Genomic DNA, 72,089 nt, shown 5'->3' on the forward strand with positions numbered 1-72,089 from the left:
TGTATGGGATGTGTATTGAAATATGAAATCTTGTGGTCTATTATTATGATTTGATATATATAGGTTAAACCTATAACTCACCAACATTTTTGTTGACGTTTTAAGCATGTTTATTCTCAGGTGACTATTAAGAGCTTCCGCTGTCGCATACTTAAATAAGGACGAGATTTGGAGTCCATGCTTGTATGATATTGTGTAAAAACTGCATTCAAGAAACTTATTTTGTTGTAACATATTTGTATTGTAAACCATTATGTAATGGTCGTGTGTAAACAGGATATTTTAGATTATCATTATTTGATAATCTACGTAAAGTTTTTTTTAAAACCTTTATCTATGAAATAAAGGTTATGGTTTGTTTTAAAAATGAATGCAGTCTTTGAAAAACGTCTCATATAGAGGTCAAAACCTCGCAACGAAATCAATTAATATGGAACGTTTTAATCAATAAGAATGGGACATTTCAGTTGGTATCCGAGTGTTGGTCTTAGAGAACCGGAATTTTGCATTAGTGTGTCTTATCGAGTTTGTTAGGATGCATTAGTGAGTCTGGACTTCGACCGTGTTTACTTGAAAAATGATTGCTTAACAAATTTTGTTGAAAACTATATATTTTTAACATGTGAATATTATGTGATATATTAATCTCTTAACGCGTTTGATATTATTTGATAGATGTCTACCTCTAGAATAAGTCCCATTGACTCACCTAATAATAATGAAGAGTCAAATGTAAATTAGAATGATTCGTGGACTGATTCACAAGTTCCCGAAGAGGAACCGGAAGAAGAGTCGGAACCGGAAGAAGAATCGGAACCGGAAGAAGAATCGGAACCGGATGAAGAAATAGAACCGGTGGGGGAAATAATAAAACGGTTAAGTAAAAGAAAATCCTCAACCAACCGACCAAGGTTAATTATGGTCAATGGTGTTTCCGCCAAGGAAGCAAAATATTGGGAGGATTACCAATTCTCCGATGAATCGGATTCCGACGAGAATTCCAATGATGTTATAGAAATTACCCTAACTGAATTTAAAAAGGCAAAAGAAAATAATAAGGGAAAGGGCATAAAAATAGAGAAATCTAATTCCAACCCCGATGAACTTTATATGTATCGTCAACCCCCGAAGTCCTTAAGTTGTAACAATGACCCGGGAACCTCTAAACCACCAGGTTTTTCTAAACCAATGTGGAAAACGACGGCTCGTATTAGGGGAACATCATATATCCCTAGAAACTTGGCAAAACGAACCAAAACCGAAGAAGAAGAAACAAGCGAGTCGGAATAAGATAGTTGTATTCGTGTGGTGTAATATATGTAATATAGTGTGCTTATGCTTTATGATATATGTAAAAATTGCTTGTATTAATAAGTATTTTTTTTATGAATCTAACTCTTGTCTATTTTACAGTATAAAAACACAAAATGGATAGACAACCCAATATTTTAAGAGACCTACCCGGAGACATGATTGATGAAATCTTGTCTAGAGTCGGTCAGAATTCTTCGGCACAACTATTTAAGGCAAGATCAGTTTGTAAGACATTCGAAGAACGTTCCAAGAATGCCTTGGTTTATAAAAGGCTTTCGTTCGAAAGATGGGGGATATCACATTGGGAAATTCATAAGTTACGATGTGTTTACTTTGACGCATATATTGCGGGGAACCCAAATGCTATTTTACGCAATGGGTTAAGAAATTATTTTGACTCAATATATCCGAATATTGGACTTCGTGATTTAGAAAAAGCGGCTAACATGCAACATAAAGAAGCATGTTATGCTTACGGTTTAGTAATGTTCGCTTCTCACCAAAGTGAGAACAAGAACATCGGGCTACAACTATTAAACAAAACGTTTCCACAAGTGACGGAGTCGGTAATTGGGGTAAGAAATGAGGTTTTTAGATTGTTACGGGACTGTTGGACATTACGTAACCCTCGTCCCTTTGACGATGTTACAACACGCTGTCTTATCAACGGCCATAACGGTTATGTTCCACAAGACCAAGGATGGGAAGTAATCCTAGTAAAACCAGAATGCATGACTTGTTTCTAGACGTATGAATACGTGTCTTTATTGCCTTTGCTGAACGACTTGTGTACTAGCTAGAATTATCTTCACAACCATCTTGTATCAAATTTATTGTGTGCTATATTTCATGCTATATGTAAAATAAGCGGTATTGTAAGTTTGTAAAATATTGTGTAAAAGTTTGAACGCGAAATATTATTATAATCAGTTTTTCATATAGAATTGTAGTAGTTGAATTGTATATTAGCTACTAAGTATGAACTTAACGGGTAGGTACTACCCGAATTTAAACTTATAAAACGCTAATATGAAGAAAAAGCTTTTATAAATGAGTTCATATTATGCTACGAAATACTATTAACTACTCTTAATATTCTGTATGATTAACTTGTTCCATTTGACTATTTTGAAGGAAATGGCACCGACTACTCGACACACCGTGAATATGAATGAAGAGGAATTCCGTACTTTTCTAGCTTCAAACATAGCTGCAGTACAGGCTGCGCTACATACCAACAATAACCTTGGATCTAGCAGTACAGGAAATCGTGTAGGATGCACCTACAAAGAATTCACTGCCTGCAAACCTTTGGAATTTGATGGAACCGAAGGACCGATCGGATTGAAACGGTGGACCGAGAAGGTCGAATCGGTGTTTGCCATAAGTAAGTGTACTGAAGAGGACAAAGTGAAGTACGCTACGCATACCTTCACGGGTTCTGCGTTAACATGGTGGAATACCTATCTAGAGCAAGTGGGACAAGACGATGCGTACGCACTACCGTGGTCAGCATTCAAGCACTTGATGAACGAGAAGTACCGTCCCAGAACCGAGGTCAATAAGCTCAAGACAGAACTTAGAGGGTTACGAACCCAAGGATTTGATATTACCACGTACGAAAGACGATTCACAGAATTGTGCCTATTGTGTCCGGGAGCATTCGAAGATGAGGAAGAGAAGATCGACGCGTTTGTGAAAGGATTACCGGAAAGAATCCAAGAAGATATAAGTTCACATGAGCCCGCCTCCATACAACAGGCATGTAGAATGGCTCACAAACTAGTGAACCAGATTGAAGAAAGAATTAAAGAACAGACTGCTAAAGAGGCCAATGTGAAGCAAGTCAAAAGAAAGTGGGAGGAAAACGGTGATAAGAATCACCAATACAACAACAACAGCAATTACAACAATAATCGCAACAATTATCCCACCAATCGCAACATCAATCGCAACTACAACAAACGGCCCAACAACAACAACAACAACAACAGCAACTACAACAATCATCCCAACAACAATAATAACCGCAACAACAACAACAACAATCAGAAGCAGCTATGCCAAAGGTGTGAAAAGTATCACTCGGGGTTCTGCACCAAATTTTGCAACAAGTGTAAAAGAAATGGTCATAGCGCGGCGAAGTGTGAGGTCTACGGACCAGGGGTTAATAGAACGAAAGGAACAAATGGTGTCGGAACGAGTAATGGCGGAGCAAGTAGTGTCGGAGCAAGTTATGCCAATGTAGTTTGTTATAAATGTGGAAAACCGGGCCACATTATTAGAAATTGCCCGAACCAGGAGAACACGAATGGACAAGGCCGCGGAAGAGTTTTTAATATTAATGCGGCAGAGGCACAGGAAGACCCGGAGCTTGTTACGGGTACATTTCTTATTGACAATAAATCTGCTTACGTTTTATTTGATTCGGGTGCGGATAGAAGCTATATGAGTAGAGATTTTTGTGCTAAATTAAGTTGTCCATTGACGTCTTTGGATAGTAAATTTTTACTCGAATTAGCAAATGGTAAATTAATTTCAGCAGATAATATATGTCGGAATCGAGAAATTAAACTGGTTAGCGAAACATTTAAGATTGATTTGATACCAGTAGAGTTAGAGAGTTTTGATGTGATAATCGGTATGGACTGGTTGAAAGAAGTGAAAGCAGAGATCGTTTGTTACAAAAATGCAATTCGCATTATACGAGAAAAAGGAAAACCCTTAATGGTGTACGGAGAAAAGGGCAACACGAAGCTACATCTTATTAGTAATTTGAAGGCACAAAAACTAATAAGAAAAGGTTGCTATGCTGTTCTAGCACACGTCAAGAAAGTACAAACTGAAGAAAAGAGCATCAATGATGTTCCCATTGCAAAAGAATTTCCCGATGTATTTCCGAAAGAATTACCGGGATTACCCCCACATCGATCCGTTGAATTTCAAATAGATCTTGTACCAGGAGCTGCACCAATAGCTCGTGCTCCTTACAGACTCGCACCCAGCGAGATGAAAGAACTGCAAAGCCAATTACAAGAACTTTTAGAGCGTGGTTTCATTCGACCAAGCACATCACCGTGGGGAGCTCCTGTTTTGTTTGTCAAGAAGAAAGATGGTACATTCAGGTTGTGTATCGACTACCGAGAGTTGAACAAACTTACCATCAAGAACCGCTACCCACTACCGAGAATCGACGACTTATTTGATCAACTACAAGGCTCGTCTGTTTATTCAAAGATTGGCTTACGTTCTGGGTATCATCAAATGCGGGTGAAAGAAGATGATATTCCAAAGACTGCTTTCAGAACACGTTACGGTCATTACGAGTTTATGGTCATGCCGTTTGGTTTAACTAATGCACCAGCTGTGTTCATGGACCTTATGAACCGAGTGTGTGGACCATACCTTGACAAGTTTGTCATTGTTTTCATTGATGACATACTTATTTACTCAAAGAATGACCAAGAACACGGTGAACATTTGAGAAAGGTGTTAGAAGTATTGAGGAAGGAAGAATTGTACGCTAAGTTTTCAAAGTGTGCATTTTGGTTGGAAGAAGTTCAATTCCTCGGTCACATAGTGAACAAAGAAGGTATTAAGGTGGATCCGGCAAAGATAGAAACTGTTGAAAAGTGGGAAACCCCGAAAACTCCGAAACACATACGCCAGTTTTTAGAACTAGCTGGTTACTACAGAAGGTTCATCCAAGACTTTTCCAGAATAGCAAAACCTTTGACTGCATTAACGCATAAAGAGAAGAAATTTGAATGGAATGATGAACAAGAGAAAGCGTTTCAGTTATTGAAGAAAAAGCTAACTACGGCACCTATATTGTCATTGCCTGAAGGGAATGATGATTTTGTGATTTATTGTGACGCATCAAAGCAAGGTCTCGGTTGTGTATTAATGCAACGAACGAAGGTGATTGCTTATGCGTCTAGACAATTGAAGATTCACGAACAAAATTATACGACGCATGATTTGGAATTAGGCGCGGTTGTTTTTGCATTAAAGACTTGGAGGCACTACTTATATGGGGTCAAAAGTATTATATATACCGACCACAAAAGTCTTCAACACATATTTAATCAGAAACAACTGAATATGAGGCAGCGTAGGTGGATTGAATTATTGAATGATTACGACTTTGAGATTCGTTACCACCCGGGGAAGGCAAATGTGGTAGCCAATGCCTTGAGCAGGAAGGACAGAGAACCCATTCGAGTAAAATCTATGAATATAATGATTCATAATAACCTTACTACTCAAATAAAGGAGGCGCAATAAGGAGTTTTAAAAAAGGGACATTTAAAGGATGAAATACCCAAAGGATCGGAGAAGCATCTTAATATTCGGGAAGACGGAACCCGGTATAGGGCTGAAAGGATTTGGGTACCAAAATTTGGAGATATGAGAGAAATGGTACTTAGAGAAGCTCATAAAACCAGATACTCAATACATCCTGGAACGGGGAAGATGTACAAGGATCTCAAGAAACATTTTTGGTGGCCGGGTATGAAAGCCGATGTTGCTAAATACGTAGGAGAATGTTTGACGTGTTCTAAGGTCAAAGCTGAGCATCAGAAACCATCAGGTCTACTTCAACAACCCGAAATCCCGGAATGGAAATGGGAAAACATTACCATGGATTTCATCACTAAATTGCCAAGGACTGCAAGTGGTTTTGATACTATTTGGGTAATAGTTGATCGTCTCACCAAATTAGCACACTTCCTGCCAATAAGAGAAGATGACAAGATGGAGAAGTTAGCACGACTGTATTTGAAGGAAGTCGTCTCCAGACATGGAATACCAATCTCTATTATCTCTGATAGGGATGGCAGATTTATTTCAAGATTCTGGCAGACATTACAGCAAGCATTAGGAACTCGTCTAGACATGAGTACTACCTATCATCCACAAACTGATGGGCAGAGCGAAAGGACGATACAAACGCTTGAAGACATGCTACGAGCATGTGTTATTGATTTCGGAAACAGTTGGGATCGACATCTACCGTTAGCAGAATTTTCCTACAACAACAGCTACCATTCAAGCATTGAGATGGCGCCGTTTGAAGCACTTTATGGTAGAAAGTGCAGGTCTCCGATTTGTTGGAGTGAAGTGGGGGATAGACAGATTACGGGTCCGGAGATTATACAAGAAACTACCGAGAAGATCATCCAAATTCAACAACGGTTGAAAACCGCCCAAAGTCGACAAAAGAGCAACGCTGACATTAAAAGAAAAGATATAGAATTTGAAATTGGAAAGATGATCATGCTTAAAGTTGCACCTTGGAAAGGCGTTGTTCGATTTGGTAAACGAGGGAAATTAAATCCAAGGTATATTGGACCATTCAAGATTATTGATCGTGTCGGACCAGTAGCTTACCGACTTGAGTTACCTCAACAACTCGCGGCTGTACATAACACTTTCCACGTCTCGAATTTGAAGAAATGTTTTGCTAAAGAAGATCTCACTATTCCGTTAGATGAAATCCAAATCAACGAAAAACTTCAATTCATCGAAGAACCCGTCGAAATAATGGATCGTGAGGTTAAAAGACTTAAGCAAAACAAGATACCAATTGTTAAGGTTCGATGGAATGCTCGTAGAGGACCCGAGTTCACCTGGGAGCATGAAGATCAGATGAAGAAGAAATACCCGCATCTATTTCCAGAAGATTCGTCAACACCTTCAACAGCTTAAAATTTCGGGACGAAATTTATTTAACGGGTAGGTACTGTAGTGACCCGAACTTTTCCATGTTTATATATATTAATTGAGATTGATATTTACATGATTAAATGTTTCCAACATGTTAAGCAATCAAACTTGTTAAGACTTGATTAATTGAAATATGTTTCATATAGACAATTGACCACCCAAGTTGACCGGTTATTCACGAACGTTAAAACTTGTAAAAACTATATGATGACATATATATGGATATATATATAGTTAACATGATACTATGATAAGTAAACATATCATTAAGTATATTAACAATGAACTACATATGTAAAAACAAGACTACTAACTTAATGATTTTTAAACGAGACATATATGTAACGATTATCGTTGTAAAGACATTTAATGTATATATATATATATATCATATTAAGAGATATTCATACATGATAATATCATGATAATATAATAATTTAAAATCTCATTTGATATTATAAACATTGGGTTAACAACATTTAACAAGATCGTTAACCTAAAGGTTTCAAAACAACACTTACATGTAACGACTAACGATGACTTAACGACTCAGTTAAAATGTATATACATGTAGTGTTTTAATATGTATTTATACACTTTTGAAAGACTTCAATACACTTATCAAAATACTTCTACTTAACAAAAATGCTTACAATTACATCCTCGTTCAGTTTCATCAACAATTCTACTCGTATGCACCCGTATTCGTACTCGTACAATACACAGCTTTTAGATGTATGTACTATTGGTATATACACTCCAATGATCAGCTCTTAGCAGCCCATGTGAGTCACCTAACACATGTGGGAACCATCATTTGGCAACTAGCATGAAATATCTCATAAAATTACAAAAATATGAGTAATCATTCATGACTTATTTACATGAAAACAAAATTACATATCCTTTATATCTAATCCATACACCAACGACCAAAAACACCTACAAACACTTTCATTCTTCAATTTTCTTCATCTAATTGATCTCTCTCAAGTTCTATCTTCAAGTTCTAAGTGTTCTTCATATATTCTACAAGTTCTAGTTACATAAAATCAAGAATACTTTCAAGTTTGCTAGCTCACTTCCAATCTTGTAAGGTGATCATCCAACCTCAAGAAATCTTTGTTTCTTACAGTAGGTTATCATTCTAATACAAGGTAATAATCATATTCAAACTTTGGTTCAATTTCTATAACTATAACAATCTTATTTCAAGTGATGATCTTACTTGAACTTGTTTTCGTGTCATGATTCTGCTTCAAGAACTTCGAGCCATCCAAGGATCCGTTGAAGCTAGATCCATTTTTATATTTTCCAGTAGGTTTATCCAAGGAACTTAAGGTAGTAATGATGTTCATAACATCATTCGATTCATACATATAAAGCTATCTTATTCGAAGGTTTAAACTTGTAATCACTAGAACATAGTTTAGTTAATTCTAAACTTGTTCGCAAACAAAAGTTAATCCTTCTAACTTGACTTTTAAAATCAACTAAACACATGTTCTATATCTATATGATATGCTAACTTAATGATTTAAAACCTGGAAACACGAAAAACACCGTAAAACCGGATTTACGCCGTCGTAGTAACACCGCGGGCTGTTTTGGGTTAGTTAATTAAAAACTATGATAAACTTTGATTTAAAAGTTGTTATTCTGAGAAAATGATTTTTATTATGAACATGAAACTATATCCAAAAATTATGGTTAAACTCAAAGTGGAAGTATGTAGTCTAAAATGGTCATCTAGACGTCGTTCTTTCGACTGAAATGACTACCTTTACAAAAACGACTTGTAACTTATTTTTCCGACTATAAACCTATACTTTTTCTATTTAGATTCATAAAATAGAGTTCAATATGAAACCATAGCAATTTGATTCACTCAAAACGGATTTAAAATGAAGAAGTTATGGGTAAAACAAGATTGGATAATTTTTCTCATTTTAGCTACGTGAAAATTGGTAACAAATCTATTCCAACCATAACTTAATCAACTTGTATTGTATATTATGTAATCTTGAGATACCATAGACACGTATACAATGTTTCGACCTATCATGTCGACACATCTATATATATTTCGGAACAACCATAGACACTCTATATGTGAATGTTAGAGTTAGCTATACAGGGTTGAGGTTGATTCCAAAATATATATAGTTTGAGTTGTGATCAATACTGAGATACGTATACACTGGGTCGTGGATTGATTCAAGATAATATTTATCGATTTATTTCTGTACATCTAACTGTGGACAACTAGTTGAAGGTTACTAACGAGGACAGCTGACTTAATAAACTTAAAACATCAAAATATATTAAAAGTGTTGTAAATATATTTTGAACATACTTTGATATATATGTATATATTGTTATAGGTTCGTGAATCAACCAGTGGCCAAGTCTTACTTCCCGACGAAGTAAAAATCTGTGAAAGTGAGTTATAGTCCCACTTTTAAAATCTAATATTTTTGGGATGAGAATACATGCAGGTTTTATAAATGATTTACAAAATAGACACAAGTACGTGAAACTACATTCTATGGTTGAATTATCGAAATCGAATATGCCCCTTTTTATTAAGTCTGGTAATCTAAGAATTAGGGAACAGACACCCTAATTGACGCGAATCCTAAAGATAGATCTATTGGGCCTAACAAACCCCATCCAAAGTACCGGATGCTTTAGTACTTCGAAATTTATATCATATCCGAAGGGTGTCCCGGAATGATGGGGATATTCTTATATATGCATCTTGTTAATGTCGGTTACCAGGTGTTCACCATATGAATGATTTTTATCTCTATGTATGGGATGTGTATTGAAATATGAAATCTTGTGGTCTATTATTATGATTTGATATATATAGGTTAAACCTATAACTCACCAACATTTTTGTTGACGTTTTAAGCATGTTTATTCTCAGGTGATTATTAAGAGCTTCCGCTGTCGCATACTTAAATAAGGACGAGATTTGGAGTCCATGCTTGTATGATATTGTGTAAAAACTGCATTCAAGAAACTTATTTTGTTGTAACATATTTGTATTGTAAACCATTATGTAATGGTCGTGTGTAAACAGGATATTTTAGATTATCATTATTTGATAATCTACGTAAAGTTTTTTTAAAAACCTTTATCTATGAAATAAAGGTTATGGTTTGTTTTAAAAATGAATGCAGTCTTTGAAAAACGTCTCATATAGAGGTCAAAACCTCGCAACGAAATCAATTAATATGGAACGTTTTTAATCAATAAGAACGGGACATTTCACATAGTACTCAAGATCTCAAGGCTAGCCCAACGAATGGTATCGTCAACATCGAACTTAAATCTCATTCGCCTATATTAATGTGGTTTCGTCAACACCGAACTTTAAACCCACATATGAGGTATCGTCAACAACGAACTTTAAACCCTCATCAACGTCCCTACACTAATCGTATGGCATCGTCAATATCGAACTTTAATTCCATACGTATAAGGTATCGTCAACAACGAACTTTAAACCCTCATCAACAACACAATATACTCTAGGGTATGGTATCGTCAACATCGAACTTTAACCCATACCCCACAAGCAAATAAATCATATGCATGCATATATAATTATTCCACTCACCTTAACACTTCGGTGGTGATTTAAATGCTTCCGTATACTTCGAGCAAAGTACCTAATACATAGGTACACATTCAATATACAACTAATGGCAATTACCACATTACTCACACTTTGAGCATTTAATGACCCAATTAGCATTAAATGACTCAACCACACCCAAAACCGCCCTTAAATGGCCAAGACCCGACTTTAATCACTAAAGCTAGTGAATTAAAGTTTGCCAACTTCAACTAACATGAACTTAGGGTAATTCATACCCATTTCACCCAAACTAGGTCAACATTACCCATTTGACCCATTATAACACCCACACTTACCAACTTAGTCAAACATGACCCAATAACATCTCTTTAACTTTAAACAAGTGTGTTAGTGACTAAAAACGCCATTTAACACTTACAACCTCAAATCACAAGGCTAAAACCCTAGATTGTGGCTATTAGGGTTTTATTACAACAACATAACCCAAATTCACCCATTTTACCCCCAAATGGGTCTTACAAATCTCTAGCAACCAAAACCCTAGCCATTACCCAATTAAAACTTAAAACATAAAGTTATAACTTACCAAGACTATCCTCTTGTAGCTAACAACAAGAAGAACAACTTTAATTCTTGCTCCTAGGTTTGATTCACAAATCTTCACCTTCAAATCCCAAGATTAATCTAAGTGGGTTTTGTGTTTTGGGAGAGAAATTGGAAAGAAAAGAGAAAATGAAATGAAATAAATGGAATAAGTGGCTGTGATTTAATGCTCCAATCTGATCTACAAGCAAAAAGACCAAATTACCCCTAAAACCCTTTTAAATTGAGTAGAAATCGGAGTCAGAACAGCAGAGATGCCGCGGCGCGGCCAATTAGTCGCGGCGCGACTTATCGAAAGAAAAACGACCCCTTTTAACCCAGCTTCTGATCCAGATTTGCTTGATATGCCGCGGCGCGGACCCAATTGTTGCGGCGCGGCCTAAGGCTGTATCTGAACAACTCGACCAACTTAAACAATTTTCGATTTTATTTAATTTGTACATTCCAAACCCGCTTCCTATATTCACCTAACCTTCAACAATAGTCTCACAAGACTTAATGCTAACAAAACCCATGTATAACTTGTATAACCACACATTATCAAGTATATATCTATATATAACTACACATATATCTTTACATTTACGCAAAAGCTAACGAGTTACAAACGTACCAATGATTAAGTGTGTACCTTTAGACGTGTACGGGAAAACGGGATGTTACAACTCTCCCCCACTTAAATCGGAGCGCGTCCTCGCGATCCAAGCCGCATGACAAGAAGGAAGATAAACCAACACAAACTCTTCGGGCTCCCAAGTAAACTCGGAACCCTTACTACGACGCCATTGAACTTTAAAAGTCCTAACATCTTTATGTCTCAACCTTTTGACCTTCTCATCAAGTATAGCAACCGGCTCCTCAATATACTCTAACTTATTATTTAGCTCGATCTCGTCTAATGGCACCCAAGATGAATCATCCGCAAGACACTTACGGAGATGGGAAACATGAAATGTATTATGGATCCCCGCAAGCTCTTCGGGTAATTCCAAATGATACACGACTTCACCAACACGAGCTAAAACTTTAAATGGTCCAATAAACCGAGGAGCTAACTTTCCCCATTTCCGGAATCGAATAATACCTTTCCATGGCGAAACCTTAAGCATCACCATGTCACCTTCTTGAAATTCGATCGTTCGTCTACGTTTGTCGGCATACGACTTTTGCCTATCTTGAGCCTTCTTCAAATGCTCTCGAATCATATCAATCTTACTATTCGTCTCTAAAACCAAATCGGTACTCCCGATTTCCTTTTGTCCCACTTCACCCCAACAAATCGGGGTTCGAAATCTACGCCCATAAAGCATCTCATAAGGTGGCATCCCAATACTAGTATGATAACTATTATTGTACGAGAATTCCACCAAAGGTAAGTGCTCGTCCCAACTACCACCAAAATCGATAATACATGCCCGTAACATATCCTCCGATGTTTGATTCGCACGTTCGGTTTGACCGTCCGTTTGAGGATGATACGCCGTGCTCAATTTCAATTGTGTACCCATATCCTCATGCAACTTTTCCCAAAATCGAGATGTAAAACGAGTATCTCGATCTGAAACAATAGATATAGGAACACCGTGTTGAGAGATGACTTCCTTGATAAACAACTTAGCCAAGGTCTCCGACGATATCGCTTCCTTAATGGGAAGAAACAAAGCACTCTTCGTCAGTCGATCAACTATAACCCAAATCGAATCAAACTGGGTTCTCGCCGTTTTAGGTAACTTTGTGATGAAATCCATGGTAATGTGCTCCCATTTCCATTTCGAGATTTCTAACGGTTGTAACTTACCATACGGCTTTTGGTGCTCGGCCTTAACTTGCAAACATGTGACACATTGCTCAACATACTTCACAACATCACGTTTCATGCCCGGCCACCAATAATCTTTCCTTAAATCAAGATACATTTTCGTCGCGCCCGGATGAATGGAATACTTTGACTTATGTGCTTCATCGAGTAGCACTTGTCGGTAATCACCCATCTTAGGCACCCACACTCTTCCTTGAAAAGACAACAAACCACGCGAGCCCATAGTAATGAACTCCGATTGTCCCACAATTCGCTCCGCATGCTTGTTGTGAACGTAAGCCTCTATTTGAATCACACCGAGTTTTTCAAGAAAATCGTTAGTAATAATCATACGTAACAATCCCAATCGTAACGTCGGGTGATGACTCTTTCGACTAAACGCATCCGCGACCACATTCGCCTTGCCCGGATGATAAAGTATTTCACAATCATAATCTTTCACCACATCCATCCACCTACGTTGACGATAATTCAAATCTCGTTGATTAAAGAGATGTTTCAAACTCTTATGATCCGAACAAATCGTACTCTTGACACCATACAAGTAGTGGCGCCAAATTTTCAACGCATGTACTACCGCCGCCAACTCAAGATCATGAGTCGGATATCTCGTTTCGTGTTCCTTTAATTGTCGAGAGGCATAAGCGATGACTTTATGTCACGACCCGGAGATTTCTGACCAAATTTAAACTTGATCTTAATATGGTTTCGACACGATAAGCAAAGTTTGTTAAACTGAATTTCAAAAACTTTGAATTGTGTTCATGTATACACTTGACCTTTGACTAATCCCGACGATTCACGAACAGTAGTTTACGATTAGATAAGCATACATACATATAACAATTTGCAAAAACAACTACAAAGTATTAATTGATATACTATGAGATAATTGTATCAATACATTCTTAATATATTTAATTACTCGATATTTAAAACATAATTATAAATCTATAATAGTTTATATATATATATATATATATATATATATATATATATATATATATATATATATATATATATATATATATATATATATATATATATAGTGATATACAAATACAGTTGTATATATATACAAAAATACATAAACAGTTATATATTCATATAAACACAGTATATACACATATAAATATAGATAAATACATATTATCATTCATAGGATTCTAAATCAAACTTTAAATCCTTGTCAACTGTAACAATTTTTGTTTATATCTAATTCTGTTATGGGTCGATCTCAGGAATCAAATCATACAACCACTACTCGTACGAATTGCCTTCTGTTCTTATTTCTTTATTTATTTTTTTCTTGTTCCTTTCTTCCTGAGTGATAGAATATGTCTGACTACTTCCAAATTATTTAACGAATCGAGTAGCTGGTGAGCAGGAGATATTCATTCCACTCGAAACTCGCTCCATCTATAATCTTCTTAAATCACCATTAAAAACCACCACAACTCCATTCGACAACCATCATCCTTGATATTACTATATACGGCTACTCCTATACCATTGTTTCTACTACTGCGTGTTTCAATATTCGAACCAAACATCAAGATACTACATCACTGTAATCTTTCTGTTTAACATAACTGTATGATCCACCACCCTTTTAAATCACCTTTAACCAACAAACCTTTCATCTAGTTATTGATGGTTCGTGTCTCTCGTTCGGTTTACAATTCACACGACCCTATCGATCACCATCTCCATCGAAGGAACCACCACCACTTCACCCCAATTAACCATCTCTACATCCAACCGAGACCATCATGGAACTACCATCACCTTGTCTCTCCATCTTTTTGTTCTCCTCTTCGTGGACCAAACCAACATCAAAAACCATCAACTTAAATTCACCACCAATCATTTTTTTTTCGTGTAATCATCCACCATAACGACCATCGTTCACCACTCGAAGCTCACAAGCCTTCTGCTTACTGTTTACTACTTGTTTCTGTTTCTTTTCTTTCGAACAAGACTCATACAAACCGACTGCTACGTAAATCTTTTCTATTGTGATTTTTTTTCAAAACTGAGACAAGAAATCATTCGGTACATTGATGATTGCTTTGCTCGACACTCTTATAGGAAAGTAAAGATATATATACTCCCTATACGTTTAGAGTTAGAGAGGCCCCATCAACTCAAAGGAGAATGTTTATAATTGGGATCATGAGTGGGAGCAATAATGATAGATAAAAAGGACTTTCGGTACCCACTTTCACTTTAAATAATCCACCCCTTATTAAGCCATAAACCTGAGTATTATAAATTGCAGCTGTCCCCACCATATTATACGCTGGAGATGCAGTAAAGATTACAGCAAATGATCAATTATGCAAGTGGGGCAAGGTTGAAGACTTTGGCCGACATATTAGGTGAATTAATTGAGATGACACGCTGTATATACTTTAAATATATCTATTTCCCGTTTTAGAATCCCCATTCAAAAACGCGTAAAACATTACGGGGTATCTGCTGTTACCTTGGGCCATCGAAAATCTGTTTTCACAACGGGCCATCAATTTTTTTACATCTTGGGCCGTGACCCAACAATCGATTTTCTTTTAATCCGAAACAAGGACAGTAGTTGATGCTACACGATGCATTTCTTTTTATGTGAAGAGGATGATTATAATGATGGGGAAGATTATGATTATGATTAAGATTGATCATGATAAGTTAGATGATGTTATGATCAAGTCGAAATGGTTGAGAAGGATGATCAAGATTAGTTGATCATGATGTTAGTAATGCATGATGATCGATGCTATATTAACCGAATCATAACAGAAATCAAACACCTTTCTTACTTATTGATGATGTTCGGTTAACACTCCAAAGACAACCATTCGATTATTGTTTCCAAACACACACCTCACTCGATCATTTTTCGTTCAATCCGAAGGTATAAGATACAAGCTAAATTCCTTGAATTTAATGCCACTGTATTATTGTTACTAAAATTATAACATTATGAATATAAGTAAGATATAAGAATTATTAAGTTAATGTTTATGACTAATAAATTTAAAAAAAAAATATGAAAAATTTAACATAAGAAAATAGTTATAATTATGACAATAACGTAATACAAATATGACGAAATTTGTGAATATAAGATTAATGAAATAAGTACTATTGATATTACTAATTTATTTATCATTAATATTATTACTAAAAGTATCATTATTATTAAAATTAGTATTATTATTAAAAATAACATTTTATTTAAACTATCATTTTATTATTAAAAGCATCACATTTATTATTATTAGAATTATCATAATTTTTATCATAATTAATATTATTTTTATCATTATTTTTATTAGTATTATTATCAATATATCAAATAAAGATTTTCTATATAAAAAAAATATATTATGACATTAAACCTAACCATATTAATACTTTAGTAATAAATGATAATTATCTATATAAAAATAAATGTATCTAATTAAGTTATTAATAAAACACATGAAATAAAATAATAATTAAAATCACTAATAATATATATATTTGTTCGATTAACATATTATGTGTTAATATATATATAAATGATATAGGTTGTGAATCTGAGGTCAACCTCACACTTGTTCAATGTCGTCATATGTATTTTTACTACAAAATACAGTATGGTGAGTTTCATTTGCTCCCTTTTTAATTGCTTTTGCAATATATATTTTGGGCTGAGAATACATGCGCTATTTTATAAATGTTTTACGAAATAGGCACAAGTACTAAAACTAATTCTATGTGGGTTTAAACCAGAAATATACCCTTAGCTTGGTAACATTAAACTACTTGTCTATGTACGGTAGGCGCGAATCCTAAAGATAGATCTATTGGGTCTGACAAACCCCATCCTGACTATGGGATGCTTTAGTACTTCGAGGTTATTTTAAATACACCTGATCTGGTGTACTTCAGAGGGTAAAACATGAACGTTAAGGCTTGTTACCGGGTGCCTACAACTTATAGAATACTTTTATACACTTGCGAGTGTACATATATTTATAAACGGAAATCTTGTAGTCTATTAATATATTGAAATGATTGTTATGAAAAACCTATGAACTCACCAACCTTTTGGTTGACACTTTTAAGCATGTTTATTCTCAGGTATTAAAGAAATCTTCTGCTGTGCATTAGCTCATTTTAAGGATATTACTTGGAGTCGATCATCGCAATGGGACCAAATGTTGATGACTTCGTCCAGGTGGATAAGGACGGGTCGTTACAGGTGGTATCAGAGCGGTGGTCTTAGCGAACCCGGTCTTGCATTAGTGTGTCTAACTGATAGTTGTTTAGATGCATTAGTGGGTCTGGACTTCGACCGTGTCTGCATGTCAAAAGTTTTGCTTATCATTCTTAGTCTAGACACATTTTACTGCATTGACTGCATGAATAGTGTATAGACAAAATTCATATCTTAGCGTATCTGTTATTGTTACCTTTGCCTGACAGCTTCCGTAGATTCCTCCGTAACTTATGGGATTTTAGTATTATATATGCATATGTAAATGATGTATTACAGGGTACTAATCTACATCCTATAATCTATTTCCTATCGAAAATCCTTCATCTGATCGTACGAGATGAATCCCTCAACCAGTTCGAGTCCCTCAGATTTCGATAGCTATTCCGACATGGATATTCACCTAAGCTCCGAAAGCGGTGTCACAAGAATGAATCAATCAATCAGCCATCCCCAATTCATCTGATGGGTTCGTAGTCGACTTAATCAATGGAGACGCGAAGAAGGCGATCCTTTTCACCAACTGAACTTACCTCTTGGCGATGAACCTGAAGCACTTACCGACGAACCAGTCCGAAACACCATTTTCACCCTCATTTCCCGAATATCTCACCACGATTATATTCTATCTAAAATTCTAAACCTTATTCATCCGCTAGTTTCGACCGACGATCATCCCGGAATAATGGAAGAAGTCAACGAGCTTCGCACTCGAGTAATCAATTTAGAAAACATGGTGCGAAACTTACCAGCTTCAGCAACATCACCAGCACCAACAGTACCACTAACAACCAAAGTTTCAACATCACATGCCTCAATATCTCATTCTGTACCTCGAGTATAATCATCGTTCTACATGACGTTCTACATCATTTATCTTCGTTTGACATGATGATTATGTAATCTCTAATGTTTTAGAGATTACGTACTCTAGTTCTAACCAAAAAGCAAATGAGATTAATATCATATTGACTCATTAAATCCATGATTACATCTGAAGAAAATATATAGGTATATATGTTTTTATAAAGATTGTAATTAAAAATTCTTTTGTACTGTTAATGGCGAAAATATTTTAACGGGTAGGTAATACCCGAGGAATATTTAGATTTCACCTTAATAAGTAACACTGTACATTCGTCGAAGCTGATTCAACAGTCATTCACTATCCTACTTACAACCACCGATATACGTATCCGTTCACCGCAGAATAACCATTTTCATCCAATTTCATATTTGGATTTTGATTTACCAGAATCCAACAAGTGGCATAATGAAGAAAACATTGAACAAAATAAAATTTGTTAGAAACAAACAAATTAACTATGAGAAATTCTATTAAGAATCCACGCTAACAAAATCCTAGCTAACTATTCCTAGCTAACTGTTAATTCCAATTACATTTATTTATCGCAATTTTAATTCTCGCAATTTTATTTATCGTCATTTAATTTCTGTTATTTATTTTACGCACTTTAAATATCGGGACACGTATACAAGGTTTTGACATATCATATCGACGCATCTATATATATTATTTGGAATAACCATAGACACTCTATATGCAGTAATGCTGGAGTTAGCTATACAGGGTTGAGGTTGATTCTACAATAATATATATAGTTTGAGTTGTGATCGAGTCTGAGACGTATACGGGTCACGACACGTATTAATTAATTCGAATATAATATATTAAACTATATTTGAATTACTGGACTGTTAAATGTGGACTATCGACTGTGGACTAATGACATTGGACAATTAAAATGAATTAAAATATTGATTATAACATATGAAACTAAACAATTCTTCAAGTTTGCCACTTGATTTCATCTTAAACCTCAATTGTACCTTAACGATTACAATCTGCGTTCAAACCTTTCATGATTCTTGAAAACACCTCGATTGAGAGGATGAACCAACCGCATTCCATCTACGGAAGAAAAGATTTATGCATATAGTTATGCACCTGAAAAACTCTCGGAAACTGAGTAAACGTTTAACACGTATCTGTGCCAGCTCCTTGGGCGTTGTTATTACCGAAAATAACTTTGCAATCCCTTTCTAAAGTAGCAAATTCTGTCATAGCTCCAGCAAGACAACTTCGACCTTTCGTTCGAAACAACCTTATTATAACCTTGATATATGTGCTTGCTCTTTATTTTTACCGGAGAACCTTTCATATTCCACCATATTACCATCAGCTTTTAATCATCTAAAAACACAATTCTCCTGAAACCACCTCGGATTAATAACCGATGATTCATATATCGTAGCATTAAATGCAGAGGAAATAGAAAAATGGTAGATGGTCTAAACGGCCAAAAGTTTGATGATAAAGAAAGGAGTGTTAGGAACGCTCGATTTAAAATTTGGTACTGAAAAACGGATTGAGCTAACCATGAAGGAGACCAAGGACAAATACAGGGAAGAAACCCTATATTCAAAGAATCCAGGTAATACTGGATCCGATGAAATCTTTAGAGAATATCTTGCTCCGAACTCATGTTAAGATCTTGCGGAAAAAAAAAAAAAAAAATTCTTCATCAACCTTCGAACTTAGAAACTCTAAAATATCATCATAAATATCTTCGATATTTCTGAGGATATTTTCATAAATATTCTTGTCCGAAATTATCTACCTCTTCGTGTTTTTCTGTATTCCATTATATTGGAAACTTCGTAAAATCTAAGTATAATTTATGAATGAATTGTGGAGAAGTGTTGAGAATTGAAGCATGGGTTAGTATAATATAATGACGCCCGGCCAACGTGATTATATTACAGTAAGTCATGCTGAGTTTCTAATGGAACGTGATAAAGGATCACATATCATACCTTTATCATGAACCATGTTACATAACTCTTTCATTCTACTTAACTTCTGAACATATCAAGAAAATGTATTCTTGATGGTTCTATTTTTTTGTGATGTTGATAAATTTAAAAATCAAATCGTGCTATCACGTTTCTTTCTGCTTAGAACATTATAATCATTCGAAACTCTATATCTATGAATTTTGGACCATTATTCGCTTGACTTAAAGTCGAGAAGAGAAAACAAAAGTATGAAACTCCAAAATATAAGGGGGAATATAAAGTTCGATAACAACACCTAAATTACAAACCGTGTATATCAATGTTTATCGCAACATAAAGACACGGGAGAATTAAAAACATTATAACCCCAAGGGCGAAGTAGAAGAAAACAGATTCCTCCGGTGGTAATTGAAAAAGGAGAATGATTGTTGCGAGAGCAAGGATAAAAACAAGAATCAGAACTGGATTAAGCATTTTCACAATCTTTTGAATTTAGGAATTGAGTATAGAAGTGGTGAAAACTAATGGAACGGAAAAGGTAAATTTATAATGGAAATATCAGACATAGTAGTCGGGACAGATCATCGCGTTTAATTAAAGAGGTCCTAATTTCCTTAAATCTCGAAGAATCAGATCTTATAGATTTCCAAAATTTTCTTTTGAATCCCTTGAATTCCGGAATTCAGTAGTGACTAAGTCAAAAGTAAGACGAATATTTATCCTCCACATTTCACTCTTTTGTTATAGTTTCACTCGTACTCTTCAAGTAATCGAATTGTCTTATTCATATTACTCTATGGTAATAAAACTCTACCTATCAACTCATATTCGTCATGAAAACATTCTTATTGTTAGCCATGACGACCTCGATCAAATTTCGGGACGAAATTTCTTTAACGGGTAGGTACTGTCACGACCCGGAGATTTCCGACCAAATTTAAACTTGATCTTAATATGGTTTCGACACGATAAGCAAAGTTTGTTAAACTGAATTTCAAAAACTTTGAATTGTGTTCATGTATACACTTGACCTTTGACTAATCCCGACGATTCACGAACAGTAGTTTACGATTAGATAAGCATACATACATATAACAATTTGCAAAAACAACTACAAAGTATTAATTGATATACTATGAGATAATTGTATCAATACATTCTTAATATATTTAATTACTCGATATTTAAAACATAATTATAAATCTATAATAGTTTATATATATATATATATATATATATATATATATATATAGTGATATACAAATACAGTTGTATATATATACAAAAATACATAAACAGTTATATATTCATATAAACACAGTATATACACATATAAATATAGATAAATACGTATTATCATTCATAGGATTCTAAATCAAACTTTAAATCCTTGTCAACTGTAACAATTTTTGTTTATATCTAATTCTGTTATGGGTCGATCTCAGGAATCAAATCATACAACCACTACTCGTACGAATTGCCTTCTGTTCTTATTTCTTTATTTATTTTTTTCTTGTTCCTTTCTTCCTGAGTGATAGAATATGTCTGACTACTTCCAAATTATTTAACGAATCGAGTAGCTGGTGAGCAGGAGATATTCATTCCACTCGAAACTCGCTCCATCTATAATCTTCTTAAATCACCATTAAAAACCACCACAACTCCATTCGACAACCATCATCCTTGATATTACTATATACGGCTACTCCTATACTATTGTTTCTACTACTGCGTGTTTCAATATTCGAACCAAACATCAAGATACTACATCACTGTAATCTTTCTGTTTAACATAACTGTATGATCCACCACCCTTTTAAATCACCTTTAACCAACAAACCTTTCATCTAGTTATTGATGGTTCGTGTCTTTCGTTCGGTTTACAATTCACACGACCCTATCGATCACCATCTCCATCGAAGGAACCACCACCACTTCACCCCAATTAACCATCTCTACATCCAACCGAGACCATCATGGAACTACCATCACCTTGTCTCTCCATCTTTTTGTTCTCCTCTTCGTGGACCAAACCAACATCAAAAACCATCAACTTAAATTCACCACCAATCATTTTGTTTTCGTGTAATCATCCACCATAACGACCATCGTTCACCACTCGAAGCTCACAAGCCTTCTGCTTACTGTTTACTACTTGTTTCTGTTTCTTTTCTTTCGAACAAGACTCATACAAACCGACTGCTACGTAAATCTTTTCTATTGTGATTTTTTTTCAAAACTGAGACAAGAAATCATTCGGTACATTGATGATTGCTTTGCTCGACACTCTTATAGGAAAGTAAAGATATATATACTCCCTATACGTTTAGAGTTAGAGAGGCCCCATCAACTCAAAGGAGAATGTTTATAATTGGGATCATGAGTGGGAGCAATAATGATAGATAAAAAGGACTTTCGGTACCCACTTTCACTTTAAATAATCCACCCCTTATTAAGCCATAAACCTGAGTATTATAAATTGCAGCTGTCCCCACCATATTATACGCTGGAGATGCAGTAAAGATTACAGCAAATGATCAATTATGCAAGTGGGGCAAGGTTGAAGACTTTGGCCGACATATTAGGTGAATTAATTGAGATGACACGCTGTATATACTTTAAATATATCTATTTCCCGTTTTAGAATCCCCATTCAAAAACGCGTAAAACATTACGGGGTATCTGCTGTTACCTTGGGCCATCGAAAATCTGTTTTCACAACGGGCCATCATTTTTTTTTACATCTTGGGCCGTGACCCAACAATCGATTTTCTTTTAATCCGAAACAAGGACAGTAGTTGATGCTACATGATGCATTTCTTTTTATGTGAAGAGGATGATTATAATGATGGGGAAGATTATGATTATGATTAAGATTGATCATGATAAGTTAGATGATGTTATGACCAAGTCGAAATGGTTGAGAAGGATGATCAAGATTAGTTGATAATGATGTTAGTAATGCATGATGATCGATGCTATATTAACCGAATCATAACAGAAATCAAACACCTTTCTTACTTATTGATGATGTTCGGTTAACACTCCAAAGACAACCATTCGATTATTGTTTCCAAACACACACCTCACTCGATCATTTTTCGTTCAATCCGAAGGTATAAGATACAAGCTAAATTCCTTGAATTTAATGCCACTGTATTATTGTTACTAAAATTATAACATTATGAATATAAGTAAGATATAAGAATTATTAAGTTAATGTTTATGACTAATAAATTTAAAAAAAAAATATGAAAAATTTAACATAAGAAAATAGTTATAATTATGACAATAACGTAATACAAATATGACGAAATTTGTGAATATAAGATTAATGAAATAAATACTATTGATATTACTAATTTATTTATCATTAATATTATTACTAAAAGTATCATTATTTTTTTTTAAAATTTATCATTTTTATTAAAATTAGTATTATTATTAAAAATAACATTTTATTTAAACTATCATTTTATTATTAAAAGCATCACATCTATTATTATTAGAATTATCATAATTTTTATCATAATTAGTATTATTTTTATCATTATTTTTATTAGTATTATTATCAATATATCAAATAAAGATTTTCTATATAAAAAAAATATATTATGACATTAAACCTAACCATATTAATACTTTAGTAATAAATGATAATTATCTATATAAAAATAAATGTATCTAATTAAGTTATTAATAAAACACATGAAATAAAATAATAATTAAAATCACTAATAATATATATATTTGTTCGATTAACATATTATGTGTTAATATATATATAAATGATATAGGTTGTGAATCTGAGGTCAACCTCACACTTGTTCAATGTCGTCATATGTATTTTTACTACAAAATACAGTATGGTGAGTTTCATTTGCTCCCTTTTTAATTGCTTTTGCAATATATATTTTGGGCTGAGAATACATGCGCTATTTTATAAATGTTTTACGAAATAGGCACAAGTACTAAAACTAATTCTATGTGGGTTTAAACCAGAAATATACCCTTAGCTTGGTAACATTAAACTACTTGTCTATGTACGGTAGGCGCGAATCCTAAAGATAGATCTATTGGGCCTGACAAACCCCATCCTGACTATGAGATGCTTTAGTACTTCGAGGTTATTTTAAATACACCTGATCTGGTGTACTTCAGAGGGTAAAACATGAACGTTAAGGCTTGTTACCGGGTGCCTACAACTTATAGAATACTTTTATACACTTGCGAGTGTACATATATTTATAAACGGAAATCTTGTAGTATATTAATATATTGAAATGATTGTTATGAAAAACCTATGAACTCACCAACCTTTTGGTTGACACTTTTAAGCATGTTTATTCTCAGGTATTAAAGAAATCTTCCGCTGTGCATTAGCTCATTTTAAGGATATTACTTGGAGTCGATCATCGCAATGGGACCAAATGTTGATGACTTCGTCCAGGTGGATAAGGACGGGTCGTTACACTTTACCTCTTTGCATTAGAACACACCCGAGCCCATTTAACGAAGCATCACAATAGACCGTCATGTCTTCCACTCCTTCCGGCAACACTAACACCGGAGCTTGACACAACTTCTCTTTTAACAGTTTAAAAGCAATTTCTTGCTCGTTCTCCCAATTAAACCTCGCGTTCTTCCTCGTTAATTTCGTCAACGAAGAAGCGATCTTAGAAAAGTCTTGGATAAACCGACGATAATAACCGGCCAATCCAAGAAAACTTCGGATTTCCGTAGGCGTAGTCGGTTGTCTCCAACTCTTCACCGTCTCTATCTTCCCCGGATCTACTTGAATACCGTCTTTGTTCACAATATGGCCAAGGAATTGAACCTCCCTTAGCCAAAATTCACATTTGGAGAATTTAGCATACAACTTCTCCCTTCGTAACGTCTTCAATACTTCCCGCAAATGACGTTCATGTTCGTTCATACTCTTTGAGCAGACTAGTATGTCGTCAATGAACACAATCACCGACTTGTCCAACATAGGTTGACACACTCGGTTCATATGATCCATGAATGCCGCCGGTGCATTCGTAAGACCAAAAGGCATTACTACAAACTCAAAATGCCCATAACGCATTCGAAAAGCCGTTTTCTCAATATCTTCCTCACGGACCCGCATTTAGTGATAGCCGGAACGTAGGTCAATCTTTGAGAAATACGTCGCACCTTGGAGTTGATCAAACAAATCATCAATCCGAGGCAATGGATAACGATTCTTGATCGTCACCTTATTCAACTCCCGATAATCGATGCACATCCGCATACTACCATCCTTCTTTTTCACGAATAAAATCGGAGCGCCCCATGGCGAAGCACTCGGTCGAATAAAACCCTTCTCAAGCAACTCTTGGGTTTGATTTAACAACTCTTGCATTTCCGTTGGTGCTAAACGATAAGGAGTTTTAGCAATGGGAGTAGCTCCCGGAACCAACTCAATGCGAAATTCAACTTGTCTTTCTGCCGGAACACCCGGTAACTCGTCCGGAAAAACGTCTTCGAATTCACTAACCACCGGAATTTCACGAATGGGTGGTGGCTCGTCACGAGTATCAACAACATGGGCAAGAAAAGCTATGCCACCACTAACAAGAAAACGACGTGCCCGTGCAAAAGAACATTTCGGCACAAGTCTTCTTCGTTTATCGCCGTGAATAATTAACTCTCCCCCACTTGGGGTCTTCACACGGATAAATTTCTCATGGCATGCAATATCGGCTCTATTTCGATCGAGCCAATCCATACCAACAACGATATCAAAATCGCCCAAAGTCATCGGGATGAGATCAATTTTAAAGTTTTCGGCACCAAAAACAACGTCACAATTCTTACACACATCAACCACTAGCACCGTCTTGCCGTCCGCTATTTCGACTTCTACCGGACGACTTAACTTAGCTAACGGTCTATCAAGTTTAGGCACAAATTTTGGAGACACAAACAACAAATTTGCACCGCTATTAAAAAGAATCCTTGCCGGATTAGAATTAACCAAGAAAGTACCTGAGACAACTTCGTTGGATTGCTTGGATTCGTCGTTAGTCATCAAATAGTTTCGCCCTCGAGCCGTACCCGCCGCCTTCTCTAGCCTTTTAACATTATCGTTGTTCAAATCGAGACACTCTGACTTTCGGTGTCCTTCTTTGTTGCAATTAAAACAAATGAGCTTGTTTGTTGAAGATGGCTTCGGACAACCTCGAGCCATATGTCCACGTACCCCACAATTGTAGCAAGTAGGGACAAAGTTTCCAAAACCACCGGTAGCGCCCTTTTTCACACTATTGACACTTTCGGAACCCTTCTTGTTCTTGTTCTTTCTATTTGAAAAATTCGAATGATTCGAACCTTCAAACTTTCTTTTTGAAAAAGTGAAATCGCTTTTTCTTGGAACCTTCGGCTCAAAACCCCGAGCCAACTCGAATAGCTCTTCAAAAGTCTTAGCCATTCCCCGACTAATCTTACCCTTGAACTCGTCATTCAAGGTACGGTAGAAATCTTTCATTAGCTTGTGATCGTCACCAACATATTCCGGGCAAAAACGAATCTTTGCCAAAAAGGTAGACTTGAGAGTAACCAAGTCCATTGAACCTTGTTGCAAATGATGCAACTCGTCCCGGATTCTATCAAGGTCGGAAGAAGTTCGGTATTCTTGGAAGAATTCCTTCTTAAACTCCTCCCATGTCAAGCTCGTGCATTGCTCTTCACCATATAAATTGATTTTATCGTCCCACCACAACTTACCATCTTCACGTAACATGCTAGACCCATATCTCGTCTTCTTCTCGGGAGGACACTCCGAGGTACGGAACGTCCCCACGATATCGGAAATCCAACAAGTGCTTTTCAATGGATCCCTCACCCCATTAAACATCGGAGGTTGAGTATCCTTGAAGTTTTTGTAGTGGAAGTCTCGCCTTCCTTCACCTCCTTCACCACGAGCCTCATCGACAGTGGCCTTCATTCATTCATTAATTAAATCGGTTATTTTCTCGTCAACCGATTCCTTGAAAACTTTTCTCACGCTAACAAGAAAATCCTCCCTGTAGTTCTTCAAGATGGCCTCAACTTTGGCCGTGAATTCGGGGTCCTCGCTTGTACCTCCGATATCATTATCGTGTCCGTTTCTCGTCTTCATTCTATAAAACGAAAAAGGTTAAACCATGAACGAAAAGGCATAACACGTAAGTATATACATACGTACCACACTACCCCATCTTGCTCAACAATCGTCGTACATTACTCGTTTGACACGATTTGCACCCGTAACAACGGTAGCTAATCGTTGTTACGCGAGCACGTCGCATTAACTCGCTAGTACAACGTCCGTCTTGCTTGATGATTGCTAAACCCAACACAAAACAATTAGCACAAGGTTAGCTCACATAAACCAAAGCACTAACAATTCCCGATTAGACCCAAAGTCCTACAAGTCCCGCATAAAGCGCTCACACAATAAAGCCCAAGTCTAGGCACCTATCTCAAGTCGCCTAAATCCCTTAGACCATGCTCTGATACCACTTGAAACGTCCCAACCCGTATTCCATACGATAATTTTTTTTTATATAATACACATTTACGCGCCAATTAAATATGTAAACCATTCCACAAGTTCCATTTAAACGTACATCAATTTAAATGTTTACAAAAGGCACGAATGCCATTAATTAAGTTTAATACAAGTTTGACCCACTACAATGATAGTTTATAATCCAAACGACACTCGAGCATGGTTTGGGGCTAAACTACCCAAAACGTTAGGCCAACTACAAAAAGCTAACACCAAAAGCACCTCCCGACAACATAAGCGGGAGACCACTAGTCCAAACGTATGCCCTTACCCTTGTCCAAGCCGGAACCTATAAAATGGTAAACAACGAGAGGGTAAGCAAGGCTTAGTGAGTGCAACAATTATACATACATATATATAACCTACTTACATGCAAACACATACCAAATCCGCATACATGCTAGTTACATAATTAGCATACATTTCACATGTATAACGCTAAGTATCACGATAACAAGGCTAGTATAACAATAGCATATAACACAACAATACAATATGCTAAAACACAAGTATAACGATGATGTTCACAACATCCATAGTACTCAAGATCTCAAAGCTAGCCCAACGAATGGTATCGTCAACATCGAACTTAAATCTCATTCGCCTATATTAATGTGGTATCGTCAACACCGAACTTTAAACCCACATATGAGGTATCGTCAACAACAAACTTTAAACCCTCATCAACGTCCCTACACTAATCGTATGGCATCGTCAACATCGAACTTTAATTCCATACGTATGAGGTATCGTCAACAACGAACTTTAAACCCTCATCAACAACACAATATACTCTAGAGTATGGTATCGTCAACATCGAACTTTAACCCATACCCCACAAGCAAATAAATCATGTACATGCATATATAATTATTCTACTCACCTTAACACTTCGGTGGTGATTTAAATGCTTCCGTATACTTCGAGCAAAGTACCTAATACATAGGTACACATTCAATACACAACTAATGGCAATTACCACATTACTCACACTTTAAGCATTTAATGACCCAATTAGCATTAAATGACTCAACCACACCCAAAACCGCCCTTAAATGGCCAAGACCCGACTTTAATCACTAAAGCTAGTGAATTAAAGTTTGCCAACTTCAACTAACATGAACTTAGGGTAATTCATACCCATTTCACCCAAACTAGGTCAACATTACCCATTTGTGAAATGTCCCGTTCTTATTGATTAAAAACGTTCCATATTAATTGATTTCGTTGCGAGGTTTTGACCTCTATATGAGACGTTTTTCAAAGACTGCATTCATTTTTAAAACAAACCATAACCTTTATTTCATAAATAAAGGTTTAAAAAGCTTTACGTAGATTATCAAATAATGATAATCTAAAATATCCTGTTTACACACGACCATTACATAATGGTTTACAATACAAATATGTTACATCGAAATCAGTTTCTTGAATGCAGTTTTTACACAATATCATACAACCATGGACTCCAAATCTTGTCCTTATTTTAGTATGCAACAGCGGAAGCTCTTAATAATCACCTGAGAATAAACATGCTTAAAACGTCAACAAAAATGTTGGTGAGTTATAGGTTTAACCTATATATATCAAATCATAATAATAGACCACAAGATTTCATATTTCAATACACATCCCATACATAGAGATAAAAATCATTCATATGGTGAACACCTGGTAACCGACATTAACAAGATGCATATATAAGAATATCCCCATCATTCCGGGACACCCTTCGGATATGATATAAATTTCGAAGTACTAAAGCATCCGGTACTTTGGATGGGGTTTGTTAGGCCCAATAGATCTATCTTTAGGATTCGCGTCAATTAGGGTGTCTGTTCCCTAATTCTTAGATTACCAGACTTAATAAAAAGGGGCATATTCGATTTCGATAATTCAACCATAGAATGTAGTTTCACGTACTTGTGTCTATTTTGTAAATCATTTATAAAACCTGCATGTATTCTCATCCCAAAAATATTAGATTTTAAAAGTGGGACTATAACTCACTTTCACAGATTTTTACTTCGTCGGGAAGTAAGACTTGGCCACTGGTTGATTCACGATCCTATAACAATATATACACATATATCAAAGTATGTTCAAAATATATTTACAACACTTTTAATATATTTTGATGTTTTAAGTTTATTAAGTCAGCTGTCCTCGTTAGTAACCTACAACTAGTTGTCCACAGTTAGATGTACAGAAATAAATCGATAAATATTATCTTGAATCAATCCACGACCCAGTGTATACGTATCTCAGTATTGATCACAACTCAAACAATATATATTTTGGAATCAACCTCAACCCTGTATAGCTAACTCCAACATTCACATATAGAGTGTCTATGGTTGTTCCGAAATATGTATAGATGTGTCGACATGATAGGTCGAAACATTGTATACGTGTCTATGGTATCTCAAGACAAGATTACATAATATACAATACAAGTTGATTAAGTTATGGTTGGAATAAATTTGTTACCAATTTTCACGTAGCTAAAATGAGAAAAATTATCCAATCTTGTTTTACCCATAACTTCTTCATTTTAAATTCGTTTTGAGTGAATCAAATTGCTATGGTTTCATATTGAAATCTATTTTATGAATCTAAATAGAAAAAAGTATAGGTTTATAGTCGGAAAAATAAGTTACAAGTCGTTTTTGTAAAGGTAGTCATTTCAGTCGAAAGAACGACGTCTAGATGACCATTTTAGAAAACATACTTCCACTTTGAGTTTAACCATAATTTTTGAATATAGTTTCATGTTCATAATAAAAATCATTTTTCCAGAATAACAACTTTTAAATCAAAGTTTATCATAGTTTTTAATTAACTAACCCAAAACAGCCCGCGGTGTTACTAAGACGGCGTAAATCCGGTTTTACGGTGTTTTTCGTGTTTCCAGGTTTTAAATCATTAAGTTAGCATATCATATAGATATAGAACATGTGTTTAGTTGATTTTAAAAGTCAAGTTAGAAGGATTAACTTTTATTTGCGAACAAGTTTAGAATTAACTAAACTATGTTCTAGTGATTACAAGTTTAAACCTTCGAATAAGATAGCTTTATATGTATGAATCGAATGATGTTATGAACATCATTACTACCTCAAGTTCCTTGGATAAACCTACTGGAAATGAGAAAAATAGATCTAGCTTCAAAGGATCCTTGGATGGCTCGAAGTTCTTGAAGCAGAATCATGACACGAAAACAAGTTCAAGTAAGATCATCACTTTAAATAAGATTGTTATAGTTATAGAAATTGAATCAAAGTTTGAATATGATTATTACCTTGTATTAGAATGATAACCTACTGTAAGAAACAAAGATTTCTTGAGGTTGGATGATCACCTTACAAGATTGGAAGTGAGCTAGCAAACTTGAAAGTATTCTTGATTTTATGTAACTAGAACTTGTAGAATTTATGAAGAACACTTAGAACTTGAAGATAGAACTTGAGAGAGATCAATTAGATGAAGAAAATTGAAGAATGAAAGTGTTTGTAGGTGTTTTTGATCGTTGGTGTATGGATTAGATATAAAGGATATGTAATTTTGTTTTCATGTAAATAAGTCATGAATGATTACTCATATTTTTGTAATTTTATGAGATATTTCATGCTAGTTGCCAAATGATGGTTCCCACATGTGTTAGGTGACTCACATGGGCTGCTAAGAGCTGATCATTAGAGTGTATATACCAATAGTACATACATCTAAAAGCTGTGTATTGTACGAGTACGAATACGGATGCATACGAGTAGAATTGTTGATGAAACTGAACGAGGATGTAATTGTAAGCATTTTTGTTAAGTAGAAGTATTTTGATAAGTGTCTTGAAATCTTTCAAAAGTGTATGAATACATATTAAAACACTACATGTATATACATTTTAACTGAGTCGTTAAGTCATCGCGAGTCGTTACATGTAAATGTTGTTTTGAAACTTTTAGGTTAACGATCTTGTTGAATGTTGTTAACCCATTGTTTATTATAACAAATGAGATGTTAAATTGTTATATTATCATGATATTATGATATATAATATATCTTAGTATGATATATATACAGTTAAATGTCGTTATAACGATAATCGTTACATATATGTCTCGTTTCGAAATCATTAAGTTAGTAGTCTTATTTTTACATATGTACTTCATTGTTAATACACTTAATAATATATTTACTTATAATTTAACATAATTAACCAAGTGTATCAATATCTTAATATGATTCATATGTACCTAGTAAGACGTTGTTATAACGATAATCGTTATATATATCGTTTTCGAGTTTCTTAAATTAATAGTCTCATTTTTATGTATATAACTCATTGTTAAAATACCTAATGAGATACATACTTATAATAAAATCATGTTAACTATATATATAACCATATATATGTCATCGTATAGTTTTTACAAGTTTTAACGTTCGTGAATCACCGGTCAACTTGGGTGGTCAATTGTCTATATGAAACCTATTTCAATTAATCAAGTCTTAACAAGTTTGATTGCTTAATATGTTGAAAACACTTAATCATGTAAATAACAATTTCATTTAATATATATATAAACATGGAAAAGTTCGGGTCACTACAGTACCTACCCGTTAAATAAATTTCGTCCCGAAATTTTAAGCAGTTGGAGGTGTTGACGTATCTTCTGGAAATAAATGCGGGTATTTCTTCTTCATCTGATCTTCACGCTCCCAGGTGAATTCGGGTCCTCTACGAGCATTCCATCGAACCTTAACAATCGGTATCTTGTTTTGTTTAAGTCTCTTAACCTCACGATCCATTATTTCGACGGGTTCTTCAATGAATTGAAGTTTTTCATTGATTTGGATTTCGCTCAACGGAATAGTGAGATCTTCTTTAGCAAAACATTTCTTCAAATTTGAGACGTGGAAAGTGTTATGTACAGCCGCGAGTTGTTGAGGTAGCTCCAGTTGGTAAGCTACTGGTCCGACACGATCTATAATCTTGAATGGTCCAATGTACCTTGGATTTAGTTTCCCCCGTTTACCAAATCGAACAACGCCTTTCCAAGGTGAAACCTTAAGCATGACCATTTCTTCAATTTCAAACTCTATATCTTTTCTTTTAATGTCAGCGTAGCTCTTTTGTCGACTTTGGGCGGTTTTCAACAGTTGTTGAATTTGGATGATCTTCTCGGTAGTTTCTTGTATTATCTCCGGACCCGTAATCTGTCTATCCCCCACTTCACTCCAACAAATCGGAGACCTGCACTTTCTACCATAAAGTGCTTCAAACGGCGCCATCTCAATGCTTGAATGGTAGCTGTTGTTGTAGGAAAATTCTGCTAACGGTAGATGTCGATCCCAACTGTTTCCGAAATCAATAACACAAGCTCGTAGCATGTCTTCAAGCGTTTGTATCGTCCTTTCGCTCTGCCCATCAGTTTGTGGATGATAGGCAGTACTCATGTCTAGACGAGTTCCTAATGCTTGCTGTAATGTCTGCCAGAATCTTGAAATAAATCTGCCATCCCTATCAGAGATAATAGAGATTGGTATTCCATGTCTGGAGACGACTTCCTTCAAATACAGTCGTGCTAACTTCTCCATCTTGTCATCTTCTCTTATTGGCAGGAAGTGTGCTGATTTGGTGAGATGATCAACTATTACCCAAATAGTATCAAAACCACTTGCAGTCCTTGGCAATTTAGTGATGAAATCCATGGTAATGTTTTCCCATTTCCATTCCGGGATTTCGGGTTGTTGAAGTAGACCTGATGGTTTCTGATGCTCAGCTTTGACCTTAGAACACGTCAAAAATTCTCCTACGTATTTAGCAACATCGGCTTTCATACCCGGCCACCAAAAATGTTTCTTGAGATCCTTGTACATCTTTCCCGTTCCAGGATCTATTGAGTATCTGGTTTTATGAGCTTCTCTAAGTACCATTTCTCTCATATCTCCAAATTTTGGTACCCAAATCCTTTCAGCCCTATACCGGGTTCCGTCTTTCCGAATATTAAGATGCTTCTCCGATCCTTTGGGTATTTCATCCTTTAAATTTCCCTCTTTTAAAACTCCTTGTTGCGCCTCCTTTATTTGAGTAGTAAGGTTATTATGAATCATTATATTCATAGATTTTACTCGAATGGGTTCTCTGTCCTTCCAGCTCAAGGCGTCGGCTACCACATTTGCCTTCCCCGGGTGGTAACGAATCTCAAAGTCGTAATCATTCAACAATTCAATCCACCTACGCTGCCTCATATTCAGTTGTTTCTGATTAAATATGTGTTGAAGATTTTTGTGGTCGGTATATATAATACTTTTGACCCCATATAAGTAGTGCCTCCAAGTCTTTAATGCAAAAACAACCGCGCCTAATTCCAAATCATGCGTCGTATAATTTTACTCGTGAATCTTCAATTGTCTAGACGCATAAGCAATCACCTTCGTCCGTTGCATTAATACACAACCGAGACCTTGCTTTGATGCGTCACAATAAATCACAAAATCATCATTCCCTTCATGCAATGACAATATAGGTGCCGTAGTTAGCTTTTTCTTCAATAATTGAAACGCCTTCTCTTGTTCATCCTTCCATTCAAATTTCTTCCCTTTATGCGTTAATGCAGTCAAGGGTTTTGCTATTTTGGAGAAATCTTGGATGAATCTTCTGTAGTAACCAGCCAATCCTAAAAATTGACATATATGCTTCGGAGTTTTTGGGGTTTCCCACTTTTCAACGGTTTCGATCTTTGCCGGGTCCACCTGGATACCTTCTTTGTTCACTATGTGACCGAGGAATTGAACTTCTTCCAACCAAAATGCACATTTTGAAAACTTAGCGTACAATTCTTCCTTCCTCAATACTTCTAACATCTTTCTCAAATGTTCACCGTGTTCTTGGTCATTCTTTGAGTAAATAAGTATGTCATCAATGAAAACAATGAAAAACTTGTCAAGGTATGGTCCACACACTCGGTTCATAAGGTCCATGAACACAGCTGGTGCGTTAGTCAATCCAAACGGCATAACCATAAACTCGTAATGACCATAACGCGTCCTAAAAGCAGTTTTTGGAATATCATCCTCCTTTACTCGCATTTGATAATATCCAGAACGTAAATCGATCTTCAAATAAACCGACGAGCCTTGTAGTTGATCAAATAAGTCGTCAATTCTCGGCAGTGGATAACGATTTTTGATGGTAAGTTTGTTCAACTATCTGTAGTCAATACACAACCTAAATGTACCATCCTTCTTCTTGACAAACAAAACAGGAGCTCCCCATAGTGATGTGCTTGGTCGAATGAAATCACGTTCTAATAGTTCTTGCAGTTGGCTTTGCAGTTCTTTCATCTCGCTGGGTGCGAGTCTGTAAGGAGCACGAGCTATTGGTGCAGCTCCTGGTACAAGATCTATTTGAAATTCAACGGATCGATGTGGGGGTAATCCCGGTAATTCTTTCGAAAATACATCGGAAAATTCTTTTGCGACGGGAACATCATTGATGCTCTTTTCTTCAGTTTGTACTTTCTCGACGTGTGCTAGAACAGCATAGCAACCTTTTCTTATTAGTTTTTGTGCCTTCAAATTACCAATAAGATGTAGCTTCGTGTTGCCCTTTTCTCCGTACACCATTAAGGGTTCTCCTTCTTCTCGTACAATGCGAATTGCATTTTTATAACATACGATCTCTGCTTTCACCTTTTTCAGCCAGTCCATGCCAACTATTACATCAAAACTCCCTAACTCTACTGGTATCAAATCAATCTTAAATATTTCGCTACCCAGTTTAATTTCTCGATTCCGGCATATATTATCTGCTGAAATTAATTTACCGTTTGCTAATTCGAGTAAAAATTTACTATCCAACGGCGTCAATGGACAACTTAATTTAGCACAAAAATCTCTACTCATATAGCTTCTATCCGCACCCGAATCAAATAAAACGTAAGCAGATTTATTGTCAATAAGAAACGTACCCGTAACAAGCTCCGGGTCTTCCTGTGCCTCTGCCGCATTAATATTGAAAACTCTTCCGCGGCCTTGTCCATTCGTGTTCTCCTGGTTCGGGCAATTTCTAATAATGTGGCCCGGTTTTCCACATTTATAACAAACTACATTGGCATAACTTGCTCCGACACTACTTGCTCCGCCATTACTCGTTCCGACACCATTTGTTCCTTTCGTTCTATTAACCCCTGGTCCGTAGACCTCACACTTCGCCGCGCTATGACCATTTCTTTTACACTTGTTGCAAAATTTGGTGCAGAACCCCGAGTGATACTTTTCAAACCTTTGGCATAGCTGCTTCTGATTGTTGTTGTTGCGGTTATTATTGTTGTTGGGATGATTGTTGTAGTTGTTGTTGTTGTTGTTGTTGTTGGGCCGTTTGTTGTAGTTGCGATTGTTGGGATAATTGTTGCGATTATTATTGTAATTGCTGTTGTTGTTGTATTGGTGATTCTTATCACCGTTTTCCTCCCACTTTCTTTTGACTTGCTTCACATTGGCCTCTTCAGCCGTCTGTTCTTTAATTCTTTCTTCAATCTGGTTCACTAGTTTGTGAGCCATTCTACATGCCTGTTGTATGGAGGCGGGCTCGTGTGAACTTATATCTTCTTGGATTCTTTCCGGTAATCCTTTCACAAATGTGTCGATCTTCTCTTCCTCATCTTCGAACGCTCCCGGACACAATAGGCACAATTCTGTGAATCGTCTTTCGTACGTGGTAATATCAAATCCTTGGGTTCGTAACCCTCTAAGTTCTGTCTTGAGCTTATTGACCTCGGTTCTGGGACGGTACTTCTCGTTCATCAAGTGCTTGAATGCTGACCACGGTAGTGCGTACGCATCATCTTGTCCCACTTGCTCTAGATAGGTATTCCACCATGTTAACGCAGAACCTGTGAAGGTATGCGTAGCGTACTTCACTTTGTCCTCTTCAGTACACTTACTTATGGCAAACACCGATTCGACCTTCTCGGTCCACCGTTTCAATCCGATCGGTCCTTCGGTTCCATCAAATTCCAAAGGTTTGCAGGCAGTGAATTCTTTGTAGGTGCATCCTACACGATTTCCTGTACTGCTAGATCCAAGGTTATTGTTGGTATGTAGCGCAGCCTGTACTGCGGCTATGTTTGAAGCTAGAAAAGTACGAAATTCCTCTTCATTCATATTCACGGTGTGTCGAGTAGTCGGTGCCATTTCCTTCAAAATAGTCAAATGGAACAAGTTAATCATACAGAATATTAAGAGTAGTTAATAGTATTTCGTAGCATAATATGAACTCATTTATAAAAGCTTTTTCTTCATATTAGCGTTTTATAAGTTTAAATTCGGGTAGTACCTACCCGTTAAGTTCATACTTCGTAGCTAATATACAATTCAATTACTACAATTCTATATGAAAAACTGATTATAATAATATTTCGCGTTCAAACTTTTATACAATATTTTACAAACTTACAATACCGCTTATTTTACATAAAGCATGAAATATAGCACACAATAACTTTGATACAAGATAGTTGTGAAGATAATTCTAGCTAGTACACAAGTCGTTCAGCAAAGGCAATAAAGACACGTAATTCATACGTCCAGAAACAAGTCATGCATTCTGGTTTTACTAGGACTACTTCCCATCCTTGGTCTTGTGGAACATAACCGTTATGGCCGTTGATAAGACAACGTGTTGTAACGTCGTCAAAGGGACGAGGGTTACGTAATGACCAACAGTCTCGTAATAACCTAAAAACCTCATTTCTTACCCCAATTACCGACTCCGTCACTTGTGGGAACGTTTTGTTTAATAGTTGTAGCCCGATGTTCTTGTTCTCACTTTGGTGAGAAGCGAACATTACTAATCCGTAAGCATAACATGCTTCTTTATGTTGCATGTTAGCCGCTTTTTCTAAATCATGAAGTCCTATATTCGGATACATTAAGTCAAAATAATTTCTTAACCCGTTGCGTAAAATAGCATTTGGGTTCCCCGCAATATATGCGTCAAAGTAAACACATCGTAATTTATGGGTTTCCCAATGTGATATCCTCCATCTTTCAAACGAAAGTCTCTTATAAACCAAGACATTCTTGGAACGTTCTTCGAATGTCTTACAAACTGATTTCGCCGTAAATAGTTGTGCCGAAGAATTCTGACCGACTCTAGACAAGATTTCATCAATCATGTCTCTAGGTAGGTCTCTTAAAATATTGGGTTGTCTATCCATTTTGTGTTTTTATACTGTAAAATAGACAAGAGTTAGATTCATAAAAAAAAATACTTATTAATACAAGCAATTTTTACATATATCATAAAGCATAAGCACACTATATTACATATATTACACCACACGAATACAACTATCTTATTCCGACTCGCTCGTTTCTTCTTCTTCGATTTTGGTTCGTTTTACCAAGTTTCTAGGGATATATGATGTTCCCCTAATACGAGCTGTCGTTTTCCACAATGGTTTAGAAAAACTTGGTGGTTTAGAGGTTCCCGGGTCATTGTTACAACTTAAGGGCTTTGGGGGTTGACGATACATATAAAGTTCATCGGGGTTGGAATTAGATTTCTCTATTTTTATGCCCTTTCCCTTATTATTTTCTTTTGCCTTTTTAAATTCAGTTGGAGTAATTTCTATAACATCATCGGAATTCTCGTCGGAATCCGATTCATCGGAGAATTGGTAATCCTCCCAATATTTTGCTTCCTTGGCGGAAACACCATTGACCATAATTAACCTTGGTCGGTTGGTTGAGGATTTTCTTTTACTTAACCGTTTTATTATTTTCCCCACCGGTTCTATTTCCTCCTCCGGTTCCTCCTCTTCCGGTTCTGATTCTTCTTCCGGTTCTTCTTCGGAAACTTGTGAATCAGTCCAATATATATTCGACTCTTCGTTATTATTAGGTGAGTCAATGAGATTTGTGCTAAAGGTAGACATCTATCACACAATATCAAACATGTTAAGAGATTAATATATCACATAATATATACATGTTAATAATATATAGTTTCCAACAAAAATGTTAAGAAATCATTTTTAAAGAAAACACGGTCGAAGTCCAGACTCACTAATGCATCCTAACAAACTCGATAAGACACACTAATGCAAATTTCTGGTTCTCTAAGACCAACGCTCTGATACCAACTGAAATGTCCCGTTCTTATTGATTAAAAACGTTCCATATTAATTGATTTCGTTGCGAGGTTTTGACCTCTATATGAGACGTTTTTCAAAGACTACATTCATTTTTAAAACAAACCATAACCTTTATTTCATAAATAAAGGTTTAAAAAGCTTTACGTAGATTATCAAATAATGATAATCTAAAATATCCTGTTTACACACGACCATTACATAATGGTTTACAATACAAATATGTTACATCGAAATCAGTTTCTTGAATGCAGTTTTTACACAATATCATACAAACATGGACTCCAAATCTTGTCCTTATTTTAGTATGCAACAGCGGAAGCTCTTAATAATCACATGAGAATAAACATGCTTAAAACGTCAACAAAAATGTTGGTGAGTTATAGGTTTAACCTATATATATCAAATCATAATAATAGACCACAAGATTTCATATTTCAATACACATCCCATACATAGAGATAAAAATCATTCATATGGTGAACACCTGATAACCGACATTAACAAGATGCATATATAAGAATATCCCCATCATTCCGGGACACCCTTCGGATATGATATAAATTTCGAAGTACTAAAGCATCCGGTACTTTGGATGGGGTTTGTTAGGTCCAATAGATCTATCTTTAGGATTCGCGTCAATTAGGGTGTCTGTTCCCTAATTCTTAGATTACCAGACTTAATAAAAATGGGCATATTCGATTTCGATAATTCAACCATAGAATGTAGTTTCACGTACTTGTGTCTATTTTGTAAATCATTTATAAAACCTGCATGTATTCTCATCCCAAAAATATTAGATTTTAAAAGTGAGACTATAACTCACTTTCACAGATTTTTACTTCGTCGGGAAGTAAGACTTGGCCACTGGTTGATTCACGAACCTATAACAATATATACACATATATCAAAGTATGTTCAAAATATATTTACAACACTTTTAATATATTTTGATGTTTTAAGTTTATTAAGTCAGCTGTCCTCGTTAGTAACCTATAACTAGTTGTCGACAGTTAGATGTACAGAAATAAATCGATAAATATTATCTTGAATCAATCCACGACCCAGTGTATACGTATCTCAGTATTGATCACAACTCAAACAATATATATTTTGGAATCAACCTCAACCCTGTATAGCTAACTCCAACATTCACATATAGAGTGTCTATGGTTGTTCCGAAATATGTATAGATGTGTCGACATGATAGGTCGAAACATTGTATACGTGTCTATGGTATCTCAAGACAAGATTACATAATATACAATACAAGTTGATTAAGTTATGGTTGGAATAAATTTGTTACCAATTTTCACGTAGCTAAAATGAGAAAAATTATCCAATCTTGTTTTACCCATAACTTCTTCATTTTAAATTCGTTTTGAGTGAATCAAATTGCTATGGTTTCATATTGAAATCTATTTTATGAATCTAAATAGAAAAAAGTATAGGTTTATAGTCGGAAAAATAAGTTACAAGTCGTTTTTGTAAAGGTAGTCATTTCAGTCGAAAGAACGACGTCTAGATGACCATTTTAGAAAACATACTTCCACTTTGAGTTTAACCATAATTTTTGGATATAGTTTCATGTTCATAATAAAAATCATTTTCCCAGAATAACAACTTTTAAATCAAAGTTTATCATAGTTTTTAATTAACTAACCCAAAACAGCCCGCAGTGTTACTACGACGGCGTAAATGCGATTTTACGGTGTTTTTCGTGTTTCCAGGTTTTAAATCATTAAGTTAGCATATCATATAGATATAGAACATGTGTTTAGTTGATTTTAAAAGTCAAGTTAGAAGGATTAACTTTTATTTGCGAACAAGTTTAGAATTAACTAAACTATATTCTAGTGATTACAAGTTTAAACCTTCGAATAAGATAGCTTTATATGTATGAATCGAATGATGTTATGAACATCATTACTACCTCAAGTTCCTTGAATAAACCTACTGGAAATGAGAAAAATAGATCTAGCTTCAAAGGATCCTTGGATGGCTCGAAGTTCTTGAAGCAGAATCATGACACGAAAACAAGTTCAAGTAAGATCATCACTTGAAATAAGATTGTTATAGTTATAGAAATTGAACCAAAGTTTGAATATAATTATTACCTTGTATTAGAATGATAATCTACTATAAGAAACAAAGATTTCTTGAGGTTGGATGATCACCTTACAAGATTGGAAGTGAGCTAGCAAACTTGAAAGTATTCTTGATTTTATGTAACTAGAACTTGTAGAATTTATAAAGAACACTTGGAACTTGAAGATAGAACTTGAGAGAGATCAATTAGATGAAGAAAATTGAAGAATGAAAGTGTTTGTAGGTGTTTTTGGTCGTTGGTGTATGGATTAGATATAAAGGATATGTAATTTTGTTTTCATGTAAATAAGTCATGAATGATTACTCATATTTTTGTAATTTTATGAGATATTTCATGCTAGTTGCCAAATGATGGTTCCCACATGTGTTAGGTGACTCACATGGGCTGCTAAGAGCTGATCATTGGAGTGTATATACCAATAGTACATACATCTAAAAGCTGTGTATTGTACGAGTACGAATACGGATGCATACGAGTAGAATTGTTGATGAAACTGAACGAGAATGTAATTGTAAGCATTTTTGTTAAGTAGAAGTATTTTGATAAGTGTCTTGAAATCTTTCAAAAGTGTATGAATACATATTAAAACACTACATGTATATACATTTTAACTGAGTCGTTAAGTCATCGTTAGTCGTTACATGTAAATGTTGTTTTGAAACTTTTAGGTTAACGATCTTGTTGAATGTTGTTAACCCATTGTTTATTATAACAAATGAGATGTTAAATTGTTATATTATCATGATATTATGATATATAATATATCTTAGTATGATATATATACAGTTAAATGTCGTTATAACGATAATCGTTACATATATGTCTCGTTTCGAAATCATTAAGTTAGTAGTCTTATTTTTACATATGTACTTCATTGTTAATACACTTAATAATATATTTACTTATAATTTAACATAATTAACCAAGTGTATCAATATCTTAATATGATTCATATGTACCTAGTAAGACGTTGTTATAACGATAATCGTTATATATATCGTTTTCGAGTTTCTTAAATTAATAGTCTCATTTTTATGTATATAACTCATTGTTAAAATACCTAATGAGATACATACTTATAATAAAATCATGTTAACTATATATATAACCATATATATGTCATCGTATAGTTTTTACAAGTTTTAACGTTCGTGAATCACCGGTCAACTTGGGTGGTCAATTGTCTATATGAAACCTATTTCAATTAATCAAGTCTTAACAAGTTTGATTGCTTAACATGTTGGAAACACTTAATCATGTAAATAACAATTTCATTTAATATTTATATAAACATGAAAAAGTTCGGATCACTACAATTTGACCCATTATAACACCAACCCTTACCAACTTAGTCAAACATGACCCAATAACATCTCTTTAACTTTAAACAAGTGTGTTAGTGACTAAAAATGCCATTTAACACTTACAACCTCAAATCACAAGGCTAAAACCCTATATTGTGGCTATTAGGGTTTTATTACAACAACATAACCCAAATTCACCCATTAAAACTTAAAACATAGGTTTGATTCACAAGTCTTCACCTTCAAATCTCAAGATTAATCTAAGTGGGTTTTGTGTTTTGAGAGAGAAATTGGAAAGAAAAGAAAAAAGGAAATGAAATAAATGGAATAAGTGGCTGTGATTTAATGCTCCAATCTGATCTACAAGTAAAAAGACTAAATTACCCCTAAAACCCTTTTAAATTGAGTAGAAATCGGAGTCAGAACAGCAGAGATGCCGCGGCGCGACTTATCGAAAGAAAAACGACCCCTTTTAACCCAACTTCTGATCCAGATTTGCTTGATATGTCGCGGCGCGGACCCAATTGTCGCGGCGCGGCCTAAGGCTGTATCTGAACAGCTCGACCAACTTAAACAATTTTTGATTTTATTTAATTTGTACATTCCAAACCCGCTTCCTATATTCACCTAGCCTTCAACAATAGTCCCACATAACTTAATGCTAACAAAACCCATGTATAACTTGTATAAGCACACATTATCAAGTATATATCTATATATAACTACACATATATCTATACATTTACGCAAAAGCTAAAGAGTTACAAACGTACCAATGATTAAGTGTGTACCTTTAGACGTGTACGGGAAAACGGGATGTTACAAATCCGAAGTTGAAACTGCATTTCTTCAAATACTTATCATTAAATCAAGATAACAGTTTTATAAACATACGTTTCATTAGATGTATCTGGATGTTGAAAGTGGTCCTTTTTCGAGCCTCTCACTTGTACCATGGCTTACCCGCTAATACAAAAGTAATGAAATTGACACGACAATACAAACCTTCATAACGGATTTGCAAATTGTATGTAACACTACAACGGATAGAAAATCTTATACACAAAACAAATACGATACACATTTGTATAAATTTTAAAGAAATAATTCACACAGGTTGAAGTTGTCTAAAGTATACGTTTGGTGCATTGTACATACAACATCCTAGATCATTATATTCAGAGATATAGATAGATGTTAAAATAAAGTTTTAAAATAAATCCTAATTATAATTATATTATACATTCAGATCATGATAACGCCATTTTATATTTATATAATTATTACATGAAGAGATCAAAAAGTTTCTGTTTAAGCAACGATCCGTTTTAATTTAGACTCACCCATCTTGCCCACTACAATATTTTTTTTTCTTTTTTATAGAACCATATGATATGATATGATAACGTCATTTTTTGAAATTATCAAAGGAAGATAGAGTTGTAATCACTTGCATCCATAAATTTGCTTGAAAACAAAGGGACCAATGAGAACGCGACATGTGGCGCGAAAATCACATGTGATTGAGAAAAAAAATTCGAATTTTTTTTTTTTGAAATTTTTTTTTGAAATTTTTTTTTTTTAAAATCATATGTGATTATGCATGTCAATCACATGTGATTGTAAACCCAATCACATGTGATTATGCATGGCAAATCCAATCACATGTGATTGTACAATTCAATCACATGTGATTGTGCAGGTAAATCACATGTGATTGTAAAAAAAAAAAATTTAAAAAAATTTAAAAAAAAAATTCGAAAAAAAAAATAAAAAAATTTTTTGTTTCGGAAAAAAAAATTTTGAATTTTGTTTTCAATCACATGTGATTTTCGCGACACATGTCGCGCTCTCATTGGTTCCTTGAATCTCAACTTAATTTATGGACTCAAATGAATATTCCTCAAGGAAGATAACCAAAAAGTTCTTGTTTTAAGACAACGACTCGTTTCAATTTGGACCCGCCCATCTTGCCCACTCCAATATTAATTTTTTTTCCTTTTATATAGAATCAGTTACATCCTATATTATCTAGCATAATGCACTTCTTGAATCTTGATAAAGGGGAGGGTGAAACTACTTGATGTTAGAATTGTTATCTTGTATAAGTACCTACCATCAATCAATCATTTCCAGTACCTGGATTTAGTACTTGCTGCCCAAAACCTATATGTAAAATAAGCCATTGAATTGTACACTTTACAATCTTGATAATAAATGTCAACTTTTTTCTTCATTAAAAGATATGATGAACTTACATGAATCTTAGAAGTAATCTTTGGTCTGAGGAAGGATCTCATTGTGCCTCACAAAAGCCTAAACCCAGACCCCGCGCGTTAGAGTCTACAAAAAGATATGTTTAGACAACGAATAAATAAACGATAGAAGGTTCTCGTATTAAAAAATACATGCAGTTTTACCCTATATAGCATTGAATTATGTTAACAAAAACTAAGTACCTCGGGGTAGTTGTTACCATCCATATTTGTGTGCTTTAATGATTTCTTACCAACTTTTGATACCAGGCCTTTATCATCACAATGAACCATCACCATAGGGGCCTTCCATAGAAATTTAATGATAAGAATGATCCTTCCTTTTCGCTTTATATTCTGGTGAAAAATTAAAATATAATCCACACGAATATAATGTTAGTTCAGACACTCAATATGAACCCTAACAAAACTAAGATTATAATCTTTCCATTTTTTTTACCCAACCCAGCTCTATATTGATACTTTTGACCCAGCTTAGGACTGTAATAAATATTATGCCCCATATTGGTATTGATATAGCAATTATGACCCACATTTATATTATAGCAGCAACTCTGATCCACGTTAATACTAACTAACCCATCTTCAAGTTACATCAGCAATCAAACTTGAATCCAAGTATAAACCTTCATCAAAATCAATCCTAACAAACATTCCATTGTAGCAGCAACTCCATCCCTATGTACTTTCTTCCATAAATTTTTTTTACCTACATACACACACAGCTTATTGAACAACTAAAATAAGCCAGTGGTTTTGGAAAATAAAACACATGTTGAAATTAAAATCTATATGGAAGGTAAGCAAGGAAACTACCCTACTCCACCTTAGATCTCCATATTCCATAACCCCAAATATGACTCAAAATCCCATAATCAAACTGACATAAAGTCAGATCGGTCACAAAGACACACCAAGATGAATATGTAAACAACAGATCCAGATGCCACTTTTTGTGAGCAAGTAACTAAAATACACATGGCAACCCGACCCTGTTAACATTCATTTAGCCGTGTTAATATCAATTAAATAACAAATGAAAGGATACATCAGGGATTATTTGGTGACTTGGACTTGCAATTATATAAGAAAGGTGCAATGCTATATAAATCAACAAGTCCTTAATCCCAATTGTTATGCTATCAGCTATATGTATCAACCTAAAAATCTGACCAAAATACTTACATCAACAAAAACATGCACACATATAGATAAACCTAACAAATCTGACCAAAATGATTACATCACAACACAAATAGGAATTCAATTTTAAAGAAAATGAAAAATGAAATATCACCAAAATAATAAAACAAATTAATGTTACCTACATATGCCGAGCCTACAACCGTGAGAAAGACACCCTGAGCCTGTTTCATCAACGTAACTTTAATGAAAACGTATACCAATCATAAGAACGATTCTGAAAACTTATGTGATGAAGATAGGTTTGTGATACAATGTTACATCATGACGAAGGTTAATATCCATTAATCGATCATTTAAACATATTCGATGTAAAATCGAAACAAAAAAATATGAAATACTAACCCATGATTTTCAACTAACGGTTATTCAACAGCAGATATTGATCCACCAAATCTACCCGTAAACGATTGTAGATCATGATTTATGCGATTGATTTCATGAATCAATATATATTAATGATCGATTAAATCACAACTTGAAATAAGATGTGATTACCTGGATTGATAGACGTTAGGGTTAAGAATATAATGATAATCTTCAAGGAATCGTCGGAGTTGAATATTCTACATCGGATTATCAGATAATCTTGTTAATCGTTCAAACGGTTGGAATATGGGGACGAAACCATTCAATATGAATTTGATTTTAGAGTTTGTGGTTTGGGGAGAAATTTAGGGTTCTTGTGATGCTTGAACTCGTGAATGAACGAAATGTTTTTGAACCCCTAAACGAAATGCTTAGCCCGTGTTTTTGTTAATCCAGGGTTAATATCGGAAGAAAATTTTCGAGGGTGTACTTATTCAGTTATAATTAAATCAAGGGTTTAGAGAATGGATAGATGATTGTAAATTCTTTGATCTAATGGTTGAGATTACTGGAAATTTTTTAACATATCTCTATTATTATGACTTTATTATAATATATAGAAGAGAAGAAGAGATTATTATTATTATTATTATTATTATTATTATTATTATTATTATTATTATTATTATTATTATTATTATTATTATTAATTTCTATTAAAATCCTATAATGATGATGTCATTATTAGGTTAATTCTTTTTTTTAAAAAAATCAAAAAATAAAAGAAAAAAATTTAAGTATGGTGGGTGATGTCATTAATCAAAATAATTATGAATTAAAATTAAATCATATTAATTAATTATTATTATTAAATCTTATTAATAATTATTTTAACTATTAAAATTAAATAATTTTGAATTATTTAATTAATTAATTTGAATTTAATACGAGAAGGTATAAAAACTAGGTACAAGGAAACCAATTCTAAATTTATATTTTGATTTACACTTTTAAAATAAAATAACCAATATTATCTCTTATAATTGGATGTAGATTGTTTAATATGCATTTTAGGTATTTGATAAAATGTTCAGCTGACGAGATTCTTAGTTGGCCTCTGTAGTTTCACGAGTCATTATACTAAATGACTTTATCAATTCGTTTAAATAAACTCATAGTTTCACCGGTCATTTAAGTAGTTATTATTATTATTATTATTATTATTATTATTATTATTATTATTATTATGAAAAAGTAAACAAAAACCTAAAAAAACAGCAACCCCTTAAACCCAAAACCCTGAAAAGAAAAAGTGGAACAACGAAAAAGAAAACAAAAATGCAGCGGCAGTTGGTACTGGAGTATCTCCGACGACCTAGCCGGCGCCGTTACCACACTTTCAACGACATCAACTGGGTTCGAGACCGTGCACTAGACCACGCCGTCGAAAAGGAACGAGATCTCAAACCAATGATCAACATCAAAAACCTCATTATCAACTCAGAACCATCAAAATCTCTCCCAATTTCAATCATCTCCGACAACAAATCTTCATTATGTATACCATCTTCCGCTCGCCCTATTGAATTCATCCGAAAATATCCTTCAATTTTCGAAGAATTCTTTCCATCTGGTGGTTTACGAATCCACCCTCATATCAAATTGACACCTGAAACCCTAACCCTAGATTCCGAAGAACGCATTCTTTTCGAAAATGAGGTTAATAAACAAGATGTAGCCGATCGGTTATTGAAGTTGTTGATGTTAGGTAGAGTTAATAGAATTCCACTTAGTGTGATTGATAAATTGAAATGGGATTTAGGTTTACCTAATGATTATATACAATCCATTGTTCCGAATTTTCCTGATTATTTTCAGGTTACTAGTGATGGAAATGAGCTCGAATTGGTGTGTTGGAGTGACGATTTAGCCGTTTCGGTTATGGAAAAGAGTGGTAAGAATGCGTTTTCGGTGCAATATTCGCGAGGTTTTGAGGTGGATAATAAGTTTAAGAAATGGGTTGATGATTGGCAAAAGTTACCTTATATGTCTCCTTATGAATATGTGTCTAAGGATAATGATGAATCGGATAAATGGATAGTTGGGTTAATGCATGAGGTTTTGAATTTGTTGGTACCGAAGAAGACGGAAAAGGATAATTTGTTGTTTCTTGGTGAATATTTGGGTGTTCGATCGAGGTTTAAGAGGGCGTTGCTTCAACACCCTGGGATTTTTTATGTTTCGAGTAAATTGCGTACGCATACGGTTGTTTTAAGAGAGGCTTATAAGAGGGATTTGCTTGTTTTGAAGCCGGTACATCCGTTGATGACGTTAAGGTCGAGTTATATTCATTTAATGAATGTGGTTAAGGCGAAAAGCAAGGAAAAGAAGGTGCAACAAGATCAAGATTCGAATAAAGGAGAAGATGAAGATGATAGTGATACTGCAAGTGAGCGTGAAGAAGATGAAGATGAAGATGAAGATGATGATGTTGATGATGAAATTGAAGATGAAGATGCTGCTGATAGTGATTCTAACAACGAGGATGTTGTTAGGATGAAGGAGATTGATAATTTTGAAGGGCGAAATATGAATAGGACGATGAAAGTTAATAAAAAAGATTCGCCTAGGAGAAACACTCCGAATGCAAGGAGTAGTGAGAATGATGGTAGGAGGAGAGGAAGGGAGAAAAGTAGCAAGAATTCGGTAGATCGAAAGTCTGATTTAAGAACCAAACGCACGTCTAATAGAAGAGACGAGCGAGAAACGAGCAGTCGGATATCTTTAAGAACAGAGTCTCCTGGTGCTCGAAAAGCATTTCGCAGATCATAGTGTTTGAAGAACAATAAATGGGTGATTTTAGGCTGAGGAATCGGTAATACTTATGGTTATACGTACTTTCACTCTCATCCGGGCAGCCATTTTTCGTGACATAATATCACTATTCTAGTCAGTCCTGTTCAAGCCTTTTAAGTTTTCCTTGGTTTATTTCTTAATCCTCTTAACCGAGTATCTCCCTCCTCAGGCTTTCTGTAGTAGGTTGCCTCTAGAGCGGGTTAGTCTAGCATTTATATGTTTTAAAGAAGACCATAATGGCATCATATCAAAAGTGGAATTTATAGATATCATGTGTTACTTATAATTTGATTGATGATATATTATATATTAACATGAAATGATTTTCTTTTTGGGTTTTGATGCTAATCAAGCCTTTTGAGACAGTGGTGGTTTATCTGTTTTGGTTGTTAACATATCTATGCTCAATTTTTGACCCTGTTACCGCAAGCCTTGTTTGTTCGAACCTTACAACTGTGTTGTATTGGGTAGGGAAGTTACGAAACATGAACTTTTTATTTAAAAGAAATATAATTTACTAATTAGAAAACAGAGAAACGGATCAGGTCTCATGCTCAGAAGGCTACTAGGAAAATGGAGTAATTTTAACTCGTGTGACACTATACAAAACTGCCTTTTAAAGTTTTTGCTTCTTACGTTTTTCAGGAATGGAGAACTAATAATGTTTTCTTTTTAAGTCCACAGCTCTGTATAGTTGATTTTACATATTTCAATCTCTGTTTTTTTAATCAATCTCGTACTCTGTTCAAGCTCAACACAATTGATTTTACATATTACAATATTTGTTTTTGTAGTCAAGCTCGTACTTTGTTCAAGCTCAAAACAAGACTCGTCTGTTTGATTATGGATTTTATTTGTCGAAAATAAATCATGAGTGCAACCGATATAATGAACAGAGGTCTCCCAAGAAGGTTTCTGTTGATAGAATTATTTTTCTACTGCTTCATTTTACTAAGATTTATAAGGAATAAGACTAGTAACCAACTTACCAAACAAAAAGAAAAATATGCATGTCCTACAATTTGAAAAGTTAAAAGGGAAAAAGTGGAGTAATGCATTAACATGTAAAATAGAAGTGTTCTTCATGTAAATGCCAACATTAGACCACACGCGTGACCTACAACTTTTAACCATACATAATGAGTGACACCAATTAGAACCAGAATGATGCTAAATTTTCCCGAGTGATAATTTATGCAGTTCACATGCCGACATAGTTTCTAAGATGGCTCAAAAGCATATCTTATGAACTTCGCATGTCAACATATTTCACCAGAAACTCAAAAACAACGTTCCAAGAAACACAATCAAAACTTTTAGTAAAAAAAAAACTACTGCACTAATTAATTTTAATCAAAAAATATAAAAAACCGTAAACCTTAGGTGACCCGCCCATTTGACATAACTACATTAGGAAAAACAGATATAATAAGCAAGCAAACAGTTGATGTCGGATGTTCTACGCCTAACTGTGAATAAAACACTGATATTAGAATCCTTGGAATCTGATCTCAGCATAGTTCAAGTTCACAACAAAGATCAAACAAATTACTGCAAATTTATAATCCAATACAAGCAAACCAGTGAAACATAGTATGGCATAACATCAAACAACATCCAAAAGTATCTTGATAACACGTTACGGGTACTTTGACTCAAAGGCCTACCATGATCCCTGCGCATTCACAGTTGGATTTTGAAAAGCAGCAAAATTCCAGTTAGTCTTCAATGAGTATGGCTGCGAGATTGTCAAACCTTCCTCTGTAATCTTCGCTATCTATGATTTTAAGCATGGAGTCAAAATGACCACAAAACACATATAATATAGAAATATATAAACAATTATAAAGACATAATTATGTCTTTCTATCAGTTAAAAGACACACCTGAAGCTTGTTGACAGCAGACCTGTCTCGGTATATAAGGTTACGCATGCATTTCTCCAATAATTTGACACCTTCCTCAAAAGTCAAGTCTTCCCTCCATTCCTCACGAAGAATTGGGCGGGCCAGATGATTGCCGAATCCGGTAGCAACATGATCGTCCTCGAAATGTACACCAATCATGCTAACCTGCACATCAATAACAAATGAAATGAAACGGCGTCTCGTGTCATTTATGGGGAAAAAAACAGAAAAAAAGAGAGTGGTGTTCCAAAAAGATTTACCGATCCAAGATACTTCTGGCCGTTTTTCACCCCACCAAGAATAAGTGAATTCCATAATGGGTCAAACTTGTTGCGGCGATTGTACATGACCCGAGTTAGATAATTGTGCACCTCTTTAGGACCAAGTGAGTTTCCATCATCCCACATATTGTCATGCAAGCTGTAGAAACAATCACTGCTAAGAACTCGTAATTTACAGTTAAACGTGTCAACTTTTTATTTAGACAGCAGCTTTAAATTTGCCAGAAGTGTATTTACGCTTCTAAAGCATAAGACCTTCTAAATCTTTTGTTAAAAATCAGATTATGATAGAAAGACTATGATATCTGTAAACATATTTGAAAACTCAATTCTATACAAAATAACTTGACAATTTTACACAAGATATGCTAAGTGCCAAGGTTGTGAAAATCTCTAATCAGGGGAAACATTTAATCAGCTGTTGGCCAACTTTGACCAACCAATTTTGACGGAGTAAATCCAACTTTATTAACTGACTAAATCTGACATTTGATCATTTTTGACCCATTGACCGCGTTGACAGCTTTATTTGACCGATTTTTGCAAGATGAATCATGTGGCATCCCAACTAATGCAATATGTCAAAGACTAATAATTACCCATTTATCATCTTATACCCTACCTACCCGTTTTGCCACCTCTATTTATAAGGATCCCTATCCCTATTAGCAACAATATAAAAATCTTACATGAGTTCATCAAGATATTTTTGAATTTCTTGGAAATCACTAATTTCTCCACTTGCACCAAGGAGTGTATGTTTGCCAACTTGCTTCAATCGCTCCACGCTCTTGTAACGAATGGTGGATCCATATGACCCTGTACAAATTCATAAAAATGAAAATACTGATTCAAGACTTCGCAGTCGACTAGAAATGCTTTTCATATGTTGCATATCAACTGTTGAACAAAACAAGCTACTTATTCAGTAGTTGCAATCAGGGACGGAGCTTGAGCAGTTAAATCAGAGGGGCCGAAGTCCCTTAAACATAATATATAATCTTTAGGAAAATATATATATTCTATGTTTATGTCATTTAGACATATTCAATGAGGTGATACACATATGTTAACTGATCATTAAATTTACTAAACTAAGATAAATAAAAGCTAAAAAATGTAATTTACACGAGAAATAGAAGAGAAAAAATAGAAGACCTCTTTCATACTTTAATTATGTTTGAATATTGAATATAAAATTATAAATAATTGATATGAATGCAAACAAAAAGTCACACGGATTTCGGTTTTTTCAAATTTAATAATGCAAGCAGGTACATTAGATAGTTAAAAGAGCCGGTAAAAAGAATCAACAATATTTAATTCCTACATTTATAGAATTTGCTATTTGGTCCAAAACTTTCTGAGGTGGCCAAGGCCACCCCTTGCCCTAAGAAAGCTCCGTCTCTGGTTACAATTCAGCAACAATATCAAATGACACAGAGAATATTAAGGTTATAATGGTAAGGTGCAGAGTAGCGAGAGCACGCAATTTCAGAGACAAATTTCAATAAGTCAACAAACATAAACATCATAATAAGTAATAAATTATCTAACCTCCCATGTCAGCAGCCATGAGAATGCCATCCTTGTATTTGATCCCAATGACGGACGTACCGGTCACATATGGATACCTGTATCAAAGATCATTTATAATTCGTGGCAACATTTTTAAAGAATATAACAAAGAAAATGGTCACACTCAAAAATCTATAAACAAATTGACATGTAAATTCAATTTTGGGCCACCAAATCCAAACACTAATAAATTCCCTACAATTTGGATTAAAATGAAGTATGAGCATAATAGCTACACACTTAGCTTATGAATGCTTTTTGATATTATCATCTCCATAACCCTACATGTTACACCAATTGTTTAGATTCTAAACTAGAGCTAAAGTGTACATACTGAGTCCTTTGAGAATCTCCTTCTGAGCTCAATAAAGTGTCCATCTCCTGCATAAATATAAACAAAACAAACAAATGAAGTAACTGCAAACAGGTAGACATCACAACCAAGTGTAGCACTACATTTATTTTCGGATAAATTGGAATTGACTAGGACATATAACTTTGTTATTCTCTTACTCATCTACCAAGAACTGGAGTTTCTAATGAAACCCTAATTTCCATCACAAAATTCCAAAGTTCTTTTAGGCTATGCAGAAGCAAGATCTAGAAAATAATTGAAAAATAAATAAAAAATACAAGGTGCAAAGTTTTTATTATGGAAAATGAGTAGTAGGCTTGTAACTTCTCCTCTCATAACCTTAAAAATTTTTTTACCTTATTTAAATATGCCGCTTCTATGAAAATTTACAATAATCAGTTCTAAAGATCTCAGTCTGCAAGTGTAACTGCAGTACATTCCTTTCAGACGTATGCGACTCCTTAATTCAACCATATGACTAAAGTACACACCATGAAATTCACCCAGTAAAATTCATGAGAACCACGTACACATATGACATTTTAAATCAACCATATGACTAAAGTACACACCAACACAAAATGTAGAAGTAGAACGTCATTACAATAGTAGCATTCATCACTGGTTTGGGTTTACAAGTTGGTTTGTGTACTAGTTTACACATATGACATTTTAATTTGTATCTCACTTATATGATGTGGGAGGAAATTAAGCTATAACAATGTATGCCCAATATAATCAAATTTGATAATGAATGAAAGTAGAGCACACGGATTGAAGGGCCAAAAATGGTACTCAATTTTAAAGACACTTTTGTCTGTGTTTACCCTTTTTATAATACAATTACGAAAACTATTACTTGAATTTCTACATTTTCTACTATAAACACACAATCAAAAGACGTTTCTTGGTAACTAAACGCAAGGTCAGAGAATTGCACATGTTAACCTAGAGGAGATCTAAATATCACTTAACTTATACTGTCATACATGTGAGAATGAACATACAAATAAATATATATACATATATATGTAAATGCAAATAAATGTTAATTAATAAAGTAATGAAAATCAAGCTGAATTTGAACAATCAGAAATTAAGTAAACAACATACAAACACAAAATATACCTGAAATGTGATTAAGCTGAATTAGGTTATTTTGCGGTTCCTGTCGAATCGATATAAATACACAGAGAATCAGTAAAACATGAACATACGATCATAAATTAATAATAAAACAGGTAATAATTAGGGATCTTCAAGTGTTGATCATGGTATAAAGAAAAAGAAAAAAAAAGGAAGCGCCATAGGTACCTGTTACTCGATGAAGATTTCGAATAAGTTGCGCGTTTAAAGGATTTTTAGTTTCCGACTCCTATAACTCGAATAGAAAGAGAAGCTCAAATGTATCGTTCTCTCCAAGAAAACAAATATTTCATAAACAACCCCTCTAGTTTTATATTTTCAAACTAGGGGGTTCCATGTTGCTCCGCCTCAACATTGGAAGTGGAGTTTATATTTTCAGAGTAAGGCTGCATTTAATGAAACTGGATAATTTAGTGCTTAATAGTTTGCTCTGAATGAAAATAAGTTAGTTTGTGTAATCATGTTGAATAAACGATATAAGTCGAGTAAAATTATCTTATTAACGTGCTAAATGAATAAAAACTTCAATATACTTGTTGAATAAGTGTTCTTGATATAATTTGAAGAGAATATTAAAAAAACTTTAGATGCTTAAATTAACGGTTAGGAGAGTGTTTTAGCTTTGAATGGTTCAACACTGAATTATGAACCATTCAGCACCATATGTCATTCAGAAGTCGGAAACAAACGCGTTGCTGAACCATTCAATTAAGCAGTGTTGTAAAAGTCGGCCGATGCGTCGTTTTTTTTGGATTCTCCGTCCCGTTTTTTCTAAAAACGACTCAAAAGACTGTCAAAGCTAAAAGTTCGGTCAAAGTCTGTCAATGACGGTCAAAGTTGGTCAACAACGGTCAAAATCAGTCAAATTTTCGTCAAGATGTGATATTTTTTAAAATTAGGGTTTGTTTTCATTTTTTGAGCCGCTCTTTTCTCTGTGTCCTTACTGATTATGTACTCGGTAACATTAATTGAGTTTAAAGTTTGATTGTATTTAAATTCAAGTTCTTATTTAAGAAATTTATAGTACATAATCAACTATTTTATACATATATAAATATATATTTAAGAAATTATTAATAAAGTCAACGTTGGTCAACGACCGATGCGTCCCCGATGCGTCCCCGACTCGGCCGACGCGTCTTTTTTAAGTCTCGACCGATGCGTCCCCGACTCGCGACTTTTACAACCTTGCAATTAAGAGACAAATATACACTCATTTTTGTTTATAATGGACTCACTCATAACCTTCTTTGATATTGTTGGATCAGAAGTCCATTGGTTTTGGTGTTAGTTTCCTTAGTTTAGTTGAATAGGGATCACAATATGTGAAAAATATGTGACCTGTGAGTATCCGCTTTGTATTGCGTGGGTAATTCGTGAAATCTTAACTTTTGTGATCAAAATTAACACAAAGAACTACAAAATAAACCAACCGTTTTGTCAAGACAACCATTACGATTTTCATAGGACAACCATTACCTGAAATGTAGTGGTTCGTACGATACCAAATTTATCCAAATTTATGTGTACACTACTAAATATGTTTTAAAGTTTTATGATATATACATTACAACACCTTTAAACATATTAAGTAAGTAACCACTGAACATAGAATAACCATAAGATAATTTTATCTTCAAGTATAAGAGTCCCAACATCCATTATTATTCACATAAACCAATTCTATACACACGATCCATACCAATTACATAAAAACAGTCAATTCCAACTCTATACACCCGACCGAACCATATCAATGAGCAGGATAAGAAAACCTTGTGACCGAACGATGAAAAGAGGAACACGCACAATGCACCGAGGTTAAGTTCAAACAACCACTTATGATAAGCGAATGCCTACCTGGACACGTGTGAAGTGCAGGGAACGAATCACAAAGTGCTTGAACCGCAGGTGGGGTCAAGGCGGTGCATTGACTTATGTTTAGATTCATAAGTCCTTCTTCTTCTTCTACTTTTTCATATCGGCTTTTAACTGATTCCCAAACAGCACGTTTGTTTTTAACTCGGCTGTGGGCTAACGCATACATTGCTCTGTCTGTAATGTTTTGGCAGTAGTATAATCCAAGAGACTTCAAATGTAAGCAGTTGTTTGCTAAAGCTATCACACTCTCATCTGCAAATTCAAAACGATTATTAGTATAATACGTTCTTATCAGCTTGTTGGAAACATAAACCCAAGTCCTCGTAAGCTTTCATAAACTACTTTAGCCAAATTTAACTTCTTGATTGTGTATATCAAGGTTGCAAAGTCGCTAGTCGGGACTAGTTGGTTAGGACCTAGTAGGGACTAAACAGCCAAGTTGTAGACTAATCGGACATTGATAACTTTGACTTTAACTGTATTTGACCTACGTTGACCGATTATGACCGAATAAATCCGATTTTGAACTAGCAGAACAAAATTGTACTTGACAAAGTTGATCGTATAAATCAACCAAGTCGGGGGCTAGTCGGGTGCTTTTACAACCATGTTTATATCTCAACATACATTTTAGTTTCCTCCAAACCTAAATAAATTGATATTAACTGTGAACAGTTAATATGATGACCAAAGTCAAGCACAGACAGATGATGCCCGTGATGGGGGTACTATTTTGAGCAAATCCAATAACTACTTGTTAAATCATTTACAAAACATATTATAGGTGACTTAAAAGTTCAAAGTTTCTGAAGATTGCAAAAATATAAGAATAAAAGATGGAAAAAGATTTGCTTTACAGATTTTGAACAACTTGTACGTAATATTAACTCGAAACTAGTTATATTTCACCTTCATAAGTCTACTATATGATGAGAACATACCTGTTATAAGAACGCAACCACACAAATCAAGAGAATGAAGATTGGGACACCCATAAGCCAAACTCATGACTCCCTCATCACCAACTTCCTCACACCAACCGAGATTTATCGACTCAAGTTGTCGACAATTATACCCAATAGCCTGCACACACAAACCAATACTTTTAACTTATGGAGGATGATATTTCCACCATCAAAATTGATAAATCCATCACATCTGTGCATTAGGTCTTGTACATTACAAGTACCAAATGCACACACGTGATGGACTTATAAATTTTGATGGTGGAAGTATCAATTCCTTTAACTTATATGAATCAAGATTTGAATAAGACCAATGTAATTACTTTATACCTTCAAGGCCTTGTCAGATGCCGCTCTTGTGCACCCACAAAGATTCAAAATCTTTAATTTTCGACAATAACCACTAAGATACTCAAGAGCACCATCACTAAAAGCCGAGCAGCCACTGATATTAAGCTTAGTAAGATTTGGGCAACCACGAGCCAAAGCATATAGGGACCGATCACTAAGTTTAAAGCTTTTGCTAAGGTCAAGATCCTCTAAATCATTACAGTATTTTGTAATGACCTCGACTGCATAATCATCTAGCTGTGGTTTATCTTGTCGAAGATTCAAAACTCTTAAATTTGTGAATTTAGGAGCAAGAGAAAGTACCATGTTTTTCATGTTGTTTTTGCACCTGCGATTTTAATGAGAAAAGGACATGTAACCAACCACATTATGAAAAAGTAATAACCTAGATTATATTATTCAATAAAGGAAACGAAACAACCACGAGCATACACCTAAATAAAAAGGGAAGAACAAGTCTTACTAAAACATGACCTTTGAAACTGTTACATGGGTGTCAAGTTTTAAAGCCATACCTAAATGAGGTTGACTATAGCTACAAATCTATTTTTAAGTTTCTAACCAGTCGAATATCGGATTGAAAGTTATCACAATTGTATTTAGTTATTACAACACATCAAGCCTTTTGAGTCAGAATAATACTCTGAGATTGACTCAGATACACTTTCAAGTCGAACTCGAGTATCATAAATAATCATAATACTAATCTTGAATAACTTGCAATCCTAATCGAGCCTGTGCCATTTTACATTTTTACCCTTTATGTATATGTACATTAAAATCTAATGAATCTTGAGTCGAGTCAAGTCAACTAATATTAACCTTGAATCCTTAATACAGATATTATAACATTATATTTATATATTCAATAATTCATATGCCAATAATCAAGTTGAGCCGAGCTCAAAGTATCAGTTAATCAATCGAGTCAGCACCAGTTTGAATACAAGGCTCAATCGAGTAAATTTTATAATCAAACCGAGCTCGGCGACTGGATTACAACCTACTTGCAATAGGATTTTCGAAATCATATTTTGTATATTACAAAGTTCACAGGATAATTAAAAAGGAAAAAAGAAAAATTAGTTTCAGCTAAACCCAAACAAACTAAATACTCAGAAAACTAGGCTAAAAATACAGGAATGATATACATCTAAATTCTAATTCTAACTAATATATATAGTAAACGAGTATGAATAAGAAAAGAAAAAAAAGCTGAAATGAAAATGGAAGGATAGATATATAGAAAGAAAGATACCAAGAAAGTGAGAAACGAGTGAGTCCCCAAGAAATAGCATCCCTCCATCCAGTACAAACCCCAGAAGCAACCACAACCGTCCGATCATCCAACAAGCAAACAATTCTCATCAGGAGTTCCATTGGTATATCTTTCCATTCAGTAATCCTACAACTGCCACCACCACAACCACCACCACCACCATACACCATCAACTTATTGAAACTCATATTCAACTCTTTCATCACCTCTATTTCTAATTCTCTTCTGTTTGTTTTTTTCTTCTTGTTCTAATTTTGTTATCTGTCACCACAAATTAAATAAGCCGATGAGAATAAAAGTCAGAAAACAAAAAATAAAGCAACGTAACTGTCAAATAAAGACTTTAATCATATCTTAAGTTGAGTATTAAACTAAATTGCCTAAAATACCCTTAGAAGAATAAATGGTCTGGCCTTGGCGTTTCCTTCCGCAAAGAGAGATGTACGTGTAAACTTATTTACGAGTAATTAATTAGATGAAATGAAATTCACAAGAAATGGTTTATTTTTGCCCTATTAATTCAACTCACTGGTGGTTGTCGTCCTTTCGGTTCGTTTAGTTTTTGTTCCCATAGGCGGAGCTTTATTAGTGCCGGATGGGGCCATCGCCCCTCCAAAACATGGGATTTGTAGCCCTTTGAGTTAAGTTATGGACGCTTGGACTTTTAAGTTAACTAAATCGAAGTTCGTATGAATCAACTACGCCTATCACAACTGACTCATGAAGCAAGTTGTGATTGTTGCGAGACAACTATGCCTACCACAACTGCTCCACGCTACTACTAGTTGTTTCTCATTTTCTTAGACTTATCCTAACGCGGCGTTAGTCACCTGATGTGGCTGTATTTGACGGTGATTGACGCCGTTAACCCGCGTCAGATTTTAACGCCTAACGGCGTTAGTTGGATGTTTGACTCCTGCAACTATTAGCGTGAAATCAGACATGCTCCAATCACATATTTTTTTCATTTTATATTTATTATTTAATTTATTTTTTTCCCACCCAATTTCCAATCAGATTTTACCACCTCATCTTTCAAATATTTGACACAAAAACTTGACATTTTGGGTTAACGAGGGTCAAGTACACTCACAGTCAAAAACACCATTTTTCACCAAAAAGTGCACAATCTGACTCTAACATCACAGTCAGGGTTGGAAACAGTCTTATGTTCGTGAATCCCCACGTTTTGGTTGTGAGTATGTGTTGTAGGTTTTCTTTATTTGTATCACTCTAATTTTGTTCAGTTATAAGTTTGATTTTATTAGGTGATACTCAATATTAGATAGTTTGCATTAGCGCTTTTTAAATATGAACCTCATCGATTTCATGTTGTATCTTTGGTGTGGAGGCATTTTCTATTTTGTAAACGTTTTGGTTTATACTATGAAAGTTACGCAGTATCATTTATTCTGTAAAAATAAAATAAATAAATAAATTATTATTTTATTTTATCTTAATTGTGGTTAGAATTAGAAGGACGAAAGAAATTGGGTTGATTTTGTCAAAACCGGATTTTAGATCACGAGAGATAGAGAAAGGGGTTTTGGGAGAAGGGGAAACGTTACGAAATGAAAGAAACAGGCAACACGTGCCAAAAGTCCAAAACGTTCATGTAACAAATGGATGGTTGTGTGCACTTGGATTAGATTGTGGGCCCTCCTATAGTCCTCATGAGGTTTTTTCCATTTTATTCCCTTCTTTCTTTCATTTTTATCTTCTTTTTTTTAATATATAGTTTTTTATTATTTATTATTTATTCTATTCTATTTTTTTCATTTATAATAATTCTCTAATTTTGCATTATGCTTAGTGGAACGTGTTTGTAGGATTAATATGTCAAATTCGGGATTAAAAAAATTAATATATTTGGTCAATAAAAAAAATTTAATAAATAACTAGAAACATCTTCATTTGACTATAAAAAAGATAAAAGGACCAAAAGAACATACTTTAAGGCTGTGTTTCCAAAGTTTTATTTTGGGAAGAAAAGGAATGAAGTGATAAGAAAATTTAAAAGTTTAGTGTTCCTGAGTTTTAAGTTGGAGAGAAATGAAATGAAGAGAAGTGATGATTTAGTGCAATTTTTCTTCATATGCTTCCTTCCAAATTAGAAAGATCCAACTCCCCTCCCCTTCATTCCCCTTCATCTCAATTCATTTCTTTTTTAAAACAACTCTAGAACACAACCTAAGGGTCATAACCAACATCAAGCGATTGCAACTAAACACACACAAAATGGCAAACCACCTACAAGTCTCAAGGGACATAACAAACTCTAAACGACCAACTAAAACAAGCATAATACAAAACCTAAAAAGAAGTAGCAAAATTACGCATACATGGAATAAAAAACAGCAGCACAACACTAAAATCCATATACCAAATCACACAACACCGAAGTAAGCTAACAGTTCAATCCTCGTGACAACGTTCATAATAACATCGAGCTTATCCGCTCCTAGGCTTCCCATCTTACTCTTTGATCCCGATTTAATGATTTTGCCTCCAACCTAGGTGAAACCAATGGATTTCTTCGACCTAAAGGAAATGAATAATCTGAAGCTGAAATAGACGGCGAAATGGCCAACTTAACCATCTTAACCTCCCGCTAACTTGCTTCTTGCCTATAAGGTTTATAATTATGTGTATCTCTATTGAATTGATCGACCCCGTATATATACACGAGTTTGTACGTTATATGCCTAACTAGCTCCCTGATATTCAGGAATTACAAATCTTTTATAATTCTATCTAATATGTTGACATATTCTAAATATGGATAATATATCTCGCCTACTAATGTACAGCTAATAGCCCCCCGCAGTCGAAACGGGAGGTAAACGGACGTTGAGGCTGTCTCGAAATTCATCAAAGAGGACAAACGGCAAGCCTTTTGTGAATATATCTGCAACTTGATGTCGTGAGGGAACGTGTAAAACGCGGACCTGACCACATGCAACCTTTTCTCGAACAAAGTTAATGTCTAGCTCAATGTGTTTTGTCCGCTGATGTTGAATGAGGTTGTTAGACAAGAATATAGGACTCACATTATCACAATATACAATGGTAGCTTTGTGTATTGGTCGATGTAGCTCAAGTAGAAGATTCCGCAACCAACAGAATTCAGAGACAACATTGGCAACACCACGATATTCGGCTTCAGCACTTGAACGTGAGAGAGTGGGTTGCCGTTTAGAAGACCATGATATAAGGTTGTCACCAAGATAGACACAGTACCCAGACGTGGAACTCCGAGGGTCCAGACACCCAGCCCAATCAGCATCCGTGTATGAGACCAGATGACATGTAGAGGATCGAGACATGTGTAGTCCATGATGTAAAGTACCTTGGATATACCGTATGATTCGTTTGAGTGCATTCATGTGAGAATCATAAGGAGCATGCATATGTAGACAAACTTGTTGTACCGCATAAGATATATCTGGTCTAGTGAAAGTTAAGTATTGTAAGGCGCCTGCGAGACTTCTAAAGAATGATGGATCATGATATGGGTTGCCAGTACGTGACCCTTGTTTAGACTTAGTGTCGACGGGTGTTTTGGCAGGCTTACAAGACGACATACCCACACGTTCCACAATTTCTAGCGCATATTTGGATTGATTAAGAAACAATCCATCCTTGGTGTGTTGCACCGAAACACCCAAGAAGCAACTTAATTTGCCCAAGTCTTTCAAGAAGCAACTTAATTTGCCCAAGTCTTTCATTGCGAATTCGGTAAACAAATGTTTCATGATTGTGAGTCGCAAATTTTCTGAGGAGGTGGTTAAGATAATATCGTCGACATAGAGAAGTAAGTAGGCAGTGTCTCGTCCATTCTTGTAGATGAAAAGAGAATGATCACACTTACTGTGGGTGAATCCAAGAGTAGCTACAAAATCAGTAAATCTTTGGTACCATGCCCGTGGTGCTTATTTGAGGCCGTATAATGATTTCTTTAAATGACAAACATAATCGGGGTGTAGTGGGTCTCGAAAGCCCATTGGTTGATACATAAACACTGTCTCATTCAAATGACCATGCAGAAACGCGTTTTTAACATCCAATTGACGGATATCCCATTTATTTTCGAGAGCTAAACTGAGGACCACCCGAATCGTTGTTGGCTTTACCACGGGACTAAAGGTTTCGGTGCAGTCAATTCCAACCTGTTGAGACCTGCTATCACCAACCAAACGAGCTTTATATCGCTCAAAAGAACCATCAGAACATAATTTATGTTTAAATATCCACATAGAACGTATAACATGCATATCATTAGTACGAGGTACAAGTTCCCAAGTCTCATTTTTAATAAGAGCACGAAACTCATCCGTCATTGCACGCTTCCAATGATGATCATTTAGAGCCTCTCGTGGATTACGAGGAATTGGAGAAGGGGTGTTAGTGGCGTTAAGATTAAACGGGGTTTTTGGTTTTCGAATGCCGGTCCATCGCACGAGTAGTCATGGTACGTGCAGGTGGCGGAGGAGTATGGACGGGAGCCTGAGGTGTGTCGACAACAGGTGGTAAGGAAGTGGAGTGTTGGGTTGGACTTGGCGTGGTTTGTTGGATTGGGCTGTAAGGTGGTGTACACAATGAAGTAGACTGTTGGGTCGAAGGTATGGATTGGGCCGAAGGAATGGATCGACTAGTAGAGCTAGGAGACGGGTGGGCTGAATTTTGCGAGGGTGTGGAGACATGTTCTGTGGACTTGGCCGAATCTGTAGAGTGGGTCGGAGTAGTGGATTGGGCCGGTGTATCAGGTGGATTGTAGGTAGGTACTGTTGGGTTAGCAAGAAGAAGAATGGCCATAGGATAATGTAGAAACTCATATGTGTCGGACTGTAGAGGTTGTGATTTGGAGAACGGAAATATATTTTCATTAAAGAGGACATGGCGAGAAAGAACGATTTTTTGAGATCGAGTGTCGTAGCATATGTAGCCACGATGGGTGGTAGGATAACCAAGGAACACACATGGAGTAGAACGGGGTTGAAGTTTGTTGATGATGGTAGCGGGAATGAGAGGGTAGCATAGGCATCCAAATACATGAAGATTATCATATTTGGGTTGACGTTTGTAAAGTATGTGTGTCGGAGTAAGATAGTTAAATAATTTGGTGGGAAGGATGTTAAGTAAGTAGGTAGCCATGGAGAGAGCGTGGTGCCAGAAGTTGGGTGGGGTCGAAGAGTGGGATAGAACAGTTCGTAGGATATTGTTACTTGCACGGATTTTACGTTCTGCCTTTCCATTTTGTGGAGAAGTATGGGGACAGGAGAACCAAAAGGCTATACCATGTTGTAAACAGAAGGTATGAAAGGCTGAGTTGTTATATTCTGTCCCGTTATTACATTGAATTGTTTTAATATTTAGAGAAAATTGTGTCTGGATATATGTATGAAAGGTCTTGAATATGTCGACCACTTGGGATTTGCGTGCAATGGGAAAAGTCCATAAAAAATTCGAGAAATCATCTAAGAAAAAAACATAATACTTGTGTCCTGCAGAACTAAGAATTGGTGGAGTCCAAATATCTGTGTGAATAATTTCGAATGGAGACATAGTAGTGGATGTTGAATCATAAAATGGCAGTTTTATATGTTTTCCAAGAATGCAAAACTCACAAAATGATGAGTTTTTATTACATGACTTGTCGATAAACTTATTTTTACCAAGACATCGTAAAATATTTGCGCCGGGATGACCAAGACGCCCATGCCAAATATCTGAAGAAAAAGTAGCAAATGAAGTTGGAGACTTGAGTTGTTGAAGAGCGGAAGGGTTGAATGGGTAAAGGTCCCCCGTGCTATTACATCTCATGAGGAGAACGCATGTCCTGAAATCCTAAATAAAAAAACCAAACGGATCAAATGATATAGTAAGATAATTATCGATGGTTAAACGACGGACGGAAAGTAAGTTTTTGATTAGGTGAGGTGCATGCATGATGTGCAAAACGTGGTATATGAATTGTTGTATGAAATAGTATGGAAAAATACAGATTAAAGATTGCTACACACTAACAGGCAGTGTACCCGATCGTGTAGTAGTATAGTAAATGGTAAAATCCGTGTATCGTTCCAAAGACAATATCTAAGTCAAATTAGGATTATAAACTAAATTGTGATTAACTAATAAAATTACAATTACAAGATATTTTGGTTTTCCCTTTTACGATGGGCGAATCAAGTGATGAATAAGATTAAAAGACAATATTTTTGGTATTTTAAGTTTATGAAAGTAAAAGATAGTTTTGATATCAAATTAAGAAAATATGCTCATCTAGACTTTTTACCCTTAATGTTGAATGTTATTTAGGATTAAGATCGGATTGATTGGTTATGCACGAGAACTAATTAATTGATTCACCAAGAGTAGTCTTGCGCAAACACTCAAACGAGATTACATGACGCAAGTGATGTTCTTGCCATCTAAGACCTCCTATTTGTAATCAACTAATTCAACTAGTTTGAAGACTTAAATGATGATCAAGTCAATGGTGTGTTGTACATGATCCACTCCTATATCAACTAAAGGTTTAACTTAGTTCATTCCATTGGTCCGGTTAAATGCTCAATTCACTCAACCCAAATAATTAACTAAGTGTTATAATAAGATCCCTATAAACGTCACTAGATAAGGCAAATCACTAACACATGTTAATTAATGGAACTAGGTAGTTGAAAGTGTGTATAACAGATTATAAGGAATTGGTCATTCTACTAGACAATTACACATACTAATTAAGCTATTCCAAAGTATCTACAAGAGTCGTTCTTACATTCTTATGTAAATTAACCATTTGAACTCAACTTATCCCTTTTGGTAAAAGACGGATAAACACATGTCACTAGGTGTAAATCAATACATTAACTTAACAAGATGATGTTTCTTAATCAAATGAACATATCAACTAGTTGAATCGAAAGGATTAAACTTAACAAGAATGGTTCTTGTATTCAAACATCAAACTATCGTGCATAATAACAATCAATCAATAGTAAACATTCAACATTACGGTTATTTATCTAGATGAACATAAAATGGACTAGCCAACAATCATGCTTGAAAACTTAAACAAAACAGTAACAAAGATAGAATTCATTGTAAATACAAGATTGACCTTTTAGGAGTAATCTTGGATGAAGCTCTTGAATGATCCTTGATTCTTCAATGATTTGAGTGCTTAGATGCACTTTGATAAGCCCAAGAATTACTATGATTCGTATGTTTTAGTCTCTGAACAGAAAGGAAACTGGTGCTCATGAAATGAAGCTGGAAATGGAATTAAATTAGCTGAAAAGTGGTTGAAAAGTACTGTGCGCGGTGCGCACAGTAAGGGTGCGCTGAGCGCACTCTTCACCTACTCCACTTTTTCTTTACAGCTCGACATCGCATGTTCAAATCTGCTTTTCTGGTAAAAGTGCGTGTAGGGGTGCGCTGAGCGCACTACTGTGCGAGGTGCGCACTAGGCTTGGCGCACTTCGGTTTTGGCCAAGAATTCTTCTGATCAAAATTATGCATTGTGCGCTGAGCGCACCCTTTGTGGTAGGGTGCACTGAGCGCACCCTTATGTCTTTGGATTTCTGGTCTTGGTTTCGATCTCTGAGCTGTATCATACATAATCTTCCATATTTCTTCAAGTTTACAATGATTCTAGACTATATTACAATAATATGAAATACAAACGGAATTACTATGTTTACATACGAAATAAACAACGATAGGACGTGATATTATGACTAAAGATATGACTAATTTGAGTAATATCAAAATCCCCCATACTTAACTCTTGCTTGTCCTCAAGCAAGTCTTTTTCTAATCATTCGTATACAAAACACAAACATAAATGAATCACACACATGATTTGAAGTACATATTACACGAATCACACGAATTACGTAAAACACACTCAAAATCACGCTATATGAAACCCATAAAACACAAATGGAATACACACTCACACTTTTATGAACACATATTTACACAATTGGAATACACACTCGTTGAGGTACACACACAATTTATGAAACACACGCACTCATTTGGATTATCTGGGAGAGACGAACTTCGGTGAAAGTTCTTTAAAAGTTTGGATCGTTAGGGAAAATTGGATCTTTGAGAAAACGTTTTTAAGATTTTGAAAATGTCAATGCTAGTTTTTAAACTAGACACGTTTTCCGATTTTAACCTCAAATTCCGGTTGAGGGTAACTGAAAACCGAAGTCTCAGTCAGCGATTAGCAAGCTATCCGCCCCCATGATTGTAGTATCATGGAACTCTTAACCGGGCGCCCCTTGACGCGATATAAATATCGGTCCTGCATGTCAATTTGTACAATTTAGATCAAGGGTTAAAACTGCGAAGACTGAGCTATAGCGCGGGACAGATCCTGCTCCAGCTTATATACCGTAATCGGTTTTACACTGGATAGCTCCTTGGATTTACCCTACCAAGTTTATTTTCGGGTTTTAAAGTTCAAGACTTTCCCTTCCCACTGTACCTTATATCGTGAAATGATATTGGTATGAAATGACATAGTTTAGGAAGTTTGCTATATCAAGTAAGGCGACATTCGGAAGACTTTACTTCCTTCAAGGATGGACTAGATGCATCCTTACCGTTTAGTGACTTTTATTTCTTTTATTTCCAAGCCAAAAGTACTTTAATCGTTTTAACTTTGCAAAACTTTGTGATAATAATTCGAAAAGATTAGTAACATCCCCCACACTTGGCTTTTTCGCTAATACTTTTAGTTCGAAAATTTAAAAATTTTCATAAAATGCGACAATAAGCCAAGTTGCATTGCATATCCGAGAGAATTACCCCCTCCCCCACACTTAAGATTAAGTAAGGCCCTCATTACTTAAAATCAGAAATAATTTAAAAATTCACGAGGGCATTAGTGTGAAAAGAGTTCGAAAAACCTTGGCATAAAGCCGGAGATCGTGAAATGTAGGTGAGCGATGGCACTGAACTTAATGCCAGTAAAAGAACATCGTTCATTCCTTGATCTCTATCACAAATTCCAAATTGATTGTACTTCGCTGAACTTAATGCCAGCATCACTAAACCTTAACAATAAGAAATAAACAAACACACAAAATGAAATAGATAAAAGTGGTGTATTTAACACAATCACCACAAACGTCAATCATACAACATAAATATAAATATTCTAATTATTACACACCATTGTTTTAAAAGAAACCATTCTGAAAATTACCAAAATGTTACCAAATATTACCAAATAGGGCACATGAACCCTCTAATTGTCACCAAAGAAGTTACCAAAAGGCCAGCCGGAGTAGGTGCTCGAACCATCATTCCTAGGTCTTCCCTGCGGGTATTGCTCCTCAAAGCGTCTTTGTGCATCTTGCATGGTCGTTTGTTCCTCATATAACGGAGGACTAGGAATTCGGTTTGGGGTGTGGTAATAGGTCGGATGTTGGTAGGAGGTAGCATAATACTCTTGGGAGTTTTGCATATATAAACCAATGTTATAGCGAAGCCAATCGCCCCTATAATTCCCCCACCTTTGGTCATACCTTACCGCCCTATTATGCTCGCGTTGTTCTTCATGATATTGGTTAAATTGTTGCCTTTGTTCCTCATATTGGTTATCCCTGTGCTGATAACCTACCCTCATATCATGAAAACCAGAAATTACTTCCTCCAACTCTTCTTCCCTTAATCTTTGTGTCCGCCTACGCCTTCACCTTTGAGCTTGTGGTAACTCTTCTTCAGTTTCAGGTTCTTCCATGCGAACCTCTTCCTCCACATCATCTCTTCCAACACCGCTACCACCCGCTTCATGATCATGGGCACGTGGTGGTTTGTTTACCCTCGGAATAAATGGAATAAGCCTTTGATGATTATTATAGCTCAAAAATTCTGCATTCAAATAATAAGTCTTGTTTAAAGGCTTTATTGTTGTACTGTTTGGAATCAACCGAGATAAATCGACACCAAAATGCCTAGCAATCTGGGTGATGTATTTCCCACCAACAATCTAATTCAACCCTCTATCTCCCCTCGAATTATCAAAATAACCTACCAACGTAGATGGAATGTCGACACTGCTTTGGTTGTAGATTTTTTCTACAAGAAAAACATCGAGACGTGTTACCTTATTTGTGCCATGTTTTCTTGCATTAAACGTACATGTAACTAGCCGATGAAGCATTCTTTTATCTTTATCATTTATATCGGTGAACTTGCTTCGGCTAGAGGAGAATTGAGTGTCACTCATATCGTTCCAAAACGGGCGTGGATCATAAGAATCGTCATAATACTCGGATGACCGCAAATAAGCATTGAGTTGGTCATCATCAAGTTCGATATGCAGCCCGAATATTCGAGCAAGCTCAATTTGACTAAGTGCCCGATCGATCCCACCTAAGCGAAATCTCATGAATTTTTGATTTGTCGGGTCCATAATGAGATCAAAACGTAAAGATGCTATGAACTCTTTGCATAATTGAGGGTTTATGACATCATTGAACCGCATAATTCTTTCCCATGCCCTGATTGTTATTAACCTGGACGTTAAAATCTCGTATTTAACCTCCAACATTCTCAACACTCTGTCATATTCCCGTGCTTCTACCAATGGAGCCGGGTCAAAATACCACGTGGCATCACATGATTTGTCGGCCACCCAATTATATGCACTTGCGTAATCCGGATGGTTTCGGACATAGGCTAACCAAATCCTTGGATCATTTTGATCCGGTGATCCTTCGGGTGACAGTTGTCGTTCATTTGGTGGAGAATTTTATTCATCTGAAGAATCTTATTCTTCTCGGTACTGGTGTGTGAAATGTCCCGTTCATATTGATTATAAACGTTCCATATTAATTGATTTCATCGCGAGGTTTTGACCTCTATATGAGACGTTTTTCAAAGACTGCATTCGATTTTAAAACAAACCATAACCTTTAAAATATTACGATGATTATCAAATAATGATAATCTAAAATATAGCATTTTTCACATGACCATTACATAATGGTTTACAATAATATTACACATCAACATAAGTCTTTGAATGCAGTTTTTAAATAATATAATACAAGCATGGACTCCAAATCTTGTCCTTAATTTAGTATGCAACAGCAGAAGTTCTTAATAATCACATGAGAATAAACATGCTTAAAACGTCAACAAAATTGTTGGTGAGTTATAGGTTTAACCTACATATTATTAAATCATAATAATAGACCACAAGATTTCATTTTTATAACACATCTCTTATCAGGCATTTCGCAAACTGCATAGAGATAAAAATCATTCATATGTTGAACACCTGGTAACCGACGTTAACTTAATGCATAGAATATCCCCAAAACAGAACCTCTCGTCTGTATAATAATCTCGAAGTACTAAACCATCCATAACCTGAATGGGGGTTGTTAAGCCCAATAGATCTATGTTTAGGATTCGCTTCAATTAGGGGCCATTTCCCTAATTCTTAGGTTACCAGACTTGAAGGGCGATATTCGGTTTAATAATCCAACCATAGAATGTAGTTTTGCGTACTTGTGTCTATTTTGTAAAACATTTATAAAGCTGCATGTATTCTCATCCCAAAAAAATATTAGATTGTAAAAGTGGGACTATAACTCACTTTCACAGATTTTTACTTCGTCGGGAAGTAAGACTTGGCCACTGGTCGATTCACGAACCTATAACAAATATGTACATATATATCAAAGTATGTTCAAAATATATTTACAACATTTTTAATACGTTTTAATGTTTTAAATATTTTCAGTCAGCTGTCCTCGTTAGTAACCTACAACTAGTTGTCCATAGTTAGATGTACAGAAATAAATTGATATATATTATCTTGACCCAATCCACAACCCAGTGTATACACGTCTCAGGCTAGATCACAACTCAAAGTATATATATATTTGGAATCAACCTCAACCCTGTATAGCTAACTCCAACATTACTGCATATAGAGTGTCTATGGTTGTTCCAAATAATATATATAGATGGGTCGATATGATATGTCAAGACATTTGCATACGTGTCTATGGTATCCCAAGATTACATAATATATTAGAATACATATATAATACAATATAAGTTAGCTAGGATATGATTTGTATAGATTTGTTACCAATTTTCACGTAGCTACAACAAGTAAAAATATCCATTCTTGTTTTACCCATAACTTCTTCGTTTTTAATCCGTTTTGAGTGAATCCAATTGCTATGGTTTCATATTGAACTTAAGTTTTGAATATGTACAGAAAAAATATAAGTTTATAGTCGGAAATACAGGTTACAAGTCGTTTTTGTAAAGGTAGTCATTTCAGTCGAAAGAACGACGTCTAGATGACCATTTTGGAAAACATACTTCCACTTTGAGTTTAATCATGATTTTTTGGATATAGTTTCATGTTCATAAGAAAAATCATTTTCCCATAAGAACAACTTTTAAATCAAAGTTTATCATAGTTTTTAATTAACTAACCCAAACAGCCCGCGGTGTTACTACGACGGCGTATATCCAGTTTTACGGTGTTTTTTGTGTTTTCAGGTTTTAAATCATTAAGTTAGCATATCATATAGATATAGAACATGTGTTTAGTTGATTTTAAAAGTCAAATTAGAAGGATTAACTTTTGTTTGCGAACAAGTTTAGAATTAACTAAACTATGTTCTAGTGATTTCAAGTTTAAACATTCGAATAAGGTAGTTTTATATATATGAATCGAATGATGTTATGAACATCATTACTACCTCAGGTTTTGTGGATAAACCTACTGAAAATGAGAAAAATATACCTAGCTTCAAAGGATCTTTGGATGGCTTGAAAGTTCTTGAAGCAGAATCATGACACGAAAACAAGTTCAAGTAAGATTTCCACTCGTAATAAGATTGTTATAGTTATAGAAATTGAATCAAAGTTTGAATATGAGTATTACCTTGTATTAAAAAGATATCTTACTGTAAATAAGAAAGATTTCTTGAAGTTGGATGATCACTTTACAAGATTGGAAGTAAGCTAGCAAACTTGGAAGTATTCTTGATTTTATGAAACTAGAACTTATAGAATTTATGAAGAACACTTAGAACTTGAAGATAGAACTTGAGAGAGATTAATTTGATGAAGAAAATTGATGAATGAAAGTGTTTGTAGGTGTTTTTGGTCGTTGGTATATGGATTAGATATAAAGGATGTGTAATTTTGTTTACATGTAAATAAGTCATGAATGATTACTAATATTTTTGTAATTTTATGAGATATTTCATGCTAGTTTGATAATGCTAAAAACGAACATATATTTCATAGCATTATTCCTCAAGAAAGACAAGCTTTTAGTTGAAATTGTTCTATTTACAAGTGATATTCGTTTAAATAATAAAAGGTGAAGACA

General features: G+C 35.0%; 3 protein-coding genes across 3 annotated transcripts; 1 reads left to right on the plus strand and 2 right to left on the minus strand.

The window, feature by feature from the left end:
- Positions 1-47,416: 47,416 nt before the first annotated feature.
- Positions 47,417-49,221, plus strand: LOC139898908 (protein WHAT'S THIS FACTOR 9, mitochondrial). The gene has a single exon (XM_071881704.1). The coding sequence runs from the start codon at positions 47,433-47,435 to the stop codon at positions 48,924-48,926; it is 1,494 nt and encodes a 497-aa protein (XP_071737805.1). The 5' UTR covers positions 47,417-47,432; the 3' UTR covers positions 48,927-49,221.
- A 1,173-nt stretch (positions 49,222-50,394) lies between these two features.
- Positions 50,395-54,532, minus strand: LOC139898909 (proteasome subunit beta type-4-like). Its single transcript, XM_071881707.1, has 8 exons — positions 54,386-54,532; positions 54,200-54,239; positions 53,051-53,097; positions 52,696-52,772; positions 51,828-51,957; positions 51,118-51,277; positions 50,837-51,022; positions 50,395-50,727 (listed from the first exon to the last, which is right to left on the minus strand). Exons 3-8 carry the CDS (start codon positions 53,092-53,094, stop codon positions 50,614-50,616), a joined length of 711 nt encoding a protein of 236 aa, XP_071737808.1. The 5' UTR covers positions 53,095-53,097; positions 54,200-54,239; positions 54,386-54,532; the 3' UTR covers positions 50,395-50,613.
- A 1,242-nt stretch (positions 54,533-55,774) lies between these two features.
- On the minus strand, positions 55,775-58,974 carry LOC139898910 (F-box protein SKP2A-like). Its single transcript, XM_071881708.1, has 4 exons — positions 58,673-58,974; positions 57,394-57,742; positions 57,040-57,181; positions 55,775-56,350 (listed from the first exon to the last, which is right to left on the minus strand). Exons 1-4 carry the CDS (start codon positions 58,894-58,896, stop codon positions 55,971-55,973), a joined length of 1,095 nt encoding a protein of 364 aa, XP_071737809.1. The 5' UTR covers positions 58,897-58,974; the 3' UTR covers positions 55,775-55,970.
- Between the last annotated feature and the right edge of the window lie 13,115 nt (positions 58,975-72,089).

Source organism: Rutidosis leptorrhynchoides, chromosome 3 (assembly GCF_046630445.1).
Source record: "Rutidosis leptorrhynchoides isolate AG116_Rl617_1_P2 chromosome 3, CSIRO_AGI_Rlap_v1, whole genome shotgun sequence".
NCBI lineage: Eukaryota > Viridiplantae > Streptophyta > Magnoliopsida > Asterales > Asteraceae > Rutidosis > Rutidosis leptorrhynchoides.

Bases quoted from the DNA above. Each gene is read 5' to 3' on its own strand.
- LOC139898908 (XM_071881704.1), top strand. From the start codon at position 47,433: ATGCAGCGGCAGTTGGTACTGGAGTATCTCCGACGACCTAGCCGGCGC.
- LOC139898909 (XM_071881707.1), bottom strand. From the start codon at position 53,094: ATGGACACTTTATTGAGCTCAGAAGGAGATTCTCAAAGGACTCA. The intron at 51,023-51,117 runs GTAAATCTTTTT...ATTGATGTGCAG, and splicing joins GCCAGAAGTATCTTGGATCG to GTTAGCATGATTGGTGTACA. The intron at 50,728-50,836 runs GTGTGTCTTTTA...TTAAAATCATAG, and splicing joins CTGCTGTCAACAAGCTTCAG to ATAGCGAAGATTACAGAGGA.
- LOC139898910 (XM_071881708.1), bottom strand. From the start codon at position 58,896: ATGAAAGAGTTGAATATGAGTTTCAATAAGTTGATGGTGTATGGTGGT. The intron at 57,182-57,393 runs GTATAAAGTAAT...TTGTGTGTGCAG, and splicing joins CATCTGACAAGGCCTTGAAG to GCTATTGGGTATAATTGTCG. The intron at 56,351-57,039 runs GTATGTTCTCAT...TTGAATTTGCAG, and splicing joins TGGTTGCGTTCTTATAACAG to ATGAGAGTGTGATAGCTTTA.